This window comes from Giraffa tippelskirchi, chromosome 1, assembly GCF_054371585.1.
Source record: "Giraffa tippelskirchi isolate mGirTip1 chromosome 1, T2T-mGirTip1v1.2.pri, whole genome shotgun sequence".
Lineage (NCBI taxonomy): Eukaryota > Metazoa > Chordata > Mammalia > Artiodactyla > Giraffidae > Giraffa > Giraffa tippelskirchi.
Genome location: NC_137275.1, coordinates 226,728,673 through 226,800,761, shown reverse-complemented (window position 1 = coordinate 226,800,761; position 72,089 = coordinate 226,728,673). Strand labels below are relative to the sequence as shown.

Genomic DNA, 72,089 nt, shown 5'->3' with positions numbered 1-72,089 from the left:
ATTTTCATTCCAATCCCAAAGAAAGGCACTGCCAAAGAATGCTCAAACTATTGCACAACTGCGCTCATCTCACATGCTAGCAAAGCAATGCTCAAAATTCTCCAAGTGAGGTTTCAACATACGTGAGCCAAGGATTTCCAGCTGTTCAAGCTGGATTTAGAAAAGGCAGAGGAACAAGAGATCAAATTGCCAACATCCACTGGATCATAGAAAAAGTAAGAGAGTCCAGAAAAATATCTACTTCTGCTTTATTGACCATGCGAAAGCCTTTGACTGTGTGGATCACAACAAACTGTTGGAAAATTCCCAAAAGATGGGAATACCAGACCACCTTACCTGCCTCCTGAGAAATCTGTATGAAGGTCAGGAAGCAACAGTTATAACCAGACATGGAACAACGGACTGGTTCTAAATTGAGAAAGGAGTACTTCAAGGCTATATATTGTCACCATGTTTACATAACTTATGTGCAGAGTACATCATGCGAAATGCCAGGCTGAATGAAGCACAAGCTGGAATCAAGATTGCTGGGAGAAATATCAATAACCTCAGATACGCAGATGACACCACCCTTATGGAAGAAACTTAAGCAGAACTAAAGAGCCTCTTGATGAAAGTGAAAGAGGAGAGTGAAAAAGCTGACTTGAAGCTCAACATTCAGAAAACGAAGATCATGGCATTCAGTTCCATCACTTCATGGCAAATAGATGGGGAAATAATTGAAACAGTAACAGACTTTATTTTCTTGGGCTCCAAAATCACTGCACATGGTGACTGAAGCCATGAAATTCAAAGACTCTTGCTCCTTGAAAGAAAAGCTATGACCAACCTAGGCAGCATATTAAAAAGCAGAGACATTACTTTGCCAACGAAGGTCCATCTAGTCAAAGCTATGGTTTTTCCAGTAGTCATGTATGGGTGTGAGAGTTGGGCCATAAAGAAAGCTGAGTGCCAAAGAATTGATGCTTTTGAACTGTGGTGTTGGAGAAGACTCTTGAGAGTCCCTTGGACTGCAAAGAGATCCAACCAGTCAATCCTAGAGGAAATCAGTCCTGAATATTCATTGGAAGGACTGATGCTGAAGCTGAAGCTCCAATACTTTGACCACCTGATGTGAAGAACTGACTCATTTGAAAAGACCGTTGATGCCGGGAAAGATTGAAGGCGGGAGGAGAAGAGGATGACAGAGGATGAGATGGTTGGATGGCATCACCGATTCAATGGACACGAGTAAGCTCTGGGAGTTGGTGATGAACAGGGAAGCCTGGCGTATTGCAGTCCATGGGATCACAAAGAGTCAGACACAACTGAGCGACTGAAGTGAACTGATTAGGGGAAAGAATATGAAGAAGAATAGATATCTATATCTATATCAAGAATAGATATCTATATCTATACCAGACCAGCTGGAATGTAAGGGATGCTTATGGTGACTGGTTCTAACTGTCAAGACTTCAATCAACTGAAGCTTGGAGTCTGCCACAGCCCAAGACCCTTAATGAACACACCTGTCAAGTTAACATGTTAGTCACTTACTCGTGTCTGACTCTTTGCAACCCCATGGACCACCAGGCTCCTCTGTCCATGGGATTCTCCAGGCAAGAATACTGGAGTGGACCGCCACGCCCTCCTCTGGCGATCTTCCCCACTTAGGGATTGAACCCGGGTCTTCTGCCGCGGGCAGATTGTTTACCGTCTGAGCCACCATGAAAGCCTGATTATGCCTGTACCCGTAGATTAAAGCTTCCCCAAGTTTGCGGTTTAGAGAGACACTGCTCTGGAAAGCTCCATGGTGTTCTCCATAGTTCTGCAAGTAATACACTTTTCCTTCCCATGAGCTTTGGCTGGGTTGTTATCTTCTGGCTCAACACCCACCAAGAGGTAAACTCACTTTCCTGGTAACATTTCTCTGTCCAGACTCCAAACCACCACTTGATACTAATTCTACAGTCAGTTGTCTTGCTTCCAATACATGGAAATCACTTTGTTCTTCTGTGAGCAAAGCTAGCTAAGGGCCAGAAACAGCATCCCTATTTTATCTTGTGAAGCCAGTAGGTGTCAAGCAAACTCAGCTCTGTGGATCCTTTGTCCTCCAGTTCGATGCCTCGTTTTACAGAAAACGCTTGCAAGGCTTTGAGGTTTTATTTATACCTCATTTCTGAAGGCTTTTAATACCTACATTAAATATACAGATGACTCATCAGTGCCACTTCTACTTTGAGGTTTAAAATCCTCCAAGTTTTTTCTAACATACTTATTCCATGCCTTGCGTTTAAATCTTTGACCATATGTTGTTTATCCTGTGTCTCAACAGAATTTAGTTAATTGCACCCTTTTCCCCTGAATAATGCTGTACTCATCACATAGAGTTCTTGCCAAAACTGGATTTGGCAAGGTAGGGCACAGGTGGGCCTAGGAGAAAGTCCGGGAGCATGACTACAGTCTGGGGGAGCCGAGATTCCAGTTGAGGGCACTGGAAGGAAACACCGAGCCTGAGGACAGCCCGCCCACTTGAGGATCCAGGCCTAAGAGGCCTTGTCTGAAAACAAGCAAAGAAAACTGCCAAGATGCGCCTGCGCGCTGGACGCTTCTTGACAGACACGCCCCCAGAGCAGCCAATCCCCGAGCTGTTGGGTGGGGCCTCCATCGCGCTCCGCACCCTCCCGGCGCCTATTGGCCAGACTGCCTTGGTCGCAACGCCGATTGGTCGCTCGTGCCTGACAGGGTACAGGCCGGCTGCTCGCCCTTCACTTCGCCTCAGCGCGGGAGGACTGGATGTCGCCGAGCTACTAGCGCGCCCCAGGCCGTGTTGGGCAGCGCCTCAGGACAGCTGGTAGACTGTCGGGAACACACCCTGAACAAACCTCATAAACCTTTAGCCTGACGGCTTCAAATTCCAGGGTGGGAGGCCCCAAATCCCGTCAGCTTTGAGGAATTTGAGTCCTAACCTGAAGGAAGCTTGCGTCTCGTCAGCTTCAGGGACTACAAGTCCCTTCACCCGCAGAAACACCGAATCCCCTAGTGCTGCGACCCTCAAATACCTAGAGTAACCCCAGTTCCCCTCAGCCTGAGGCACCCTAAAAATAGCACCGCAGAGAGACCAAATTTCCTTAACCTCGGAGACCCTGAATACCTCAGCCTGGGAGCTCTTAAAACTCTTCCTCCTCAAGACCCCAACTGTCATGCCTGTTGGAGACCTAAAGCGCCTTAATAAGAAACCCCCGATTTCCTCAGCCTCAAAGATCCCAAGTTCTCTCACCCTGAGCGTTCTACATCAGCCAAAAGATCCCCAGTCCCCTCTGTCTGAAGAGCCCAGTTCCTTCAGGCCGTGTGACCCAGCTCTCCTCAAGCCAAGTGACCCATCCCTTAGACATAGAACCCACGTTATGCCCAGATTTTTCTGAGTCCCCAGGCGGAGGTCCTCAAAACCCTTCTTGGAGAAATATTCCCTCTCCTGCACTGAAACAGAGCCCTGATTTCAGCCTGACCCCAGTCCAGCAGTTAGGGGCTTCCAGGTCTCCTCAGGACTCCCTCCGTCACCCACAGACACGTCCCTCCCAGAGCCTTTCCTCGGAGGGGCTGAACTGTAGCGGAACCAAAGAAACCAAAGCTAGTTCACATCAGGCTGGTCTGTCATAGCTGGTCAGGATCCATCCATCCCACCAATACCCTCACCCCGACTCTCCCCTCACCTTCCTGCCCTGGACACTCCACCCAAGGAAGACAGACCAGGCTCTGGACAGTGGTCTGGGCTATCTCAGCACCTTCTTCTTCCACAGGCACCTTAGCCTTGAGCACTCCAATGGCCATGAGGCCAAACAGGTCTCCAGAGGAGAGCACTGAGGGAGATGCCGGGAGAACAGAGTGGAAGCCCACGGTGAGAGGCAGAGGCGGCAAAGCTGGACTCTAAGCCAGCTCTATAGGAAGGACATGGCCCTGGTCCCTGAAGGACCACAGACTGCTTGCCTGGGCAGCTGAGTGAACTTCTCTGTGACCATACACAGGATGGGAATGCCTGGTCTTGTCTGCGATGGTGGGGTGGAGTGGGACAAAACAGGACACTAGCATCATCAACTGCTCTGTGTCCAGGGAGAGTTAGGAAAATGCTCAGTGTTTTTTCAGTTAAGCAGGACACAGTCGGGAAGGAAAGTCTTCATCCCTGCCTCACAGAGACCATCCAGTAGCTTCAGGCTACTCCCTGCACAAAAGGTGGAGGAGAAGGCCCAGCTCTAAGTTCTGACTTATATTAGTAAATTACTGATGAAATCTATCATTTTCCTTAGGCCAAAGATGCTTTCAAAGACATCTCTGTATACTTCTCCAAGGAAGAATGGGAAGAGATGTGAGAATGGGAAAAAATCCGATATATGAATGTGAAAAGGAACTACGAAGCACTGATTGCTATAGGTAACAGGAAGTGCTGGGTGCCTGTAGGCCTGGGAAACATGAAACAGGTCTTCACCCTCAGTGTTCACTTGGCCCTCTCTTACGTGGCTTCATTTGCTCACAGTTGCCTTTTGTGTGGAGGCTAACCTGGAGGAAATTTTTATTGTTTTGTACCAAAGGGAGGTTGACCCTGCAGCGCAGAGCTCACCTCTTGCCTTGTTCTAGATTCTCCCAGCCCATCCTACTGATTTCCCTGATTTTGTGACACTTTCCATTGCTTCTGTGCTTTGTTCCTCCTTCTTAGAACAAATATTTTGCTTCTTTCCAGGTTTCAGAGCCACTCGACCAGCTTTCATGCATCACCGCAGGAAGGTCATGACACTGCCCCAAGTAGATGACACTGAGGATTCTGATGAAGAATGGACACCAAGGAAGCAAGGTGAGGGGCCAGGAGGATTTAGCGGTGTCTTCCTGAAAACTCCATCTCAGCCACTAGCAAAGAAAACATAATTTTCAGCATTCTGTAGTGGTTGTGGCTGAATATTGACATAAGCCTGAATGAAGATGAATGTATAGGTTTTCCAGTATAATTCTCAAAAGTTTTGTTTAAAATTTATCATCCTTTTTAAAAAGAATTATTTTTGCTAAACATTCTTAATGAATGGCAGTTAAAGAAACCTTAGAAATAAATTCACCAAAGAGATCTAATACTAATCTCATAATTGGTTATTGGATTACATCTTTTAGAAGAGGAAATGATTAACATATTATGTCAAGATACATTATTTATGTATGTATATAACACAACACATGATCTTCTTACCCTAAGGTGAAACTAATTCTTTGTTTTAATTCTGGGAAAGGGTTTGAGAGAACTATTTATTCTCCCTGATCTTTCCCACATTTCACTGACCAGAGACAGCATCAGGGAAATAAAATGAAGCACACTCACTATAAAATAGAAGTGAGCAGCTCGCTTCCTCTTCTGCTGCTCAGTTTAGAAAAGTTAATCTTGCTAGACTGGAGAGAACAATTTAGATAGTTCTATAATTCTCCATCTATGAATTTCTGTTCTCCCAGATTTTTAAAAATTATTTATTTAGTTTTGGCTGCACTGGATCTTTGCGGCTGTGCACAGGCTTTCTCTGGTTGCAGTGAGTGGCTTCTCATTGCAGAGCACATGCAGGCTCAGTAGTTTGTGACACTGTGCCCTCTACATCGGCAGGCAGATTCTCATCCACTGTGCCACCAGGGAAGTCCCTCTGTTCCCTTAGGTTATTAAAACTAGTGAAAGGGACATGAAAAACAAACATTTGGTTGTCTGCAAAGGTTTTGACATGAAGAGAGATTCTTCATAGGGAATACATACGCCACTGTTCACCATAACTCTGCACATCTTTATTTACCTTCTTAACAATTTCTGAGTGTATGGTACACTCTCGCTAACTATGTACACATTAGTGTTAGTGGCCATAGTGTTAATCGCTCCATCGTGTCCAACTCTTTGCATACCCAAGGACTGTAGCCCGCTAGGCTCCTCTGTCCATGGGATTCTCCAGGCAAGAATACTGGAGTGGGTTGCCATTTCCTACTCCGGGTGATCTTTCCAACACAGGGATCGAACCCGCGTCTGTTGCATCTCCTGCATTGCAGGCGGGTTCTTTACCACTGAGCCACCGGGGATATATATACACATTGCTGTACAACAAATCTGTAGAACTTTTCCATCTTGTGTGACTGAAGCCCTAACCCACTGAGGAACAATTCTCCAATCCTTCCTCCTCATAGCCCTTGGCAACCATGATTATATTTTCTGTTTCCATGGATTTGATTAATTTAGATACCTCATAGAAGTGGAATCAGGCAATATTTGTCTTTTTTGGATTGATTCATTTCACTTAGCATATCATCAAGGCCCATCCCTGATGTAGCATATGACAGAATTCTTTTTTAAGGCTTAAAAACATTCCATTGTGTGCATGTGTATATAACAGATATAAGATATATCTTATATATAATTTTGGTTTATCCACCAGTGAACATTTAGATTGCTTCCACATCTCACCAACTGGGAATAATGCTGCAATGACCATAGATGTGCACACTATTTATTGAAGATCTTGCTTTTAATTTTTTATGGAAATATACTCTTGAGTTCGAGTGCTAGATCATACAGCAGTTCTAATTTTCTGAAGAAACTCCATACTGTTTTCTATGAAGGTTGCAACATTTTACATTTCCAACAATAGTGTATAAGAGTTCCAATTTCTCCATATCCTTACCAAACTTGTTATTGTCTTCTTATTCATATTGCCCATCACAGAAGGTTTCAATTTGTATTTCCCTATTGATTAGTAATATTAAGCATCTTTTCATATGTTTGTTTGGCCATTTGTGTATCTTCTTTGGAGAAATGTCTATTGAATTCCTTCTTCCACTGTATTAGTCAGCTCAGACTGCCATAACAAAACAGACTGCATGCCTTTAAAAACAGAAATTTGTTTTCTTACAATGCTGGAGCATGGAAGTTTGATATCAGGGTTCCATCATGGTCAATCAGGTTCTCTTCCTGACTTACAGGAAGGCTTCATATTGGTGTATGCTTATTAACCCCTTATCAGATACATATTTTACAAATATTTTTTACCATCCTGTAGGTGGCCTTTTCACTCTGTTCACTGTGTCCTTTCCTGCACAGAGGTTTTAAGATTAATGTAATCTCATTTGTCTATTTTTACTTTGTTACTAATACTTGTGCACTTGGTACCATATCTAAGAAATCATTGCTGATTCAGTGTCATGAAGCTTCACCCTTGTTTTCCTCTAAGAGTTTTATCAAGTCTTGCATTTAGGTCTTTAATCCATTCTGAGGTGATTTTTCTTCATGCTGTAAGATCTTCGTTATTTTGCATATGGATATTTTGTTTCCCCAGCACCATTCGTTATAGGGATTAAACTTTCCCCATTGTCTTGACACCCTTGATGAAGATCATTAGACCATGTATCCAAGAGTGTCAGTCAGTTCAGTCGCTCAGTCATGTCCGACTCTTTGTGACCCCATGATCGCAGCACACCAGGCCTCCCTGTCCATCACCAACTCCCGGAGTTTACCGAAACTCATGTCCTTCAAGTCAGTGATGCCATCCAACCATCTCATCCTCTGTCGTCCCCTTCTCCTGCCCCCAATCCTTCCCAGCATTAGGGTCTTTTCCAATGAGTCAACTCTTTGCATGAGGTGGCCAAAGTATTGGAGTTTCAGCTTCAACATCAGTCCTTCCAATGAACACCCAGGACTGATCTCCTTTAGGATGGACTGGTTGGATCTCCTTGCAGTCCAAGGGACTCTCAAGAGTCTTCTCCAACACCACAGTTCAAAAGCATCAATTCTTCGGCGCTCGGCTTTATTTATGGTCCAACTCTCACATTCATACATGACCACTGGAAAAACCATAGCCTTGACTAGACGGACCTTTGTTGGCAAAGTAATGTCTCTGCTTTTAAATATGCTATCTAGGTTGGTCATAACCTTCCTTCCAAGGAGTAAGCGTCTTTTACTTTCGTGGTTGCAATCACCATCAGCAGTGATTTTGGAGACCAAAAAAATAAAGTCTGACACTGTTTCCACTGTTTCCCCATCTATTTCCCATGAAGTGATGGGACCAGATGCCATGATCTTAGTTTTCTGAACGTTGAGCTTTAAGCCAACTTTTTCACTCTCCTCTTTCACTTTCATCAAGAGGCTCTCTTTAGTTCTTCTTCACTTTCTGCCATAAGGGTGGTGTCATCTGCATATCTGAGGTTATTGATATTTCTCCCAGCAATCTTGATTCCAGCTTGTGTTTCTTCCAGCCCAGCGTTTCTCATGATGTACTCTGCATATAAGTTAAATAAGCCGGGTGACAATATACAGCCTTGACATACTCCTTTTCCTATTTGGAACCAGTCTGTTGTTCCATGTCCAGTTCTAACTGTTGCTTCCTGACCTGCATACAGGTTTCTCAAGAGACAGGTCAGATATCTGGTATTCCCATTTCTTTCAGAATTTTCCACAGTTTATTGTGATCCACACAGTCAAAGGCTTTGGCATAGTGAATAAAGCAGAAATAGATGTTTTTCTTGAACTCTCTTGCTTTTTCGATGATCCAGCAGATGTTGGCAATTTGATCTCTGGCTCCTCTGCCTTTTCTAAAACCAGCTTGAACATCTGGAAGTTCACGGTTCATGTATTGTTGAAGCCTGGCTTGATTTCTGTTTATTTCTGGCTGTCTATTCTGTTCCATTAATTGACATGTCTGTCTTTATGCCAACAGGCTTCCTCAGTGGCTCAGCAGGTGAAGAATCTGCCTTCAATACAGGAGAAACAGGAGATGCAGGTTCAATCCATGGGTTAAGAAGAGACCCTGGAGACGGAAATGGCAAACCCATCCAGTAGTCTTGTCTGAGAAATCCCCCGGACAGAGGAGCCTGGTGGACTACAGTCCAAAAGGTCACAAAAAGTCAACATGACTGAGTGACTGAGCACACACTTTATGCCAAAACTACACTCTTTTGGTTCCTGTACTTTTGTAATATGTTCTGAAATCAGAGGCCTCCAGCTTTGCTGTTCTTTCTAAGATTGTTTTGCCTATTTGGGGTCCTCTGAGATTCGGTATTAACTGTAGGATGGATTTTCTATATCAGAAAAAAAATTCCATTTGGATTTTAATAGGAATTGCATTGAATCTTTAAATTGCTTTGGGTAGTATGAACAGCTTAATAATATTAAGTCTCCAAATCCATAAACATGAGATGCCTTTCTATTTACTTGTGTCAGATTCCTTTCAGCAATACTTTTGTAGTTTTCAATGTATAAGTCTTTCATCCCCTTAAGTTTACTCCCAATTATTTCATTCTTTTTGATGCTATTATAAATAAGATTATTGGGACTTCTCTGGTGGTCCAGAGGCTAAGACTCCACACTCCAAATGCAGAGAACTTGGGTTCAGTCCCTGGTCAGGGAACTAGCTCCCACATGCTGCACGAAGACCTGGCACAAATAAATAAATAAAAATAAATATTTTTTTAATTTAAATTTAGATATTGAATATAGTTTTAAAAAAACCAAAAATAAATAGGATTGTTTTCTTATTTTCCTTTATGGAATGGTCATTGTTCATGCATGGAAAGATATTTGAATGTTGATTTTGTACCGTGCAACTTTCTGTGCAGGTTTTTTTGTGTGTGTGGAATTTTGAAGATTTTTCTATACATTAAATCATGTCCTCTATGAACAGACATAATTTTACTTCTTTCTTTCCAAATTGAAGCCTTTTGTTTCCTTTTCTAACCTAATGCCCTGGCTAGAACTTCTAACGTTATGGTGAATAGAAATGTTGAGAATGGGCATCCTTGCCTTTTTTTCTGGATCTTAGAAAAGTTTTCAGCTTTTCACTGATGACTATGATGTTAGAGGTAGACTTTTCATATATGACCTTTATTATATTCCAGTCACTTCCTTCTATTTCTACTTTGTTGAGTATTTTTGTCATGAAAGGCTAGTAAATTTATTAGATACTTTATGGACATCAGATGAGGCACAGATGAAGTTTCATATATTTTTTTAATTTTAAGAAAATTATGTAATGCTCCCAGTGGAAGCATAGGAGTTGATGATACAGAAATCATTTTCCATTCCTCCTTTGGTAATCCTTGTCCTTGTCACTCTCTGGCTCAGAATTATGTGTCCTTAATTAGAATGCCCAGAGTTTGGAAACATTTACCAACCAAAACACTGATTCTCATCATTTTTTAGGTAAACCTTCTAGGATGGCCTTCAGAGTGCGGCACAGTAAACACCAGAAGGTGAATATTTCCTGAATCCTGTTGCCAAAATATCCTCCTCATGGATCCAGTCACAGGTGAGGACAGGAGAGAACACAGAGATCCTGGAAGCTGCTGCCTTCCTGTCCTGAGTCTTTAGCACCGTGTTTGATATCATCACCATCTTTACAGTTAGTAAGAACAACAACAATAGTAGGCTGTTCTATTGTTACATTATTTTCCCAATGTTTCAGACTTTAAGCATTTCATGTGAATAAACTTACTTAAATCTTAAAACAATCCTACAGTACCTATAAGTAGGTATACAGCTATCACCATTATAGATCACAAAACGGAGGTAAAAAAATGATTGATTATATGCCTGAGATCACAGTATCACAGGTAGTGCAGTCTAATCCAAAGTACTTTTTCTAAACTCCTTACAAAATGATTAAAACTTCCATAGTTATATGAAGTTTATTCATACATCTTTATGTCATTCATCTGAGAGATGTTTTCAACCTCAGTTCTTTTGTGCTGTGCTAGGGAGGGATATGCTAAGACATCTGACTAAGGGAAGCTTAAGGACATGCTGGGGAGTCTGTAGAGTGGATGGTCCAGGATGAAGAAGCTTAAGGACATGCTGGGCAGTTGGTAGAGTGGACAGTCCAGGATGATGAAGGCGACAGGATCCCTACCTCAGAGCCTCCCACTCCAATAAGAGGAAGTAACTTGCAACCCTGACAAGCCTCAGGTTTATGACTGAAAAGCAACAAATAAGAAAATAACTGAAGGACTTCACATAGGTTACCCACTTTTGAGTAGAAACTCATCATCTGGGCATCACTTCAAAAGCTCATTCTTGCAGGAGGAAGTAACAAGTCCTGCCCCTGAGCTCTGATTAGGCAACTCTCATGTTTGGAATCACTTGTTTAACCTGCCCTGTGTTGTAAGCTTTGAGAGCCTAGCCCATACCCATTAATTCTCAGAAGTCCAGGCCCGGCTCAAAGCCCCCGAGGGCCCCCTGAATGTTTTGTGAATGAGTGACTCCACATTTAAACATTCACCTAGGAGTGAGAAGGTCAAAGAATGCTAAACATAGTATCTGTGAGCTAGACTTCAAATATAGAGGGAGTTGAAGGGATAAATTGATGGCACGGATGTACGCTCACATTCATACTGTATTAAATAGCTCACACAATGATTTGTTGAAATGTTATTAAATTTCATGTCCACTGTAACATTAAGAATTCGCATGTATACCAATTTATGGATCAGGAAACTGAGGAGAACCAGCTAGTCATACAGCCTTGTTCAAGCAGAATTGATGAGGCCAGCTACTTTAATTCCAAACATTGTCTCTAGGACATGGCAACCTGCAACTTTCAGCTCGTTTTCTTTATTGTCTAAATGTGTTTCTGCCGATCATCTTTTCTCTTCTCAATCTCACTCCTTTGTCACCTTATTTTCCAGATGTGTTTTGTCCCCTCTGTAATTTTCCATACTTCCTCATCCATCAAAGATCCACTAATTAATAGAAAACCCCCCGGATTTCTCTATGAGCACTTACCCTCTTCTTTCCCTGACCTCCAGCTATTCTCCCTGCCTTGCTCTCACTTTTATGCAGAAAGTTGAAGGGAAAGAACCTTAAGATATGAATTCTAGTTTTGTTTCACTACCCACTTAGGTCCTTATTTTACACTCCAGTGTTCCAAAGCCCCCATCCACCAGGTATTTCCAAGAACTGTCAAAGTATTAACTAAAGTCATGTATGTGAAAACACTTCATAAAGTCCTAAAGAACTAAAGAAATGCATGTTGTCTTTTACTCACATGGAAGGGACTGTCCAAGGCACCATTAAGTAAGAAATCTAGTTTGAAGGAATTGCCGGGAGCAGCAAAATTGCTGAAGACAAGTGGCTCCAAGCAGGCTCAGAAACCAGTGCCCACTCCCAGAAAATCAAGGACCCCTGGACAGCACCCCAGACAAAAAGTCGGTAAGAGAAAATTTGGGGAGTTCCTTTTCCTCCAATTAGTTCCTCTAATCCCTGTAGAAAAGTTAATAAGTATGGCCTAGGTGTGTGGCGTGGACTTTGGGTAAGCTTGTGTTTAAGCTGGACTGATCTGAGACATGAAGTTAGCAATGGGGCCTTGGGAAAATCTTATACATTTTCTGAGGTCCTGATTGCTCCTCTGTAAAGTGACGATAAGGATACATAACTCATACAGTGTTTGAAAGCATTACATTAAATGCATAAGTGCTGACACTTTTTTGAACTAAAAGTAGTTCAATAAATCCAGCTGTGATGATAGAGACCACGGTTTGTTAGTGTTTATGCCCAGACCTCTGCTCAATGCCTTACGTGTCATGTCAACGCCTTAACATATATTTTCTGAGTAGATGTGTCAGTGAACTATTTCCTAAGTAAGAAGGTTGTGAAGTTAAACCTACTAATGGGAAGTTCAGGAAGCTTACAATGAACTGGGCATCTGTGGTCAGTGTGGAGCCTCAGTCTCCTGAACCAGTAGTTAAAGGGAGAGGAAACAAAGGATAGAGAAGGGACTTCCTGGTGGTTAAGTGGTTCAGACTCCACGCTGCCACTGCAGGAGGCGGGGGTTCCATTCCGGGTCGGGGAACTAAGATCCCACAAACCATGCAGCGTGGCCAAGAAATAAATAATGTAACATTAAAACATAAAATGACAAAAGTAAAAGTTTGAAAAATACATGTAAATAAGTTTTAACAAAGTATATAGATGGACAGGTAGGAGATCTCACACTTTCTGATAAAACAGGGACTAACTCTCCAGACCCCACCAGCCTTGCTTAGCTTCTGTTCTCCATCTTAGAACTCAGAAGAAAGGAGACTGGAGATTTACTCACACCTGCTCTAACCACCCCCTGTGCTGCCTCCCATATGCAGAGAGCTCCAGGCCAGGCACCCCTAACTTAACAGACCCTTTCCCCTCACAGGGAGCTGCTCAGGAGATTCCACCTGAGTCATCAAGTCTTATCTCACAGTAGGGTAAAGTACCTGTGGCCACTGTGACATGACTTTTCAGATATTTACAGGCAGAGAAAGGTCCCTGCAGATCCACCTCTATCAGGAGAGACGCTGCCTCTGATGCTGTGGGAAGGTCCCTAGTCTGGGTGATATGTAGAAAAGGCCCTTGACACAGGCTTCCTGGATTTCTGTAGATGTAGGGAATAAGAATGGAATGGAAAAGTGGACTGTAAAGACACATTTGATGGGAGACAAATCGTGTGCTGTCAACACTTAGATGATTAGTGGGCAGGCCTTACCATGGCAAACAAGCTACCTGACCAAAAGCTTCCTCTTTCAGCAAAACCGAAGCCCAAGATCCACCCACGTGCCTCCTGCTCTCTGGCCTTCTCCAGTCAGAAATTCCTCAGCCAACACGTCCAACGCAGTCACCCCTCTCAGACACTCCTGAGACCATCTGAAAGAGACCACCTCCAAGCAGAGGATCACTGCCCAGGGAATCAAAATCAGCAGTAGAGATATTCCGATCCACACAGCCTGAGAGACAAACCTGAGGGTCACGAGGCCAAGGAAAGGCCCCAACCTTTGCTGAAAAGCGTAAGGCTGAAGAGGATTTCAAGGGCCTCTTCCTACTCACCCAGAGGGCAAGTGGGGGGTTCTGGGGTGCATGAGAGAATGACAGGAGAGCCCAGCACAAGCCAGAAACTGAATCCAGAGGACACAGGCACATTATTCATGGGGGCAGGGGTCTCAGGGATTATGAGAGTCAAGTACGGAGAGTGTGGGCAGGTCTCCACGGATAGGTCAAGTCTCACCACAAACCAGAGGACACACACAGGGGAGAAGCCCTATGTTTGCAGCGAGTGTGGGCGAGGCTTCAGTTATAAGTCATATCTTATCTCACACCAGAGGACACACACAGGGGAGAAGCCCTATGTTTGCAGGGGGTGTGGGCAAAGCTTCAGTCAGAACGCCCATCTCATCTCACACCAGAGGACATACACAGGGGAGAAGCCCTATGTTTGCAGGGAGTGTGGGCAAAGCTTCTGTTGGAAGTCAGTCCTCATCAGACACCAGAGGACACACACAGGGGAGAATCCCTATGTGTGCAGGGAGTGTGAGTGAGTCATGACCAACAAACCACATCTTAGCCACAGGAGGATTACTGCAGCCACCCCACGCCTCAGCTCTAAGGGGGCCTCAGAGGAGGTCTGTGACCCGTTACAGTCCCCAAGAGTATGAGGAGAGACTTCCCAGGTGGTCTAGTGGCCAGACTCCAATGCAGAGACCCATGTTCAATACCTGATTGGGGAACTAGCTCCCACATATTGCAACTAAGAGACAGTGCAGCCGAATAAATAAATACATAAATAAATATTTTAAAGAAAGAGTGTGATAAGCACAGAATTAGTTGATTAAATAGACCTTTATGACACTTTCACTTTATGACACTTTCATGACAGGAGAGGAGGTAGATAAACAGCAGAGGGTTTCTTAAGTGTTCTGGAGATGTTCATGCCAATTGCCTTCGTGGTTTTTTGTACTCCTAATAAATTTTGTCTCCAAACAAATCTGAAGCCCAGACTACATACTTATTCCCCCCTTATTACTGAGAGCAGTGGGGTCCAGTGGTAGCTGAACCCCTGGGAAGGCATAATTCTGGAGCCAACTCAGTTAGGTCATGGGACAGTCAGTTCCTGGGTCCAGGGAGAGGAATCTAGGGTTTCAGACAGACTCACCAGAGAAGAGAATTCCCCAGCCTCCTGGGAAGTGTGGCCTCTCCTCCTTATAGACCTTGACTCTCCTTTGGCCTCTCCTGGTTGTCCTCTGGCTTCCTCTGACTTCTGTAGCCTCAAAGGTGAAGGCCTCATGCATGTGTGTGTGTGTGCGTGTGTGTGTGCCTGGCTCAGCCTGGGCCATCTGGTCTTTGCCACTCCCTCAGGGTCATCACAGCATTTGGACTCCAGATTTGACCACAGGGGTCCAGTTCTCAGCCCTGCCCTCAGCAGCTGTGTGAGCTGGGGCAAGATGCTCAGCCTCTCTGTGTCTCTATCTCATCTGTGATACACGGTGGGAGCACCAGCATTTTGGTCTTTTGCATAAGCACAGGGAGAATCTGGCAGAGGCTGGCTGAGAACGCAAACCCCATCTTTGAGGTTCTTTGTGTTTTTTTCTTTTATTTCTTTTTATCTTTTAATTGAAGGATAATTGCTTTACAGAATTTTGTTTTCTGCATGTCCTTCAGCCCCCACACCTTCCAGGTCTTCAGAGCTAGATGAGGAAGGGGCCGTTTAGGCACTTGGCTGCCCTGATGAGTGGGTGTGAGGTCAGGGGTGCTAAGGGAGGGCGACCTCCCTTCCCACCACTGCCATTCCTGCTGAGCTGGGCAGCCCCAGAGCCCCTCCACAGACAGGCAGTGCCGACAGTCGTCCGCCTTCCGAGAACAGAGCCTGGAGCCGCGTGTACAGGAAGTCCCTGTCCGGCCCCCATCCCACCCCCACACGGAGGGTCCTCGAAACCCATACAGCAGCTTCTCTATGCACGGGCTTCGTACTTGTGTCCACATGCCCTGGTCAACGCTGTCACAACCTTGAAATTCTTAACTATGGAATAGTTCATCCTTACACATCCCTTTTATGAGTGAAGTCTGATGGACCCCAGGGTGTGCTGTGAGCAGAGCAGATACGCACAGCACAGGTCCCAGGGGTGACCAGGCTGCACGAGGGGACAAGGTGGACACAAAGGCCCCCCGGTGAGTGAAGGTGGGGACCCCATCAGGAAGCCACTCTTGCTTAGACCCAGAACTGAGCTCCAACACAGAGTGGAGGCAATGGCGTTCTAAAGAGTCGACCACACCCTCCCTCTGTGAATGACCTCTGCCCTGGCCTGATCCTTCCAGGATGTGTTTAGGAGGCAGAAGTCCGCCCGGTCACCAGAAGACACCAAGGGGAGAGTGGGCCACGGGGCAGGGGGTGGAGGGTGCAAACTCCAGAACTGGCAGCAACGGCCCTCAGTTCCCTCCCTGTGCCAGGCTTCTGAAGTGTCTCTACATGAACCGTGTCAGTAATAACCACCCACTATTATTTTCTCGTTTCTTTCATGCTTTCTTAAAGGAACACGTTTGTCTGTGGCTTGGTTTCCCTACAGGAAGGGAAGCCGTATAGAGTCCCCATCTTCTGTGGCTTTAGGCAGGGGCCACGAGAGGGAGAGTTAGGGGTGGTACAGGCTGAGGGGATTCAGCTGAAATATGGTGGGGACCCAGAAACCTGCAGGGGCTTCTCACCTGCACCTCCCACCGGAGCTGGGCCTGGAATCCCCTGCAGGCCTGAGCAATTCATAGCTTCTCCCTCCCCTCTGCTCCCCTCCCTTCCCCTCAAAAAGCTGACTCCTGGGCCAGCCCACAACACCCTCAAATCCCCCATCACCCACAGCCCCGCACAGGCCCTCCCTCACAGAAGTGGGACGACCTGCATGGTGGTGGGGACGGTGTGTGACCCCAGAGCTTGGGGTCTCAGCTGACCTTGAGCAATGGGACTGGTGCTTTACACAGCCTCCCAGCCCAGGGAGCTGCCAGCAGCCACAAGCCACGACCTGAAGCGGGGGTGAGGTGGGGTGGGGATGTGAGCTGTCTGAGGTCCCATCCTGTCCCCACGACAGCGGCCAGGCCTCACCTGACACCGTGACTGCCCTGCACGGGCACACAGGACAGCAGCAGTCACGGGGACGGACAGCCAGCTGCCTCCACCGCAGGCTCCACTCTGACTGCAGCGGCCCCACGGCTGTACCAGCCCCGCCTGCGCGCCGCTCTGCTTGGCTGCCAGGGCTCGGGGACCCTGCGTGAGTCGGTGAAGGCAGAGCTCCAGAGGCCAAGCCTGTCTTCAGCCGCCAGACCCACCCTGGTTGCCAGACTCATGAGCCCAACCGGTATCTGAAGCCTTTGGGAGAATGACACCACAGACGCTGACCTCAGAGCTTAGACTCCGGAAAACTTACTAAACAGGTTGTTTCTACTCTTTTTTTAAAGTAGGAGGTTGACAGGAAGTGGGGAGGGGAATGACTTCCTTGGTGGTGCAGTGGTTAAGAATCCACCTGCCAATGCAGGAGACTCGGGTTCCATCCCTGATCTGGGAAGACCCCACGCGCCATGGAGCAACAAAGCCCGGGCACAACTACTGCAGCCCAAGTGCTCAGAGCCCGCACTTCCCAAGCAGAGCAGCCAGCACAGTGAGAAGCTCAGCACAGAAACGAGAGCGCAGCCCCCACTCTCTACAACCAGAGAGAAGCCCACACAGCAGCGAAGACCCAACACAGCCAAAAGTAAATAATTTTTGTTTTGTTTTAAGTAGGAGGTTGCAGCATTCCCTGCTGGTCCAGAGGCTAAGCCTCTGAGCTCCCAACACAGGGGGCCCGCGTTCCATCACTGGTCAGGGCACTGGATCCCACATGCTGCAACTGAAGACCCTGCATGCCACAACTAAGACCCAGCACAGCCGATTAAATAAATGTTCAAAAGTAGGAGGCTGTTCATCTGTCGCCATAGAAAACTGCAACATTTTGGCGAAAGAAAAAAAACAAAGATCTTATTTTGCAAGTTCTCGTGGTTGATTGCAAAAATTTTCTCATAATATGCAGCTGTTTAAAAAAATTAGAAAATACAGAAACTAAAACCCACCCATAAATGTGTAGGGAACACCAGTGACCGCGGCATCCGTCCACGACACACGGGAACGCACATGCGTGTTTTTCTTCTACGAAAGCTTTCAACCTCCAGCCCCCTTCCCACCGGCCTCTGCTCTGCTCACCAAAGAGACTGCGCTTTGGCCTCATGACCGGGGGTTTTCTGTTGAACGCAGGGAGGCAGGGGAGCGGGGCTGTGAGGTTGGGGGCACCGTCTGGCCTGCAGTGAGGAGAGAAGCACGACTGCTCCGCCTCTGGGTCCAGCAACTCCAGGGGCCTCAGGGGAGCCGCCCAGGAAGAAGCCTCTCAAACACCTTCCCTGCAGTTTCTACAGTTACAGCACGTCCCACATCTCGGAGTTCGGCTGTGGGTTAAATCCTCTCTTGTTGGACATGAAATGTGTTTCCACAGAGAACTTGCCTGGACCTCAGCCTCAGTTTGGTTCTCTTGTTGGACGTAAAAAGTGTTTCCACAGAAACCTGCCTGTATCTTGGCCTAGTTGGTTCTCTTTTTGGACATGAAAAGTGTTTCCACAGAAACCTGCCTTGTATCTTGGCCTAGTTGGTTCTCTTTTTGGATGCGAAAAGTGTTTCCACAGAAACCTGCCTGTATCTTGGCCTAGTTGGTTCTCTTTTTGGATGCAAAAAGTGTTTCCACAGAAACCTGCCTGTATCTTGGCCTAGCTGGTTCTCTTGTTGGACGTGAAAAGTGTTTCCAGAGAATCTGCTTGGATCTCAGACTCGCTTGTTTCTCTTGTTGGAAACGAAATGTGTTTCCACAGAGAACCTGCCCAGATCTTGGCCTCAGGTGGTCCTCTTGTTGGACGTGAAAAGTGCTTCCACAGAGAATCTGTCTGGATCTCGGCCTCGGTTGGTACAGATGTAACAGGCAGTACGTTCAGGGCTCAGGGAAGTTAGTTCTCAAGCTTTCTTTAGGGCTACAGCGCCTCCTCACCCCCACCCCTTCCACGGTCATGGAGCCTTCTCTTCCAGAGGAAGGTGTTAGCAACACCAGCCACAAAGACACATACTGAAGAGGAGAAAGGCCACGGCAGGCGGGGCCGGGTGTTCCTGGGGGAGCAGAGGGGCCTTAGACACTCCATGCTGGGCCCCTGCCCCACCGGCTTCTCCTCCCTCTCTTTGAGCATGCAGCTCTCACCTCCTGGGTGCCTGCCAGCAAGGGGCTCCCAAGACACCAAGGTGGGGCTGGCGATGGGCAAGCTGGATGCCAGGGAACCCGAGACCCTGCTGCAGGTCAGTGCACTGTGGACAAGGGCCAGCCTCACTGAACGGTCAGGCCCTGTGCATCCAGGACACCCTCTCCAGACCCCAGGTGGAGGCACTGTTGCCCCCAGTGTGCACCTGGGTCTCAGGAGAAGGAAGAGAGACCGGGTTGTCCTTCCCACCTCCTGCCCAGAGAATGACAAAGGCCAGTTCCCAAAAGTCGGAACAGGGTGGGCAGAGTGAGTGCTTGGGTCTCACAGGGTCCCTGTGAAGAGGGCTTTACTGCTGACTGGCTCCCTCTTGGCTGGTTCTCCTTCTGAGTTGTCTTCACATTAAATCTCACAAGGACGAGGCAGTCCTGGTGCCCAAACATCACTCGCCCAGGTGCCGACAACCCTCCTTATTTATTACGGGCAGGGAGACAGGGTGGCTGGTGTGACACTGCCCTGGACCGGAGAAGAGAGTCCCTAGGTTGTGTCTCTTCTGCCTCCTGAGACCCAGGTGGGCTTTGGGGGCAGAGCACATCCACCTGGGTGCAGAGAGGCTGTCCTGAATGGACGGGCCTAACTGTCCAGTGTGGTTTCAGAGGGTACGGGCAAGAGGGGCACTAACTCCTTTTTAAATATTTCAGACAACCACTGAGTTCCTTTTGGTTTTTGGTTTCAGATCTTTTTGATATGGTCCATTTTCAGAGTCTTTATTGAATTTGTTACAATATTGCTTCCATTTTATGTTTTGACTTTTTGAATGCAAGACATGTGGGATTGTTACCAAGTCCAAGCTCACTCTGCTTGCCTCACAACAGGCCAATAAATCAGAGTCAAGGTGCTGAGGCAAGGAATACGACTCTACTTGGAAAGCCGGCAGACTGAGAAGATAGCAGACTAACATCTAAAAGAAACCATCTTGTCAGGGTCTGGATGCCAGTGTCTTTTATAGAACAGAGAGCTGGGAGGAGAGGAAATAAAGTGAAAAGGCCATTAATCTGGCAAATATCTCTGGGAATGGCCAGCCTTGGGAGGAGATGTGTTACTTTCTCCCTTCCTATAGCCATCCACAGGTGGACAGGTCCTGAACAAAGGCAGAGGGGCAGGGTTTCCTGAGGCAGGCCATTATGTATGGACAGTATCCCTGTAGCAAACAAACCAACAGGAAGCAAAGGTTAAAGTAAAAGATTTAATTTGAAAAAAAAGTTTTTTTAAACGGAGTCAGATTTTGTTCTTCCCTGTAACAATTCCCCATTCTCAGTGTCCATTCCACAATCTTATGGGAAAAGGGGTGATGATTGTTCTAATTGTTCCATCAGTTGCATCTTTTGGGGAGTGTCCACCACTGGTGCCAGTGTTCCAAATGTTGAGATTTGTCTTCTTTTGTTGCTCTTTGGAAAGTGTCTACTTCATATGTGTAGACATAAAAATATTTATAATATAGGTGTTGAGAGTTAAGTTTTATTCAGCAAGAATCTTTTAGGACTTCAAAAATGCAGGCAGCATCTAAAGGTAAGGAATTTAGCACTTTTTATGTATGGAAAGATGCCAAGAGTCATCTCATTGAAATCATCCCCTTTGATACACACCTCACCATCTGGGGCCAGTATCCTGTCTTCTCTTTCCTGAGTTTCCTCAGGGCTCACAGTGGGGAGTGGCTGCAGGCTGATGGCTTCGAGAGGGAAGGTATTCTCCTTCCCGAGTTTCCTCAAGGCTCACAGTGGGGAGTGGCTGCACTTTGATGGCTGCTGGAACGCAGGTATTCTTTTCTACCCTGAGTTTCCTCAGGGCTCACCGTGGGGAGTGGCTGCAGTCTGATGGCTTCTAGAGAGTAGCAGGGGGAGCCTGGGTCCCCATTGAGATCATCTCAACAGAGAGAGCAAACACGTCCTGTGACTCCAGAAAATCTTCCAATGTTCAGAGTTCAGCCTGCAGGATCCACAGCCATCAGCTCAGCCACCATGCTCTGCACTTAGTTGCTATGTAGCCCTGAAACCTACACTGCAGGAGGCCCTCTAAATGTGGCGTCCTGTCCAGAAAACTCTCGGTCACATCCTCCAAGCCCAACCCAGGCCCAGCTTCGCTGAGAGGGTCTCACTGGGGACCCAGGTTCCCCCTTCTGCTCTCCCACATTCCCTTCGGTTCTGTGTGATATTAACTGTTTTTACAGCTGTCATAATACTGTTGAACACACTGCCATGGTGCTGGCAGTCTGGGTCTTCTGTTATCCCACTGAGATTCTGTGAAAACACAGTAGATGCTGGGCTGGAAGAGGAGGGGCAGGTCTGGTCTCTGCTGAGTATGGCCATCTACTGGGAGGAGATCACAGCTGCAACCTCACCTGCTGCTCACTGGCTTTTTGCTGGTCCATGTGCCTGGTAATCAACTGCCCAGATAAACCTGCTCCCTTCTTCCCATGCTCATGCTGCTGAATTGGAATAATTACCAGGTAGCTCACCTGAGGAGTCTCCGGGAGCCCCAGGGATGGGGAACCACTCAGGGGTAAAGAGCAAACAGGCAGAGGCGTGTATAAAATGATACTGTAAAGCATTGACTCCTAAACACAAGTCAAGTGAAGCTCACATGTATTCTTCCTCTTTTCTTAGCTCTGAGTGTATGGTCTCCCTCTGCACATGATTATGGCCCACACAGATGGGGTGAGACTCAGTCCCCAGACCCCCCTACCTGGGGTCACACATTCCCTTGGTCAGGACACCACGGCTGTGGTCGGCAGGCCCCCAATGTGTAAACAAGCCAGGTTCATATGGTCAAAGCTGTGGTTTGTCCAGTAGGCATGTATGGATGTGAGAGCTGGACCATAAAGAAGGCTGAGCACCAAAGAACTGATGCTTTTGAACTGTGGTGTTGGAGAAGACTCTTGAGAGCCCCTTGGACTGCAAGGAGATCAAACCAGTCAATCCTAAAGGAAATCAACTGTGAATATTCATTGGACAGACTGATGCTGAAGCTTCAATACTTTGACCACCTGACGGGAAAAGCTGACTCATTGAAAAAGACCCTGATACTGGGAAAGATTGAAGGCAGGAGGAGAAGGGGACAACAGAGGATGAGATGGTTGGATGGCATCACTGACTCAATGGACATGAGTTTGAGCAAGCTCCAGGAGATGGTGAAGGACAGGGAAGCTTGGCATGTTACAGTCCATGCGGTCACAAATAGTTGGACACAACTTAGAGACTGAACAACAACAACCAGGTAGCCTATCTGAGGTGTCTCCGTGAGCCCCAGGGGAGGCAAACTTGTCAGAGGGAAAGACGAAGAGCCCTACCTCAGCACTGACCCCTGGGAGGGCCATGGAACCCCACGGTCACCCAGAGAAACCCACCTCAGCTCCAGACCCCAGACATCTGAGCACTGACATTCAGACACAGGCACGGAGTTTTCCAGGACAGAGGACAGGCCCAGTCTGCACCCAGGTCTCCATGTCCTACTGCACAGAGAACCCGGCCAGGTGTAAATGTCCTCACTGCAGGAGCACACGGTCTCATCTAAACATAATCAGTGTAGACAGGACTTGGAGAGGTCTGAATCCACCATGTAGACAGAACTTGGCCAGGTTCGAAGTCGCTTAGGGCTGCGCTCCTAGGAAGCACAGGTCACATCCCCGGGGTCTCATCGTTGGATAGAGGCTCACCTGCCTGTGAGAACTGGGAGGTACCTTTCTTGAAGAAATCATCACTGGCTCCACACTTCACCCACATCAGGAAACGGAACAAGAGCTTTGTCACTAAACATTTCGGCAGACAAAACAAAACTGTGACCAGGTTCTGCGACCACGTGGTGGTCAGGGCCCGAGGAGAGCCAGGGCCTGGTGGAGCGCAGCCCAGTGTCCTGCGAGGACAGGCCGCAAGTGGCCCGGCTGCAGCCACCCGGGCTCCCAGCAGGAGGCGCTGTCCAGGTCGCCCAGGCAGATGTCCTACACGGTCCGCGGGGAGAGCGGTTCTGTCCATCCTGATGGTCATTTAGGGACGGAGTGCACTCGGGTCCTGCTTCCCCGCAGGGTGGGAGTGGGCCTGACACCTCCTAGGCTCCCTGTCAAGTGACTTCCTGTCGGGGTTGATGCCCACTGGCACCGTGCTGCATCCAAGCGGGAATGCGGGCAGAGGTGGGGCACAGACGCCATCAGAGCAGAGCACCTGCGGGGAGCTCCCACCTGCCCCCGCCTGCCCACCTCGGACCCCAAGCCCCCACCCCATGACCCATTACCACACACACACACACTCCCACGCCGCACACATATGCGCTGTGCACCTTCACCATGCACACAAACAGCACATGTCCGCCAACAGGCGCACACACACGCATAGCACACACACGGGGAATAAAATGAATACCCTACAGTGCTCGTTCCTAAACACAAATGAAGCTTACATGCATTCTTCCCTTCTTCTGAGCTTTGATGGTTTCCAAAATAAAAAAGTTTATAAAGTAGTTAATGGTGAATGACTTTTATATCATGGGACTTCCTGAAGTTATTCCACAAATACAACAAGACTTGAGAGATGAATGAAGATATTCAGTGTGTCCCTCGACAGAAGAATGGACGAGCAGAACATGGTCCATCCACACAATGAATGTTGTCCAGCCTGAAAGGAAGGCAGTTCTGACACAGGCTACAGCGTGGATGGACCCTGAAGACATTATGCTCAGTAACATAAGGCAGACGTGGAAGAACAAATGATGTTTGAGTCCACTCATACAAGGTCCCTAGAGCAATCGGCTCCATAGACACAGAAAGCAGGATGGTAGGTGCCAGGGGCTGAGGGAGGGGAATGGGGACTGAGTGTCTCACGGGGACTGTCTGGGTTTTGCAAGATAGAAGTAGTGACAAGCATGCACTGCAGCAGCATTTACAACAGCTGAGACATGGAAGTAACCAAAATGTACACGCACAGATGAATGAATAAAGAAATCATATAGGCAGAGAATGGAATATGATTCAGCCATGGAAAAATGCCATTTGCAGGGATAATCTATAACTAGAACAATCATAGTAATTGAAGTACTTCAGAAGGAGAAACTAATACCAATGAGCTATTTTATAAAAGTGAAATACACACACAGTCAGGAAACAAACATGGTTACAGAAGGGGAGTGGTGGGTGGAAGTGATAAATTAGGAGGTTGGGATTCATTTGTCCTCACAAATACATATAGAATATAGAATCAACATGGACCTACTTTAGAAAGGGTGGTGTACTACACACTCTATAATAACGTGTATATGAAAAAAACAAAGATGAATCAGAATGTGTATGGGGATAACTCATGAAGAATCTCTCTACCAACAAGCACAACACTGTAAGTCAGCTATCCTCCAAAAAAAAGTAAACACTAACTTTAAAAGAGAAAAACAAGGGTTAATGAGCCACAGGCTTCTGGCATGTGCCAGAAGAATCCGCAGACTAGGAGTCGCCCTAAGGCTCTGGTTACTGTAGTAACAGAAGTAGGGCATGAAGAAATCCTGTCTCCTTGTGGCCATCTCCCACAACAGAAACTTTAAAGCTATTGCTTATGCTGCAGTGAAATAAGAAAAAGTTTTTTCTCTTTGGCCTTTTGATTCCTTCTCTACTTTAGCTGTTCCTGATCTACAGTCTGCATTGATAACTGTTTCCTTCTTTTCAGAAGATTAACCTATTGACTGTTTTGAAACAATGCAAAAAGGAACAAGAACATAGGAACTTTATACCTTTGTGGAAATAAATGTTTTTTGGAGGAAATAAACAGATGGATTTAATCCTTGAGCTGGAAGAGGAGAGAACAGAGTAGACTTGTGCCTCAAGAACTGTATCTCCCCTGATGGGGAATCAAGGGGATCACACAGTTGGGGCTCATAGTCAGAGGTTGGAGATAAAGAGCAAACATATAAGGATCCTATATTCTTTCTTTTTGCATTGTTTCAAAACAGTCAATAGGCTGGTGTCAGGGAGCCCAGTAACTTGGGTCTGACAGGTAGTAGCAGGAGTTGGGGCCATTGTCTTTTGTAGATTGCATTGAGGATTTCTTTCCGTAATGCAAAAAGAGAAAGACTATAAGGGGAGGTTTGCAGAGAGAGTACCATACAGTTAAGCATCAGGATGTAACTAGCATAAAATTAAAAGATAATAAATGTGAAATATGGCTCATGCAGAGTTAGAGGGCGATAGGTGTGCGATATCCCTGGAGAAGAGCATGGAAACCCACTCCAGTATTCTTGCCTGGAGAATTTCATGGACAAAAGAGCCTGGTGAGCTACAGTCCATGGGATCACAAAGAGTCAAACACAACTGAGTGACTAACACACACACACACACACACACACACACACACAGGTGCAGGATATAGCTTACATAACAGGTTAGTCTTCTGAAAAGAAGGAGACTTAATTATCAATGCTGGCTGTAGATCAGGAACAGTTAAAGTAGAGAAGGACTCAAAAGGCAAGAGAGAAAAAACTATTTCTTATTTCACTGCAACACCTAAAAACACTTCATACTCACAAGGACTGCTGGGCTCTAAATGATACAGGCACTTTAAAAATTTCCATGGGTAACTAACTGAAAACAAAAACTGGGTAGATCATGAAGATGAAAATTTCCACAGTCAATTCCACACACACTAGTTAAAATCGAAGCCAATGAAAACGTGCTGTACATCAGGAATTGTCAGATACATGCAAATCAAAACCACAGCGAGGGAACATTGCAGCTGTTTGAAAGGCCATCCTCAGTCTACAACGGAAAGAGGTGGAGAAGACGCAGAGGAAAGACAACACTCACGCTGCTGATGAGATGTACATGCCGAGGATCACTGTGGAGAGGAGTATGGAACTGCCTTTGTTAGTTGTTAGACAAACACATTGATTCCAGCCCAGGTCACAGGGGGACTTACAACATGTCCTGCTCAGCGTTCCCTCATGGTCAGCACCACCAAAAGAAGGTGCTGAACAGCAGCTCCGCCTGAAGCCGGCAGACAGCCTCTGTGAGGGGTGCATCAGTCAAGTCTCTGCCTCGTTGGGCGGTTAACAAGGCTTCCCCCTCACAACAAAGGGCTCCTTAACTCCAAATTCATTTTGCACAGAGAAGAGAAAAGAATCAGACATAAACTATAAGCTAAATCAAGTATCTTTATTTTTAAATATAAAAAGTGAAGGATAAAAGCAGTAAAAATTACACTTCAAGTGAATAAATTACAAACCAAATCAACTATATATTCTGGCTTTTATAAAACAGAGGAGGAGGATGGAAGCCACACAAACTACTGTGAGTGAGCGGCCCTTGGCTGTGTGGGTACCACCCGGGTTCTCCAGCCGTCTCCGCCGCCAGACTTGGCTGCAGACGCTGTCCGGGTACCAGAGCTGCTCTGCCCATCACACCGGGAGGAGCCTTCTTTGTCGCCGGGCGTGGAGAGAACCCAAGTGTGTGCCTTCAGGCGACTCTTCTGCCAGGCTCCACGCAGAAGGCTCAGCCTGAGCCGTGTTCTTCATGTTCTTCTCCTGAAAGTTCATGGTGGTAAAATGACGCGAAGGAAACATCTAGAACTTGGCCACCTCTCCTTTCTGCAGCTGTTTTACTTTCTTCTTCTTCTGTAAGTGACTTTTTTGTATCAAAACAGAAAGGGCGCATTTCCACAGTTCTCATCAGGATTTTGGGCTTCAAAGGTCCTCCGTCATGGGCGATTGTTGGGCTCTTATCACTACTGGTTGCTCCTCAACCTCATCTTCTTGAGTGGGTTTGGGTTCTCTTCTTCCAAACAAAGGCAGGAGTCCTGGGGACAGTGAGTGGAATTTCTTTCACAACACCTAACAAGATAGAATAAGAGCAAGGCTTTGCATAAATTTAAAGTGTTTATCCTCCAATACCCTCTTTGCTTCTCGCTGTTTGTTCTTTTCTCCATTTCAAAGTCAAAGCCAATAAGCACGGTGGGTGGCTTCTCTGGCAGTTTCTTAGGGAAAATGCGCCCACTGTAAAGAATTCCAGGATCCAGTTTCCGTGCTTCAAATTTGTAGACCCCCTGCTTCTACAGGATTACATTTCTTGGGTTTTCCACTTGTTTCAAGCACCTCCACCACCTCTTGCTGCATTTTTATTTTCTTCTCTGACTCTTGCTTCTGACTACTTTTTAGGATCTTCTGTATATGGGAAGAAAAACCTGGAAAGAATAGATATGTGTTTATGCATGGCTGAATTAAGTTCCTGTACACCTTATACAAACACAACATTGGCCATCAACCGTATTCCAATATAAGACCAAAATTAAATTGCACAGAAAGAAAAAAGGGGCATGAAAAATGCTGCTGCCTTGTGCCTGTTTTCCGTAACAACAACGTCAAAAGCTGTTCTGATGGACACTTCATATTCAGAGGGCCCGCGGGGTTGTGAGTGAACAACACCTGCCTTCAAGGAATGTTCTAGGAGTGTTTATCAAAACACAGGGCTGACGTTCAAGAGTCAATTGCAAGAAGTTTCACTCATACTCTTTAAAAAAAATCACAGGACATGATGTCAATCTTGCTAAATATTAGAGAAATCCAAATCAAAACTACAATGAGGTATCACCTCACACCGGTCAGAATGGCCATTGCCAAACACTACAAAGAACCAAGGCTGGAGCGGATGTGGAGAAATGCGAACCCTCCTCCATTGATGCTGGAACGTCAACTGGAAACAGTCACTAGGGAGACAGTATGCCTGCTAAGTCACTTCAGTCATGTCCAACTTTTTTCGACCCCATGGACTGTAAGCTGCCAGGCTCCTCTGTCCATGGGATTCTCCAGGCAGGAATGCTGTAGTGGGTTGCTGTGCCCCCCTCCAGGGGACCTTTCCAACCCAGGGATTCAACCCGCATCTCTTATGTTTCCTGTGTTGGCAGGTGGGTTCTTTACCACTAACACCAGCCGGGAAACCCATGAAGACAGTGTGAAGGTTCCTTAAACAATGAAAATGGGAACAAAATTACAATATTCCTGTCGACTTAAAAAAGACGCACAACCTTAAAGTTAAGAGTTATGTTTTATTCGGTGGGAAATTTTAGGGCTTCAAGCCCAGGAGACACCATCTCAAGTAACCCTGAGAGAACTGCTCCCAGGAGGTGAAGGGAAGAGCCAGTTTACACAGAACTCTGTTAGGAAGGGCAGGTAGTCTGAACATCAAAAAACTATTGTTAAAGAAAATCAGATATCCTGAGTCAAGGAATTCAGTGCTTTTCTGTGTATGGGAAGATGCAGGAGTCCGGGCTCCCTGAAATCATTCCTTTCATGCTCACCTGTCTGGGTTTTCACAGCCTGAGCTTTCTTTCCTCAGGGCTGACCTTAGAGTATCTGCAGTCTGACGGCTGCTAGAGAGCAGATATGTTTCTCCTTCCTGAGTTCTCTGAAGGCTCACTGGCTCACTGGAGGCCTGCAATTGCTGGTGACTATGACATCCTTGTTTACTGACACAGCAGGAAACAGTCCACTTCTCACTCCCTAACACCATATGCAAAAATAAACTCTAAATAATTTACAGATCTCAATGTGAGGACACTCTAAAACCCTTGAGGAAAATATAGGCAGAAAATGCTTTGTTGTAAATCACAGTAAGTTCTTTTTAGATCCACATCTTAAGAGTAACAATAAGTAAAAATAGGCCAAAGGGACGTAATTAACCTTAGCAGAATTTTCACAGCTAAGGAAATCCTAAATAAAAGAAAAAGACAACACTCAGAACAGAAACAATGTTTCAAACAAAGATCCCCACAAACAATTTTTCTCTAAAACATACAGACAGCTCAAGCAGCTCAATATCAAAAAACAAAAATACCCAATAAGAAATGGGCCAAAGATCTCAATGGATATTTCATGAAGAAGGCATACGGATGGCCATTAAGCACCTTAAAAGGTGCTCAGCATCACTAATGGTTAGAGGGAGGCCAATCAAAAGTCCAGTGAGCTATCACCTCACCCCAGTCAGAATGGCCGTCTCAGAGAACCTCCAACAATACATGTTGCAGAGGATGCAGAGAGAAGGGAACTCCCCTGCACTCTTGGTGGGAATGTAAATTGGTCCATCCGTTAGGCAAAGAGTATGAAGTTTCTTTTTAAAAACTAAACCTAGAAGTACCATAGCATCCAGCAATCCCATACTTGAGTGTGGATAGAGAGAAAACCACACTTTGAAAAGACGCCTGCAGCCCTATGGTCACAGCTGCACAGGACCATAAACAGGACACGCAGCGATCTAAGAGCGGGACACAGATGGACAGATGAAGAAGGCGGGACACCTAGACAGAATACAGCATTATTCAGCCATTAAAAGGGATCAAAGGATGACATCTCCAGCCACAGGGAGGAGAGGAGAGGTGATCACTCTGAGTGAAGGAGGGGAGACGGAGCAAAACAAGAATCATATGGCGTCACTTCTAGGTGGAATCTAAAAACAGAGACACATGAACTTCTTTACCAAACAGAAATGGCCTCACAGGCTTAAGGTTCCCAAGAAGAAGCTTACAGTTCCCAAGGAGGAAAAGCGGAGGGCAGGGAAAAATGAGCTGGTTCAGATTAACATACACACACTACTCTTTATAAAATTATCCACAAGGACCCACTGCATAGCACAAGGAATCTTCCTCAACACTCCATAGTAACTTATATGGGAAGAGAACCTGAAAAAAAACATGTATGTGTCTAGCTGTACATGAATCAAGCACCTGGAAAGACATCCCCCCTCATTCATTACTGTGCTCAGTGGCTCGGTTGTGTCCGACTTTTTGCGACCCCATGGAGCCTGCTAGTCTCCGCTGTCCATGCAATTTTCCAGGAAAGAACACTGGAGTGGGTTGCCATTTCCTTCTCCAGGGCATATTCCTGACTCAGGGATCAAATCTGAATCTCTCACATTGAAGGAGGAAACAGACAGAACAGGCTCCATCTTGAAAGCAGGACTCCATCTTGGGCCGGACTTTGAGCTATATGCCCAGTATCTATGGCAATGACATACCAACTGGAAAACCAGACACACTCCTCCCATGGAAGAGCCCCAGGGCTCATACCTAGACTCTCCATTGCCTAAAAGAATACCCTAATTATCTGTGTAACCTAATAGAATCACAAATTCTATTATGCTTACTGGGGTATGACCACAGGCCTGTTGATTATTGTCCACTGTTAACCACCTAGGCTTAAGGCATAAAAATCACGGGTTTAAGGCATATGAATCACGGGTTAACTTTGATTGTATTTTTCTTTTCCTTTGTTCAGACTAGTTGCAGAGAATTTGGGGAGGTGGGTTTGAGCACGTACACTTAGGGTATATAAGGTTTTCACAAAAACTGGCCGGGGTCCTTGGCTAAGAGGAGACTCTGCCTTGGGCCCACTGGTGTAATCAACTGCACTCCACTATCTGCATTGTCCTTCTGAGTGAGTTTGTTTCCCGGAACGCGTGGCTACAACATTTGGTGCATTGCCCGGGAAACTCACTTTGAGGAGACAAGTCCCATTTGGGACTACTCCGAGTCCTTGCAGCTTGAATCTTCTAGAGCGGGGAAGGCACCTCACCCTTCTGGAAGGATTCTGCTTCTCAACGCCCGGACCTTTCACGTTAGCAGGTAGTGGACGGCAGCAGAGGAACTGAGCGCTCAGGTGAGGAGGAACCCACTCGGCAGGGTGGAAGAGGGGGCCTGATCACCCTCCTGGGAGGGACTAGAAGGGGCACAGACCCACAGGAGCCTGGAATAGGCAGGTGGCAGCGATTGCTTGGTACACAGGTCGACGAGCATGTTAGGGCTTAGGAAGGAAATTTGTGAAGATCGTTAGGAGGTGTGTCCATGCCCTCTTGGGGAAAATTATTACCAAGCAATCACCAGGGGATTTTTAGGAGAAGAAACTTGGTCCTTGTGTGCTCGTATTCTGCCGTCCCCAAGGAGGTGTCCCATCTGCTGTGAAATTCTTGACCCCCTTGAAATTGTCAGGCTTAGAAGGAGGAGGCATTCGTACTTAAGTGAGTACAAATTGGCTTTTCCGGAGACAGCATGGGACATGGGATATTTAACCCATCTGTGTTTTCATCCACACCTGATCAAGCCCACCAAGGCAGAATGGACTTTAAAAGTTAGGGGAGAAATAGTCTTGGACCACGTTGTGTTCTGGTTCAGCCATGCTGACCAGCACGATCCCCTTTCTCCTGCTGGGATCTGGCAGGTATCACCCCAATTAGGAAGAAGGCAGAATGGCAATTTAAGTGTTTCACTGACTAGAAATATCAGAAGTACATAGGGTACTGAGAACTTCGTAGACAGAATGAAAAGGAAAAGTAGAAGAAGGTCTGAAAAGGTAAGCAAGATGAGGGAAGTGAATCTAAGACAACTGTATTGGAGTACATGATTAAAAATTTAAAGAAGGGATTTGGAGGAGACTATGGGGTGAAGATGACGCCTAACCGCCTCCACATACTCTGTGAGGTCAAATGGCCCCCTATGTGAGTAGGATGGCCACCAGAAAGCACCATGAACTTAAAAATAGTGGAAGCAGTCTATACAGTAGTCACAGGAGAGCCAGACACCCGGATCAATATCCATATATTGACTCACGGCTAGGGTTAGCTCAAGACCCTGCTACTTGGACAAGGTTCTGTATCCAGAAAGGAAAAGGAAAAATATTAATGGCACAAAAATTGACTGATGATAAAAAAGGAAATTCTACAGGATTTGGACGGGGATGACCTGCCCCCTCCCCCATACTGGATAATGACGTGACTGTGGCCCAGTGTTCCACCAGGACCAGAGGCCACCTTTATGCCCGATCCAGGGCCGGGTGAAGTTCCTGCAGCAGCCGCTGCTCCTCTGCCAGCTTTCCTGGAGATTGTAGAGCTGCCATTTGGGCAGGCTCCGATCCCAGCGATGGAGAACTCTGGTCAACCCCTCCAGAATTCCACCTCGGCTGGACCTCCTAGATTGTATCCACCTCTCCCGGTGAGTACTGATGGGGAGGGGGAAGAAAACACAGGAATTAGAGGCTGCCCGCTGCCACGGAGCAGGGGGAAAGAACCCCACTACAGATGCCCCTCAGAGAGCTACAACAGCCTCCAGCTCAGTAAGCACGTGGGCACTACCATCAGCCCTCATAGCCTATTATTACCGACCACTTTCCTCTACGGATATATTAAACTGGCAGAGACACAGTCCACCGTACTCGGGGGAGCCATGAGCCATGATTAGGCCAATGGAGACTGTTTTTTGAACCCATCGCCCTACATGGGGTGACATAATCCAACTGCTAGTCTCCCTTTTCAGCACTGAGGAAAGACACAGGTTTCTCACTGAGGCCAGAAAATGGTTAAGAGAAATGGCACCTGAGGGTACTGCAAACCTGCAGCGGTGGGCAGAACTAGCCACCCTGGATGAGAGGCCCAATTGGGACTGTAACACAGAGGAAGGGAGGGGCCACCTGGAGAGATATCGGGCGGCTATTACACAAGGTCTCAAGAGGGGGCCCGAAAACCTACGAGTATGGCAAAACCCTCTGAAATGATTCAAAGGGAAAGCAAATCACCCTCTGAGTTCTACGAAAGACTGTGCAAGGCCTGTAGACTTTATGCGCCAATAGATCCAGAGGCTGCCGGGTCTCAGAAGGTGATAAATTTAGGCTTTGTGTCTCAAGCCTACCCCGAAAATGTCAGATGGGGGGACACCAAGTGACTCATGAATTTCTATACATCCCTGAATGCCCACTATCTTTGCTGGAAAGAGACTTGCTGTCTAAATTGGGGGCACAAGTGACCCCCCCCCATAAAAGGCCCACTCTTTGAGTGGGCTCAACCACCCATTTACTCTTCCTCTTGGTAACCTCTCAAGATGAATGGAGGCTGCACGATCTCCTGGAAGGGCTAAACATTCAAGAGAGAGGGTTAACGCAACAATTCCCTGAGGTCTGGGCGGAAGACAACACCCCAGGCTTGCAAAACAAGTCCCAGTGGTCACAGAACTCAAACCCGGTACAATTACGTCAGGCCCACCTTCGGCCTGCCAGACCTTGCTAAGCCGTTTACTCTTTACATGACTGAAAATGACAAGGTGGCTATGGGAGTGTTGTCTCAGTCTATGGGGACATGGGACAGACCCATGGCTTATCTCCCAAAACGGCTGGACAATATTGCCACTGGGTTGCCAGGATGCTTACAGGTAGTTGCTGTGGTTGCCTTACTAGTCTGGGAGGCAACCAAGCTGACTTTGGGCCAAGATTTGATCATAAAAGCCCCGCATGAGGTAAACACTCTCCTGCGAGGGGACCCCCATAAATGGCTATCTACGTCCTGGATTACTCAGTACCAGGGTCTTTTATGTGAGAACCCCCATGTTACTACTGAGCTCTGTCAGGCCCTGACTCCGGCCACTCTCCTTCCTGTGGGAGAAGGTGGGCCCTCACGTGATTGCAAGGAAATCCTAGGTTATGACAGCAGACCTGACTTGAGAGACCAGCCAATCCCGGACCCAGATTGGGACCTGTACACCAATGGCACCAGCCTGGTGAAACAAGGACAACGACTGTTGGGATGTGCAGTAGTCATGGAAGAAACCATCGTTGAGGCTAGCTCTCAGCCATCACACTGGTCCGCTCAATGGCCAAACTACATGCTCTAATCTGGGCCCTCCAGCTGTCAAAAGGGAAGAAGACGAACGTTTACACAGACTCCAGGTATGCTTTTGCCACACTACACGTACACAGGGCTCTGTATAAAGAGAGAGGCATTTTGACAGCTACTGAAAAAGATATTAAAAATAAGGAAGAAATTAAGACCCTATTAGATGCTGCCTGGGAACCAGAAAGGGTTGCAGTCATACACTGCTGAGGACATCAAAAAGAGGATACCCCCAAGGCTCGGGGAAACAGATTGGCAGATAAGATCGCTAAACAAGCAGCCGAGGGCTTGGGGGTGACAAGTGAGGCCTCTATTAAAGCTCTCATATTGGCAGAGCTGCCTGAGCTAACGCTGGATTCTCCAAAATACACTGAAGCCCAAAACCAACTAGCCAAAGTGGAAGGGGCCATCAAGACTGAAAAGGTATGGTGGGAATTGCCAAGTGGCAAATTATTGGTACCAGAGGAGTTGGCACCCACTCTGGTAAGCCAAACACACCAAGCGACCCATCTAGGCCATGATAAACTGGAAGAGCTAATTCAAAAATATTTCTTGGTTCCCCGCCTCTCTTCCTTATGCAGGAGAGAATCTCAGAACTGCACTGCCTGCACACAAGTCAAGGCTGCCTCTCGGCACAGACAGAAACCTCCAGGGATTCGGCTAAAAGGCACGCTGCCCTTTGAACACCTGGAAGTGGACTTCACTGCAATGAAACCTCACCGATACTACCATTATCTGCTGGTCATGGTATGTACGTTCTCGGGATGGGTAGGAGCTTTTCCTACTCAGACTGAAAGAGCATCAGAAGTAGCCCGGTGCCTGCTTAGGGAGATAGTTCCCAGATTTGGATTTCCTACCATCATTGGATGGGACAATGGCCCGGCTATTGTAGCTGATTTAGTACAACAAGTAAGCAAAACTTTAAACATCAAATGGAAATCACGTACAGCATATAGGCCCCAGCGTTCTGGGATGGTGGAAGGAACCAACCGGACACTTAAAGAGACATTCTCCAAGTGGAACATAGAGACTGACTGCTCCTGGGTGGACTTGTTTCCGACGGCTCTGCTCAGACTCAGGATGACCCCAGGGTCCCATGGCTATTTTCCATATGAAATTGTGTATGGGAGTCCCCTTCCCGTAATAAAACAGGTGTCAACAAATTTTCCTCAGGTAGCGGGGATGAGATTTCACAGCAGGTGGAACAACTGGGTAAGGTAATAAATCAGGTAACTAAGTTTGTACAAGAAAGGGTGCTGTTCCCCCTTGGGGAACAGATTCATGAATTTGGGCCCAAGGATCAGGTGCGGGTCAAGGACTGGAAACACAACTCCTTGGCCCCACATTGGAAGGGTCCATATACTGTTGTTCTTACCTCCCTACGGCAGTTAAAGTTGTAGGTGTCACTCCCTGGATCCACCACATGAGGATGAAGAGAACATACCACACAGACCCAGAAAACGCTGAGTGGATGAACAGAGGGACCCCACTGACCCTCGAGAGACTAAGATCATCCTTAAGAAGAAGAAGGAAAAGAAGATCCCGGACGAGCCCCTTCAGGATGAAGCCACATAATCCACTCCTGCTGCTTGGCCTCATCAACGTGATTTTGAATTTAACTTCCATTTCAACTCAGGACAATGTTTTCATCTCATGGACACATTCCCACGCGGACTTCCACAACACCTCCAGCTGCTGGGTATGTGGGGCTATGCCTCTGTCTGTGATGGATGGACTTCCTTGGTGGGTGTCACCGCTCCACCAAGGAGATTTTAAACCACTCTGCTCTTTTCTGGGGCGACAAGAAGAGACTTCCTTTCTCTTGTCGATCATAACCTCTCCCTGCTCTCTTGGTGTAAGCTAGACCTACAGTCACTAGACTCGGGTCATGGGTTACATTTGATGTAAACACCAGTTTCATAGAAGAAACAAAAGCCTATACCTCATATTTAAAGAACAAAAAGGAAAAAAGCTCCCTGACAAGCAAGGGAGGACAGGCCTCTAGGTATGTTGAACGATTCTACCACGTCTGGGATGAATATTTCTGGATGACCCCAGAAAAGGGTCAATTAATTACTCTGCTATATGCTGGGAACAAAAAGAACAAAGGGTAGGGTTTGATGACTGTCCATTAGACCCAAAAGAACTAAAATATGTGGGGTGCCTATCCCCTCGAGTGAACATTCGAGGTCACATACCACCCCAACCAGTCCATCCATTGGCCAGGCTCTGATTGGAAATATAACCCTGGAATCCGCTAGGTGGCACCCAATGGAACCCAATGGCTTTGTGGGCCTAACCTTTGGCCTTGGTTACCAATCGGCTGGGTAGGCTGCTGCGCACTGGGATTCGCTTTTGCCCATGGCAGCATAAAGCCTAACCTACAACAAGGCCCGGTAAATCTACCTGATTTACATGCTAGGTGGACAAGGTCTGTGTTTCAATGGTATGAATATATTGCTGCCTTATTCGTACCTTCTATAGGGACAACAGATATTATAAAGTAGAAGCCTTGACTAATTTCACAAAACAGGCCCTCCTAGATAGTGCTAAAGCCATCCAAGCCTTAAATGAAGAACAAATCCAAATGAGAAAAGCGGTAATTCAAAATAGAATGACTTTGGACATGCTCACAGCTGCTCAAGGAGGGACCTGTGCTATAATTAAGGTTGAATATTGTATACATATTCCTGATTTATCTGGCAATGTATCAGCTGCTTTAGATGACATGAAAACCAGGTAAAAGCAATGTCAAATGAAAACATTCCTTTCTGGACTTTGGTCCTATCTTGGGTGAAGGATGATTGGCAGAAAATTATATTTACCATTGTTACAGTTGCCTTGATAGTTCTACTTTATGGACCCTGCATTTTACAATGTATTATGAACTTTGTAACCCAAAGGTTGGTGTCATTCTCCCAAATTGGCAGTTGGAGAGCCAGGGTGCAATAGATCCCTATGAGTGATGCTCATACTATGAGTTAAGAGCATCAAGAGGGGGGAATGAAGGAGGAAACAGACAGAACAGGCTCCATCTTGAGAGCAGGATGCCGTCTTGGGCTGGACTGTGGACTTTGAGCTCTATGCCCAGTATCTGTGGAAATGACTTATCAACTGGAAAACCAGACCCCCCAGATGGAAGAGCCCTGGGGCTTGTACCTAGACTCTCCGTTGCCTAAAAGAATACCCTAACTGTCTGTGTAACTGACAGAATGTACATAATAGGATGTAATCATACATTCTATTATGCTTATTGGGGTGTGACCACAGGCCTATTGATAATTGTCCACTGTTAACTACCTAGGCTTCAGGCATATGAATCGCGGGTTAGCTTTGATTGTATCTTTCTTTTCCTTTGTCCAGACTAGTTTCAGAGAATTTGGGGAGGTGGGTTTGAGCACGTACACTTAGGGTATATAGTTCAGTTCAGTTCAGTCGCTCAGTCGTGTCCGACTCTTTGCGACCCCGTGAACCACAGCACGCCAGGCCTCTCTGTCCATCACCAACTCCCGGAGTCTACCCAAACCCATGACCATCAAGTCGGTGATGACATCCAGCCATCTCATCCTCTGTTGCCCCCTTCTCCTCCTGCCCCCAATCCTTCCCAGCATTAGGGTCTTTTCCAATGAGTCAACCCTTCGCATGAGGTGGCCAAAGTATTGGAGCTTCAGCTTTAGCATCAGTCCTTCCAATGGACACCCAGGACTGATCTCCTTTAGGATGGACTGGTTGGATCTCCTTGCAGTCCAAGGGACTCTCAAGAGTCTTCTCCAACACCACAGTTCAAAAGCATCAATTCTTTGGTGCTCAGCTTTCTTCACTGTCCAACTCTCACATCCATACATGACTACTAGAAAAACCATAGCCTTGACTAGACAGACCTTTGAGGCAAAGTAATGTCTCTGCTTTTAATATGCTGTCTAGGTTGGTCATAACCTTCCTTCCAAGGAGCAAGCGTCTTTTAATTTCATGGCTACAATCACCATCTGCAGTGATTTTGGAGCCCCAGAATATAAAGTCTGACACTGTTTCCACTGTTTCCCCATCTATTTCCCATGAAGTGATGGGACCAGATGCCATGATCTTAGTTTTCAGAACGTTGAGCTTTAAGCCAACTTTTTCACTCTCCTCTTTCACTTTCAAGAGGCTCTTTAGTTCTTCTTCACTTTCTGCCGTAAGGGTGGTGTCATCCGCATAGCTGAGGTTATTGATATTTCTCCTGGCAATCTTGATTCCAGCTTGTGTTTCTTCCAGCCCAGTGTTTCTCATGATGTACTCTGCATGTAAGTTAAATTAGCAGGGTGACAATATACAGCCTTGACATACTCCTTTTCCTATTTGGAACCAGTCTGTCGTTCCATGTAAGGTTTTCATAAAAACTGGTCGGGGTCCTTGGCAAAGAGGAGACTCTGCCTTGGGCCCGTCGGTGTAATCAACTGCACTCCACTATCCGCATTGTCCTTCTGAGTGAGTTTATTTCCTGGAAAGCGGGGCTACAACACTAGTCTTGCAAGTCCCCACTTTCTGAGCCTAGACGACCTACGTGATCTAGACTTTGCAAGGGGAAAGCTGAGTTACAGAGGCAAAAGGAGAAGGAGGTTATGTAAAATTTTAACTTTTCCTCTTCAACACTACTAGGGAATTACAAATTAAAAGCATGAGATGTCACACCACACCTATTAGGACTACAGACCTCCAGATGTTGGACAGTACCAACTGCTGGAAGGTGAGAAACAGGAGCTCCCCCTCGCTGCTGGTGATGTGCACGCACAGCCACCTTGTAAGACAGCTGGGCAGTTTTTTCTACAGCTAAACAATGGGATCCAACAATCACGCTTTCGTTATTTAGTCAACTGCTTTGAAAATCTATTTCCAAATTCAAGCAAGGATACAATTATGCACAGCAGCACTCTTCATAACAGCTGAAAACCTGAACAAGTCAGGATACCCTTCAATAGACGAATACACAGGCAAAGTGGGGTACATCTGTGTAAAGGCAAGCAGAACATGCCGCTCCAAAATACGACTCTCTGGCACAAAGGTTATTTCAGTCTAATGTGTTTCAAAAAAAGGAACCTTGGAAAGCTAAGTAGTAGTTGTCCTTTTGTGAAGGACATCTACAATAGGGAAATCTCCGTATTTAAGGGCTGTCCCTTTTCCCACCAGAAATAGGCAGATGATTAAATCTCAAGTAGCTCTTATCAATGGACAAGTCCTGACTTCAATCTGCAAACCACCATACCCTTCTTTACGTGTTTTGCTGAGAGCCTGCCACAACTGGCTTCCCCCTTCTCCCCCAGGTCTTTTGTTTGTGTCTGAAGATGGCATTTAAGGTGATGGCTTTGGACATTTAAGGGAGTGACTCAGTTTTCTTGGTTAACTTCCATATATACAGGAGGTATCCATGCTATTAAACTTCTGTTTTTCTCCTGGTAATCTGTCTTTTGTTTGTTTTTTACAGGAAAATTCTCAACTAACCACCTAGGTTAGAGGAAAATTGTTTTTCCTCCCATACACATGCAATGAATACTGCTCAGCAAGAGAAAGCAATGAGCCATCAACCCATGGGAAGAAAAGAATGAATCTTACCTGACATATTGTTGCAGAAACCAGTACTCAAAAAACCAAGCACCACACTTAGAGAGTCGGAGAACTCAGGTTTATCATGCCGGCAGCTCCGAGGAGTTAACACTCCAAGCTCTGAGCCCCGAACAAAAGGGCTACAGAGTTTTTACAGACAGACTATGGTGGGCAACACTAGCTGTTAATAGGCTGGTTTAAACTGAGGGGTTTCTCGTGCATGGGAACAGCAGTCAAGATGGGCAGGGGGGTGCCTGACCTGGACAGGCACGGTTAAGCAGGTGTGCGGGCGAGGGCAGCTGCAGAGGGCAGGACAAGGCGGAGTGAGATAAGCTCCAGTTCCTATTGTTGTGCGTCCCCGCTTTCTGAGACTACGTGACCTACGTGACCCAGACTTTGCAAGGGGCAAGCTCAGTTACAGAGGCAGAAGGAGCAGGAGGTTATGTACAATTTAACGTTTCCTCTTTAACTGTAGGACGGAAAGCCTGTCCCTACGTTTGTGTCTGAGCCCACGGATTTGTATGGCCCAAAGCGTAAACATAATCTACTCAGCTTTAGCTATTGTGGATGCAGCAGTGGGATACACACTATGACATTGCATCTAACCGTAGCAGTGTTGCGGGGAGAAAGCCGACTCTGACTCCATGTTGGAAGCTCTTTCTGTGACTTGTAACTTGCTTTTTGTTGTTTTTATTATTATAATCATGCTCAGTGGCTTGTCTGGAGGACCCTACCCCTCTGCTTGACTGTAAACTAAAATGCCTTTGTTCAGCTCATGGAGGGATAGTTTGTCCCTGCCCGCACCCCTTCCAAGGCTGGACATTCCGTGGGAGATACTTTGCAAGACTGAAGGCCCTTTCACTTTACTTCCCCACTGCCTCTCCCTCTCTATTCTGTGTTTTGACTTTAGTTCCTCATTGCTTCTTTCTCTCTTATCTATAAAAGAACCTGGCATCCAGACCCCAATAAGGCAGTTATTTTGAGGTGCTAGCCTGCCATCTTCTTGGTCTGCTGGATCCCCAATTAACGTGTCTTCTTTGCCTCAACACTTTGTCTCTCGGCTTCATTGGCCTATCGTGCAGCCAGCGGAGTGAGCCTGGACTCGGAAGAATAGAAACACACGTAGAGAAACCTCAGTGTAAGGATGGGGCAAAGGCGCTGGCTCAACTTTGGAAATAAACAGAATCTGTAGACTAAAGGCAAAATGTACCTTTCATAAACAAGGGCTTATTTAATGGGGTTCTTTCCAGGGTGCAGTAGCTAAGAAACCTGAAACTTCTGCACGTGTCACCTGGAAAGGAGCAACGCACAGATAAACGGCAGATGGTGGGAGCCAGGCTCCTCACCGTGAGGGTGAGAAGTTACAGACAAGCAGGAGGACGGCCTCTGCCCTGGTGACCCTGGATCTGGGCTTCCTGGGAGGATGATGTGGGGAGCTGACTGGCCGGGGAAACGCACAGACCTCTGCACTGGGAAGGCCCTGCACAGGCAGGAACCTCACACCCCATCTTTCCCCCCATATCCGCTGGAAACACTCAGCCCTCCATGGTCTGTGAGGTGCAGCTTTTTAGACATTCTTACCCCCATGCAGGCACAGGAGTGTGAGGGTCTTGCTTACCCCTAAGCTGTCCCAGAACCCAGGCCCTGGAGGCTGGAGCCAGGATGCGGGTGCCTGGGCCTCTGACCAGCAGCTGGTGGGAAGGAGGAGACCAGTCCTGAGGGCAGGAGCTCCCTGACGACTGTGAGCCCCGGGGCCCTGATGGGGCTCCTCCCCAGTGCAGACACGGGTGGGGCCGGCAGTGGTTCTGTTTCCACCTGGGACCCTTCGATGAAGCCACAGCACCACAGAGCTCTGAAGTCTCCTGATGGTGTTCCTAATTCTGACACAGTGGTTATACAAAGGAATAAGAAAGTGAAGTTGAGCTCCTGACAACCATCGCTATGGGCTCTGCGTTGGTTCCAACAGGATTGCAGTCATTGCACAAGGTCTGCAGGAACCCCTGCCCCCTCCCAGCCTTTCCTCTTCCTGTGATGATTCCGGTGGCATTTCCAGCCTGGACCCCTCTCCCAGGCCAGATGCACTGGCCCAACCACTGCATCCGCATCTCATCTTGGGGGCTAACAGGCCCCTCAGAGGGCTGAGATCCTGCTGCTCCCACCCCCAGAAGGGGGTCCCCCTCTCCCCAGTTGCTGAGCCCAGACACCCAGGCCCTCCCAGGCTCCCACTTCCTTGTGCTCCAGCAACTGCCAGCTCCTCCTGCAGAGCCTATGGCCAGTCCCCACACTAATTCCCTTCTACCTCCATAGCCCTGGCCCAAGCCCAATCCCTCCAACAGGCCCCAACCAAGCTCCCTGACCCCAGGGGGCCCTCTCACACCCCAACTTAACGTTGTCTTCCTGCAGCATAAATGAGATCATGACTCTCTCCCCGCCATGATACCCCCAAGGTTTCCCCCTTTGGCTGGGGTGTCTGGCGGGAGAGGCATTCGCCAAGGCCCTGAGGGTTCCAGGCATCCCCACTAGGCTGCTGGCTCCTGGTTTCCTGGACACTGAGCACCCCAGCAGGACAAGGGACACAGCACCGCACCCCAGAACCGCTCACCCCAGCAGGACAAGGGGCACAGCACCGCACCCCAGAACCGCTCACCTCAGGAGGGCTGGCGCTGCTGCTGCCTGGTCGAGGAGAGCTGAGAAGGGCTGCCCAGCTGGGACACAAGCGTGGCAGGAGCGGCCCCTCCCTCTGCCGTCACATCACCCACGAGGGACTTGAGGGAAGGAGGGACTGAGGCACGTGTCAGCTTGTTCCGAAGCAGGACATTACGGGCTCAGTCATGTGCCCCTAAATTCACATTCTGAACCCAGGACACCAGGATATGGCTGAATTTGGAGAGGAGGTTTTGAAAGAGGTGACCAAGGTAACATGCTGTCACTAAACACTGGAAAAGCAGGAACTAAATACACAGCCATTCCCTTCTCTGGGGGATCTTCCCAACCCAGGGATTGAACCCTGGTCTCCCGCATTGCAGGCGGATTCTTTACCAGCTGAGCCAGCAGGGAAGCCCAAATACACAGATCAGCTTCTCACCCACCTGGACAGTTTGTTGTTGTTCAGTCGTTCAGTGCGTCCGAGTCTTTGCGCCCCCATAGACTGCAGCACGCCAGGCTCCCCTGTCCTTCACCATCTCCTGGGGCTTACTCAAACTCGTGTCCATTGAGTCGGTGATGCCATCCACCCAGACAGTTACTTAATTTTAAACAGTAAAGATGCAATCGGCTCGGTAGTTGACCAAGAGGGCTCCAAGGCAGGGCTCACCTGAGCCCAAGAAACCTGGATGAACACGATTTTCCCTAAGGCTCTGGTCGCCCTGGAAACCAGAGAGGGGCGTGAAGAAGTGCTGCCCCTTGTGGCCATTCCCCATAACAACAACTTCAAAACCAGGGCGGCCGGGCTCAAAATTCACGAGGTCTGCGGGGCTGTATATGACACCTGCCATCAAGTAATGTCGCTGTGTAAATCATTGGAAAATAATTTAAAACAGGGCACACTTTCAATAAACCAATTTCAACTGGTAAGTTGTACTCATACTGTATAAGATCAAAAAAGCGCCTGCGCAGACACTCCGCCTAACTAACTAGTAAAGGAAAGGAAAGCATAACGACCAGGACGAGTCACCTCACGCTGTCGGGAAGACCAGCGTCAGAAAGAGCTGCTGGGAATAAGCCCTGCAGAGCGCGTAGGGAAAACAGAGTCGTCCTTCAGTCTTTATTGGGATGTTAATGGGTACAGGAACTACGGAAAACAGCATAGAGGTTCCTTTAAGAAATCCAAGCATAGTGAAACTGTAAGATCTGGCAGTCCCACTCCTGGACTTAGATCCAGAGAAAATCAGAATTAGAAACGACACATGCGCTGCTATTTTCAGGGCAGCACGATTCACACAAGACACTGGGATCCATCACACTGTCCACTGACCAAGACATGAACACTCAGTGATACACCTCTTCACTGGAACCCTACCAAGTTATACAAGAGAACAGAATAATGCCAATGACCGCAGCGTGGACGGACCAATGACAGGGGTATTCTATCAGTTCCTACAAATGAACTAACTGACACAACAGAAACACACTCACACACTTACAAATCCAACTTATGACACGACCCAGTGACTGAACAACAACAGCTTGAAAAGCTGTGCTATGGACACTTAATATTCACAAGGCCTGTGGGGCTACAATGAAAAACACCCATTTCAAGACATATCCAAGGACTGGTCATTGAAAAAGAATTCAAAACTTGGAAGACCTTCAGGAAGCCAATTTCGAGAGGAAAGTTTATATTACACCTTTGTAAAAAAGTCACAGGAAAAGATGTCAACATCCCTAAATATTAGAGAAACGCAAATCGAAAGTACAAGGTATCACCTCACACCGGTCAGAAGGGCCACCGTCAAAAACTCCTCAAACATTAAACGCTGTAGCAGGTGTGATGAAAAGGGAACCCTCTTCTACAGACGCTGGAAGTGTAAACTGGGGACAGCCACTATTGAGGGCAGGGTGCAGGCTCCTCAAGCAATGAAAACAAGAATGAAATGAGAATACTCCCTGAGACCATGCACAAAACTAAGTTTCAAACGGCTCACAGATCTAAATGTGATGTCAGATACTACAAACCTTTTGAGGCATATACAGGCAGATCATGCTTTGACATAAATCACAGAAGGTTCTTTTTGGATCCACCTCTTAGAATAATGAAAAACCTAAAATAAACAAATGGGACCTAATTAACTTTCAACGCCTTGGCAGAGCAAATGAAACCTAAAACAGAAGAAAAAGACCACCCTCAGTATGGGAAAAATATTTGCAAAGGAGAATACCACAACAAACTCATGCAAGCAGCTTGCGTGTATATATATATATAAACACACAGCAAAAAATGGGCCAATGACCTAACTGGACATTTCTCCAAAGAAGGCATAAAGAAGGTCATTCATCAGATGAGAAGATGCTCAGTGTAACTCATTATTCTAAAAATAGATAACTCAAAAGTCCAATGAGGTATCAACTCACATCGGTCAAAATGGCCATTTAAAAAAAATCTGCAACAATAAATGCTGGAGAGTGTGTGGAGAGCAGGTAACCCTCCTGCGGTGTTTCTGGGAATGCAAACTAGTACATCAACTAGAAAGGACAGTATGGAGTTTCTCTTAAAAACTCAACAGAATCACCATAGGGCCCTGAAATCCCACATCTGGGCATAGATTCTGAGAAAAACAAAATCTTGAAAGACACCTGGACCCCTAGGACCCCAGCTGCACTGGGTACCATGGCTAAGACAGGGAAGCGACCCAAGTGTGAAAGGACAGATGCATGTAGGAAGAAGATGGGGCACTTATACAGTAATACAGTATTACTCAGCCACAAAGAAGGATGAAATAATGCCATTTCCAGTCACAGGGAAGAAAGTAGAGGTGATCAAATGAAGTAAACTAAGGAAGACAGTGAAAGACTAGTATCATATGATATCACTTTCACGTAGAATCTAATAATGGATACAAAATGAATGTCTTTACCCAACAGAGACAGACTCACAGACCTAGGAAAGAACCCATGATTACCAAAAGAGAAAGGTGAGGGGCCAGAGGAAATAACTGGCTCATATTAACATGTGCACCCTGCTATTTATATAATAATCCACAGAGAGACTGTATGGCACAAGGAAGCTACTCGACCCTCTGTAATAAGCTATATGGGAAAAGGACCAGTAAAGGAACGTATGTCTGTCTTTGTATAACTGAATCAAGTTGCTGTATATAGGAAAGGAAAAAAAAAAAAAAAAACCACAACATTGTAATTCACCTACATACTCCAATTCAAACTATACTTGAAAAGAGAGAAAATGCCTACTCCAGTCCCCTTCGGCACTGACAACCTGAGCTGCTGTCAGATCTCCGGAGCCCGAGCAGGCTGGGGCCGAGGCTGGGAAGCCCTGTGTCCGAGGGAGCGGAGGAGAGTATCCCGGCCCGTGTGGCCAGCCATCCGCTCATGGACCGGAGCCCCTGCGACCTCTTCACGGGCCCGCGGCCTCCAGGTCCTGCAGAGGAAGCGGGCCCACTGCGCCCCGCGGACGGTGCAGCCTCTGCGCTGCGAGAGCTCCAGGAGTCCCCGGGGCTCCCACCTCCGCCTCCTTTCTTAGGGTCCGCCCACCTACGGTGACAGCACAGGGCGCAGAGGATGGCTTCAAGAACTGAGATGTGTCCCAGGAATAAACTGTAAGGGGAAGAAGTCATGAGGCAGAAACAAGCCTTTGGTGATTCCTCCCGCACTTTCCGCTCTGACAACCCGGGAACAGCCTTTTCCTTAAGGCTCGGGTCGCCTGAGTGAACCAGAGCCGGACATGAAGAAATGCTGCTGCCTTGTGGCGGCTTCCGGAACAACAATTTTAAAACCAGAGCCGATGGGCTCTTGGTTGTTCAGTGGCTCAGTCGTGTCTGACTCTTTGTGACCCCACGGAGTGCAGCACGCCAGGCTTCCTAGTCCTTCACTGTCTCCCAGAGTTTGCTCAAACTCATGTCCATCGAGTCGGTGATGCCATGAAACCATCTTTTCCTCCGTCACCCTCTTCTCCTCCCACCTTCAATCTTTCCCAGCATCAGGGTCTTTTCCAAAGAGTCAGTTCTTCACATCAAGTGGCCAAAGTATTGGAGCTTCAGCAACAGTTCTTCCAATGAATATTCAGGACTGATTTCCTTTACGATGGACTGGTTGGATGTCTTTGCAGTCCAAGGACTCTCAAGAGTCTTCTTCAACACCACAGTTCAAAAGCATCAGTTCTTCAGCGCTCAGCCTTCTTTATGGTCTAACTCTCACATCCATACATGGCTACTGGAAAAACCACAGCTTTGACTATATTCACCTTTGTCGACAAAGTGTTGTCTCTGCTTTTCAACACGCTGTCTAGCTTTGTCACAGCCTTCCTTCCTGGGAGCAAGTGTCTTTTCATTTCACGGCTGCAGTCACCGTGCACCCTCCCCCAATTGCTATGCTTGGCGTTAGCCTGGTGCGTTAGCCTGGCTACGGCGCTTGGGGTCACAAAGAGCTGGACACGACTGAGCAACTAAGCACACAGCACAAGTTAGACATATGCGACCGAGTTTCCTTTTGACTCTATTGTATGGTTCTGAAAGCACTCTGATAAACCAGGATACAGGTATAGTACTTAGGAGTACAAGAGTACCTGGTATAAAGACTTGGAAAACTAATCTAGCTGGAAAATACTTTGATTTGGCTAAATTCCTATTGATAGTGGCCAGTTATGTCACAGAAGGTGACAAACCGGTCTGGTTTGCCCAAGACTGTCCCAAATATTTGGGGTATTGGCCATCCAGAAAGTCATTCTCAGAGCACTGTGTAATTAGTTGAAATGTCTTTTACATCTATATAATTAATAAATTATCCTCCTATCTCTTTTTTTTTGGCAGTTGACTTATTGAAGAAGCTGTGTTTATTTTGCTGATTCATCTTCACGGTTTATAACAGAATTCCACAAAGAGAAAAAGGAAAACAGAAGGGAGAAAATATAAATGAAATCTAAAATAGTGTTGCTTCTTTAAAATACAGTCTGGCAGTTTCTCAAAAAGTCATACATAGAATTAACATTTGAGCCACCCATTCTATTTCCATGTGTATACCCAAGGAAACTGAAAACACATGCGCACACAAAATCTTGTACACAAATGTGCATAGCAGTATTAGTCATAATACTCCAGTACTCTTGCCTGGAAAATCCCATGGACAGAGGAGCCTGGTAGGCTGCAGTCCATGGGGTCGCGAAGAGTCGGACATGACAGAGTGACTTCACTTTCACTTTTCACTTTCATGCATTGGAGAAGGAAATGGCAACCCACTCCAGTGTTCTTGCCTGGAGAATCCCAGGGACAGGAGAGCTGGTGGGCTGCTGTCTATGGGGTCGCACGGAGTCGGACACGACTGAAGTGACTTAGCAGCAGCAGCAGCATAATACTCCAAAAGAAAAACCTAAATGTCTATCAATTGATGAATGCATAAGTAATATATGCTATATCCACATATATATCCATATATGTAATGGACCATCATTCAGCTGTAAAGAGGTATGAAGTATGGGTCCATGCTATCAGACAGCTGAACTCTGAAAACAGTGTGCTGAGTGAAAGAAGCCAGACACAAAAAGCCACATAGTGCCCAGGGCGCTGTTGGTCATCACTGCGACAAGTGACAAAAACGACAACGCTAGAGCTTGCACTGTTCACCACTGAATCACCAGCCCTTTCCCAGCCGTCCCCACAGGAGTGGAATGTCTGGACAGAGGGTGGGAGACGGTGTTATTACTCTGTCCCTGCAGAAGGTTTTACTGCTCTTCCGCGTTTGCAGATGGAAGAAGGCTGAGGTCCAGATGACTGTGACCAGACCAGTTAACCACTTTGGGCTTCATCAGGTTTCACTGGTAAAATGGGAAATTGGATTGAGCTGTTTAAATCACTTTTTGAAGAGAATCCTTATTTATAAAATAGATAAAACTGCTGGTGCTGATTGAAGGGGGCTGGGAGTGCAGCCCCCCACTCCGTCCCTAGCTCCTCAACCATGGCTCTGCCCCTTCAGATGAAAACAGCAGCTCTTCCCCATCTGAAATCCGGGGTTTAAGTCATGTTAGGCACTTTTCTACACTCATGCAATTATGGTTTAATATTTAATTAAAAGATACACTTTGCGTTTACTCATTACACAAGCTCGCCTCTGTCCCATCAGCCTTGTCGAAGACTCAACCCTCCCTTTCTGAGAATCGCCTCCCGTTTCCTGGAGCCTGTTTACTTTGGCTCCACTGTCAATTGGTCACCTGCAACCGGGGGAGAGATGTGCTCAGAAGTTAAAGACGTTGGGTGAAGCTTCGGTGGGTACAGGTTGGCAGTGGCCCCGGCAGTGAGGAGACTCAGCCGCTGTGGACCTGAAACCCAGACGTGTGCTGCTGCTGCAGAAGTGCCTGCTCGGTGAGCAGACACGTTACATTCCCAAGTCCACAAAGAGCAGAGACAAAAGCCCTGTACACTGCTGACTGTGTAACTGGTTATTTCACAGACATGATGCTAAAACACAGAGTCATAGTCTCAACAGAAGAACAGTAGGAGGTTTCTAACCTTTGCATCATGTTTGTTGGCAGGTGAATTATTTTTTTTTAAAAGCCCTCTCATCTTAGGGGCCACTGACATTAGCTAGGACCCTGATAATTTGTGAAAATCTTGAAAATGAACTATATGAACCAATAGCCTCAAAAGTGATACTTAGATAAATAATATCATGCTATATAAAAGCAAAAGTATTGCTTAAGCAGGCAACATTCTTAAGTCTCAGTGAGTTACTGGAATGCCTGTCTGGGTACTCTCTGGAGACAGGAACTAGCCAGACTCCTGAGGGCAGGAAGGAGCACTCCTGATGAGCCCCTGTGCACTTGAAATCCGTAGACTGCAGCAGTGCTCCTGGCTTTTGGACTCTAGATCAAAATACATGAGTTGTCACTCTTGATCCCACTCAGAGGTTTCTTTCTCCAGAATTTGCAGGTGTAAAGACCCATAAAAGTCATGATGTAGATAATTCTAAAGGCGATTAGAGCACATTTCTCTTTAGTCACCGACAGTGTCTACAGGCAGTGCTTCTATTTTTGCTGAAGAGCTGATGAAATGTGCTGCAGCAGATGTTTCTTTCTTCTACATACTTTACTGTAACGATATTCTCATTATTTCTGAAAGTTCCCTTTAATTTAATCTTATCAACAAAGCTGATACTTAACAAGCACCTACTCTGCGCCAGGTTCCAGAAAGCAAAATGTTTTGTACTTATTATTATTCACCTACAGAAGGAAATGGCAACCAACTCCAGTATTCCTGCCTGGAAAATCCCATGGACAGGGGAGCCTGGTGGGCTGCAGCCCATGGGGTCGCCAAGAGTTGAACACGACTGAAGCGACTTAGTACACATTATTCACCAAATACGCTGACAAGGCCACAAGAAAGTGTTCCTCATGATGAGACTTCAGCTGAGAAATGCTGAGTGACCTTCCAGGACCACTCAGCTGTTAGAGGCAGAATCACTGCTTAGATCTGGATCTAACAGCTACCAAACACAGAAACGAACTAGCAGAATCAGCTTATGCTCAAGACTCTGTTCAAGCCAATGATTCTCTTTCTAAGGAAAATCTTCACATGAATTTAAAACTTTGAACACTTTTAGAGTGCCAGGCAGAAATCTAGAGCTGAACCGTGCGTGAGCTTACCAGCTGGTTACTGCTGCCACCACTAACCCGGCCTGTTCCTGCACAGCCTACACTTGTGACCAAGGCTCATCCTGGCAGAACAGGTCTAGAGACATAAGAAACAGACTAAAGAAGTGCAGTAAGGGCCCTGACTGTCTAGGAAATACTGGGGTGGCAGACAGCCATCTCTGCCTCTTCAAGAGTAAAGAAGAAATCTATTTGGAGTCAGAGTACAATGCCTAGAATGAGTGAGAGATTACATCACACTTGGGGGCTTCTATTCCAGAGGTGTGCCAACAAGGAAAGTGGCAAGAGGGACGGGAAATAACTGAGACTGGATGTGAAGCTCAGGCTAAAATGATACAATAGCTGCACAGAGCAGGTCTTAGACCAAAAACAAGTCCTAAAATAAAGCCCATTCCCAACCACTATGTCCATTTCTCTGCTGGAAGATGTGGGACCCATAGCTTCTACCATGGCTCAGCTAGTTTGTGACCAGCCGTGTTCAAAAGAAAGAAAAATAATGTCTTGGAAATGGTGCAGTGGGGTGATTCTGGAAGCACTGAAGACCACCTTTGTTAAGCAAGGCCAAATGAACATCGAAACTTAGAAAACCGATCGATCAACTATTGACTATCTTACAGTCAGAGATCGAAAAGTTTCAGTGGCTCATAATTCTGCCATGATTTCCCCCCAAGCACAAATCATACATACTGGTGTTTGTAACCACAGCTTTTTCTTCTGTTTTTGGTGGTGATGGGAGTAGGGGGGTGGGGGTGCTTTAGGTCCACCAAATGTTTCAACTTTATTTTTTTCCATGATTTTTTAACATAGCGGCCTTTGTTACTTCAAACACTGTGACTTTTCTTTTCTCTTTTATAAGTAATAATGTATAATAAATTTTGAATTAAAAATGCAACAAATCTAAAACTCAATTCTGCAGAAACAAGATACACAAAGGCACTCTTATCTTCACTGTTCCTTGCAGCAGCCCTCACCGGGCACACAGCACCACCAGTGTATGCAGCCACTTCTCATGGGCTAAACCCTGAAATCTCTGTAGGTCTGGCCATCCTTTTCCTTCTTCACAGTAGAAGATTGTCTTGTTTTAATCTCAGTGAGAGGGTAATAAATGTAGGCCTAATATAGCTATGGCCTAGATGCCTCTATTTCCAGCAAACTTTATTTTATTGTAAATATTACATCTAATGTACTGGAGAAGGGATTGGCAAACCTCTTCAGTATTCTTATCTTGAGAACCCCATGAACAGTATGAAAAGGCAAAAAGATAGGACACTGAAAGTTGAAATCCCCAGGTCGGTAGGTGCCCAATATGCTACTAGAGAAGAGTAGAGAAATAACTCCAGAAAGAATGAAAATATGGAATCAAAGCAAAAACAACAGCCAGTTGTGGATGTAACTGGTGATGGAAGTAAAGTCCAATGTGGTAAAGAGCAATATTGCATAGGAACCTGGAATGGTAGGTCCATAAATCAAGGTAAATTAGAAGTGGTCAAACAGGAGATGGCAAGAGTGAACATCAATGTTTTAGGAATCAGCTAACTAAAATGGACTGAAATAGGCTAATTTAATTCAGATGACCATTATATCTACTACTGTGGGCAAGAGTCCCTTAAAAGTAATGGAGTAGCCCTCCTAGTCAAAAAAAGAGGCTGAAATGCAGTACTTGGGTGCCATCTCAAAAATAACAGAATGATCTCTGTTCATTTCCAAGGCAAATCATTCAACATCACAGTAATCCAAGTCTATGCCCCAACAAGTAATGCTGAAGAAGCTAAAGTTGAATGGTTCTATGAAGACCTACAAGACCTTCTAGAACTAACAGACAAAAAAGATGTCCTTTTCATAACAGGGAACTGGAATGCAAAAGTAGGAAGTCAAGAAACACCTGGAGTAACAGCAAATTTGGCCTTAGAGTACAGAACGAAGCAGGGCAAAGGCTAATGGAGTTTTGCCAAGAGAACGCACTGGTCATAGCAAACACCCTCTTCCAACAACACAAGAGAAGACTCTACACATGGACATCACCAGATGGTCAACACCGAAATCAGATTGATTATATTCTTCACAGCCAAAGATGGAGAAGCTCTACACAGTCAGCAAAAACAAGACTGGGAGCTGACTGTGGCTCAGATCATGAACTTCTTATTGCAAAATTCAGACTGAAATTGAAGAAAGTGAAGAAAACCGCTAGACCATTCAGGTATGACCTAAATCAAAACCCTTATGACTATACAGTGGAAATGAGAAATAGATTCAAGGGATTAAATCTGACAGAGTGCCTAAAGAACTATGGATGGAGGTTTGGAACATTGTACAGGAGGCAGTGATCAAGACCATCCCCAAGAAAAAGAAATGCAAAAAGGCAAAATGGTTGTCTGAGGCGGCCTTACAAATATCTGTGAAAAGAAGAGACACAAAAGGCAAAGAAAAGGAAAGATATACCCATTTGACTGCAGAGTTCCAAAGAATAGCAAGGAGATACAAGAAAGCCTTTCTTACTGATCAATGCAAAGAAATAGAGGAAAACATTAGAATGGAAAAGACTAGAGATCTCTTCAAGAAAATAAGAAAACCAAGGAAACATTTAATGCAAATATGGACACAAAAAAAGGACAGAAATGGTAGGGACCTAACAGAAGCAGACGATATTAAGAAGTGGCAAGAATACACAGAAGAACTATGCAAAAAATGTTTTCGTGACCCAGATAACCACGATGGTGTGATCACTCACCTAGAGCCAGAGATCCTGGAATGTGAAGTCAAGTGGGTCTTAAGAAGCATCACTATGAACAAAGCTGGTAGAGGTGATGCCAGACCAGTTGAGCTATTTCAAATCCTGAAAGATGATGCTGTGAAAGTGCTACACTCGATATGCCAGCAAATTTGGAAAACTCAGCAGTGGCCACAGGACTGGAAAAGGTCAGTTTTCATTCCAATCCCACTGACGGGTAATGACAAAGAATGCTCAAACTACTGCACAATTGCACTCATCTCATGATAGCAAAGTAATGCTCAAAATTCTCCAAGCCAGGCATCAACAGTACGTGAACCACAAATTTCCAGATGTTCAAGCTGGATTTCAAAAAGGCAGAGGAACCAGAGATCAAATTTCCAGTATCCTTTGGATCATAGAAAAAGCAAGAGAGTTCCAGAAAAACATCTATTTCTGCTTTATTGATTATGCCAAAGCCTCTGACTGTATGGATTACATCAAACTGTGGAAAATTCTGAAAGAGATGGGAATACCAGACCACCTGACCTGCCTCCTGAGAAACCTGTCTGCAGGTCAGGAAGCAACAGTTAGAACTGGACATGGAACAACAGACTGCTTCCAAATAGGAAAAGGAGTACGTCAAGGCTGTATATTGTCACCCTGCTTATTTAACTTATATGCATGGTACATCATGCAAAATGCTGGGCTGGATGAAGCACAAGCTGGAATCAAGATTGCTGGGAGAAATATCAATAACCTCAGATATGCAGATGACACCACACTTATGGCAGAAAGTGAAGAGAAAATAAAGAGCCTCTTGATGAAAGTGAAAGAGGAGAGTGAAAAAGCTGGCTTAGAACTCAACATTCAGAAAACTAACATCATGGCATCTGGTCCCATCACTTCATGGCAAATGGATGGGGAAACAATGGAAACAGTGAGAGGCTTTATTTTGGGGGGCTCCAAAATCACTGCTGATGGTGACTGCAGCCATGAAATTAAAAGACACTTGCTGCTTGGAATAAAAGCTATGACCAACCTATACAACATATTCAAAAGCAGAGACATTACTTTGCCGACAAAGATCCGCCTAGTTAAAGCTATGGTTTTTCCAGTAGTCATGTATGGATGTGAGAGTTGGACTATAAAGAAAGCTGAGCACCAAAGAATTGATGCTTTTGAACTGTGGTGTTGGAGAAGACTCTTGAGAGTCCCTTGGACTGCAAGGAGATCAAACCAATCAATCCGAAAGGAAATCAGTCCTGAATATTCATTGGAAGGACTGATGCTGAAGCTTAAGATTCAATGCTTTGGCCACTTGATGCGAAGAACTGTCTCATTTGAAAAGATCCTGATGCTGGGAAACATTGAAGGCAGGAGGAGAAGGGGATGACAGAGGATGAGTTGGTTGGATGGCACCACCGACCCAATGAACATGAGTTTGAGCAAGCTTTGAGAGTTGGCGATGGACAGGGAGGCTTGGGCTGCAGTACATGGCGTCACAAAGGCCCAGACACGACTGAGCGACTGAACTGAATATCTAACATTCTTTGTTTTCTTTGAAAAATAGGCATCTATAACTTTATTCACAATGTGGATTTACAGCATGATAGTTTCTCTTTCGTATTAATGTTCTCACCCTGTCTGGTATTATTTGAAATTTAGTTTTGTTTCCAAAATCACACTGTAATCATTCTTAGATTCCTTAAGTAACTGAAATAAATTCAGTTTTACTGAATACAAAACAATATAACACCTTAAAAAATAAGTTTTGAAAATGAATAAGAAATCATCTAACGTTGAGTACTTGTAAATGTCAATTGTGTTCTGAGGGAGAGAAACTGGTCTGTTCTCTTTCCATTGCATTCTGGGGACACCAGGAGCCCCATTCAAGAATAATCCAGCTCTAACCTTTTCTTACATCTGCGTACTATAAGATAGCTGATAAGCAGATATTGAAGAAAGTTCTGCTTCATTCCAATAACAGCCTCAGTTTTTCTCAACAAACTTTTTTTTTCCCAGAAGTGGAATCCCAGACTTCAAGAATCCACTGAATTCTCACAACTTACTCTGTGAAATCCTGCATTTTTTCTCTCCTTTTGCCATAACATATACAATTGGAATATGTGAACATCAGATGAAGCCAGAGACATTCCTTCAAAGCTGAAACCTATTTGTGTGATCTGCTTCAGTTCCTACTGTAGACACTTCTGCTTTTTATTATTAATCACTTAACATTTTTTTAAACTTGGAATAAATTTATTCTTAATTTTAGTGTATTTTTAGTGGAGAAATGTGCAAATCTATCTGTGCCCTTCTGTTCCCTGACATATCATCAGATTAATTGTAGCTCAGCTTTAGTTTCTGTCTTCAGCACAATGGATCCCAAAGCAACAGCTTCCCTTTCTGGCACGGGGGCCATCTCCATTTCTCTCTGTTTCTAGGTCTGTGCAAGGAAGCTCTCATATGACCTGTTTTCCCACGTCTCATTTTTGCCCACTGTAAAGGCACACACATCCCCCCTAAACACACACAGTGTAGACCCTCCCAGCCAGACTGTCCTCTCAAGGCAATGGGTTTTGCATGAATCTCCATGTTACTCTGATTCAACTTGCAACCCTGTGACTCACTTCATCACCTCCAAGAGTCCCAAGAAGGGAAGGAAGGGAGCAGGCAAGGAGGACAAATCCTATGTGTTAACCAGTACTGCAGAATATCCATACTTAACAAGCTCTGGCAAGTATGAATCATTTTGCACTGAACATACATGCCTACGCATTGCTGCTGGCTTCAGATCTCTTGATCATTAGAATCCTCCACCTACAGAAGGGAATTGCAAGGACCACTTAGTAATTTTAGGTCTAAAGAAAGTGAAAGGTGTTCTCCTAAAACACTGAGGAGAGAAGAAAAGCAGACAACTTCGCCCCAGGTCACAACTGTAGGAGACTCTCACTGTACGTAGTTGGAGGAAGTGGCTGGATTTTTCCTCCCGAAGTCTCCTAGAGCAGAGTCTCTGGTTCATTCTTAGATGAACCAAGGCTCTCAATGGCTTTGTTTTGCCATCACAGCCCCGAATCCTCAAGCAGGCATTCAAATCTCCATGAGTCAAAACTGAAGATTTTTATTAAAGTCAGTTCAGTTCAGTTGCTCAGTCATGTCCAATTCTTTGTGACCCCATGGACTGCAGCACACCAGGCCTCCCTGTCCATCACCAACTCCCAAAGCTTGCTCAAACTCATGTCCATCCAGTCAGTGATGCCATCCAACCATCTCATCCTCTGCCATCCCCTTCTCTTCCTGTCTTCAATCTTTGCCAGCATCAGGCTCTTTTCAAATGAGTCAGTTCTTCCCATCAGGTGGCCAAAGTATAGGAGTTTCAGCTTCAACATCAATCCTTCCAATGAATATTCAGAGCTGATTTCCTTTTATTCAGGACTGATCTCCTTTAGGATGGACTGGTTGGATCTCCTTGCAGTCCAGGGGACTCTCAAGAGTCTTCTCCAACACTACAGTACAAAGCATCAATTCTTCGGTGCTCAGGTTTATTTCTAGTCCAACTCTCACATCCATACATGACCACTGGAAAAATCATAGCCTTGACTAGACAGAACTTGGTTGGTAAAGTAATGTCTCTGCTTTTTAATATACTGTCTAGATTGGTAATAACTTTTATTCCAAGGAGTAAGCATCTTAATTTCATGGCTTCAGTCACCATCTGCAGTGATTTTGGAGCCCCCCAAAATAAAGTCTGTCACTGTTTTCACTGTTCCCCCATCTATTTGCCATGAAGTGATGGGACCAGATGCCATGATCTTTTTTCTGAATGTTCAGCTTTAAGCCAACTTTTTCACTCTCTTCTTTCATTTTCATCAAGAGGCTCTTTAGTTCTTCACTTTCTGCCATAAGTGTGGTGTCATCTGCATATCTGAGGTTATTGATATTTCTCCCAGCAATCTTGACTCCAGCTTGTGCTTCCTCCAGCCCAGCGTTTCTCATGATGTACTCTGCATCTAAGTTAAAGAAGCATGGTGACAATATACAGTATTGACATACTCCTTTCCCTATTTGGAACCCTGTTGTTCCATGTCCAGTTCTAACTGTTGCTTATTGATCTGCATACAGATTTCTCAAGAGGCAGGTCAGGTGGTCTGGTATTCCCATCTCTTTCAGAATTTTCCACAGTTTGATGTAATCCGTACAGTCAGAGGCTTTGGCATAATCAATAAAGCAGAAATAGATGTTTTTCTGGAACTCTCTTGCTTTTTCTATGATCCAAAGGATACTGGAAATTTGATCTCTGGTTCCTCTGCCTTTTTGAAATCCAGCTTGAACATCTGGAAATTTGTGGTTCACGTACTGTTGATGCCTGGCTTGGAGAATTTTGAGCATTACTTTGCTATCATGAGATGAGTGCAATTGTGCAGTAGTTTGAGCATTCTTTGTCATTACCCGTCAGTGGGATTGGAATGAAAACTGACCTTTTCCAGTCCTGTGGCCACTGCTGAGTTTTCCAAATTTGCTGGCATATCGAGTGTAGCACTTTCACAGCATCACCTTTTGGGATTTGAAATAGCTCACCTGGAGTTCCATCTCCTCCACTAGCTTTGTTCACAGTGATGCTTTCTAAGGCCCACTTGATTTCTCATTCCAGGATGTCTGGCTCTAGGTGAGTGATCATACCATTGTGATTATCTGGGTCATGAAGATCATTCTTGTGTAGTTCTTCAGTGTATTCTTGCTACCTCTTTTTAATATTGCCTGCTTCTGTTAGGTCTATACCATTTCTGTCCTTTATTGAGCCCATCTTTGCATAAAATATTCCCTTGGTATATCTAATTTTCTTGAAGAGATCTCTAGTCTTTCCCATTCTATTGTTTTCCTCTATTTCTTTGCATTGATCACCGAGGAAGTCTTTCTTATCTCTCCTTGCTGTTCTTTGGAACTCTGCAGTCAAATGGGTATATCTTTCACTTCTCTTCCTTTCACAGCTATTTGTAAGGCCTCCTCAGACAGCCATTTTGATTTTTTGCATTTCTTTTTCTTAGGGATGATCTTGATCCCTGTCTCCTGTGCAATATCATGAACCTTTGTTTACAGTTATTTAGGCACTCTGTCTATCAGATCTAACCCCTTGAATCTATTTCTCAGTATAATCATAAGGGATATGATGTAGGTCATATCTGAATGGTCTAGTGCTTTTCCTTACTTTCTTCAATTTCAGTCTGAATTTTGCAATAAGGAGTTCATGATCTGAGCCACAGTCAGCTCCCAGTCTTGTTTTTGCTGACTGTATAACGTTTCTCCATATTTGGCTGCAAAGAATATAATCAATCTGATTTCAGTATTTACCATCTGGTGAAGTCTATATGTAGAGCCTTTTCTTGTGTTGTTGGAAGAGGGTGTTTGCTATGATCAGTGTGTTGTCTTGGTAAAACTCCATTAGCCTTTGCCCTGCTTCATTCTGGAGTTGGTGATGGACAGAGAGGCCTGGCGTGCTGCAATTCATGGGGTCACAAAAAGTCGGACATGACTGAGCGACTGAACTGAACTGCTTCATTCTGTATTCCAAGGCCAAATTTGCCTGTTACTCCGGGTGTTTCTTGACTTCCTACTTTTTCATTCCAGTCCCCTATAATGAAAAGGACATCTTTTGGGGGTGTTAGTTCTGGAGAAGGTCTTTTAGGTCTTTATAGAAACGCTCAACTTCAGCTTCTTCAGCATTATTGGTCAGGGCATAGACTTGGATTACTGTGATGTTGAATGGTCTGCCTTGGAAACAAACAGAGATCATTCTGTCATTTTTGAGACTGCATCTAAGTACTGCATTTCAGACTCTTTTGTTGACTATGATGGCTGCTACTCCATTTCTTCTAAGGGATTCTTGCCCACGGTAGTAGATATAATGGTCATCTGAGTTAAATCCGCCCGTTCCAGTCCATCTTAGTTTCTGATTCCTCAAATGTTGCCATTCACTCTTGCCATCTCTTCTTTGGCCACTTCCAGCTTGCCTTGATTCATGGACCTAACATTCCAGGTTCCTGTGCAAGATTGCTCTTTACAGCATTTGGCTTTGCCTCTCTCACCAGTCTCATCCACAACTGGGTGTTGTTTTTGCTTTGGCTCCATCCCTTCTTTCTTTCTGGAGTTATTTTTCCACTGATCTCCAGTTGCATATTGGGCACCTACTGACCTGGGGAGTTCATCTTTCAGTGTCCTATCTTTTTGCCTTTTCATACTGTTCATGGGGTTCTCAAGGCAAGAATACTGAAGTGGTTTTCCATTCCTTTCTCCAGTGGACCACATTTTGTCAGAACTCTCCACCATGACCCATCTGTCTTGGGTGGCCCTACACAGCATGGCTCATAGTTTCATTGAGTTAGACAAAGCTAAAGTCAAGTTTAAAGTCAAGTTCCTCATTAGTCCACAAGCTATGTCTTATGTATTTTTCATCCACCCCAACATCACACAATGCTCAGTGTCACGAGACACTCCATATCAGTGATGTACAACAAAAAAGCAAATCATATTTGCCATAGAATCATTGTTGGTCTCCATATCCATCACAAAGGCATAATGATCAAAAGTGCTTGCTTTCTTGACCCAGCCTCAGCCACCTTTACCTGGCTGGCATCCCAGAAAGCTACCTGTATGAACTGTCCAAAGAATCCCCTGCCCTCTGAACTCCCATCAGCTCGGTCAACAGACTGCTCTGCACATCAACAGGCTTCCAACATGGCACTAGTGGGAAAGACACCGCCTGCCTGTGCAGGTAGACTTAAGAGACATAGGTTCAATCCCTGGGTCAGGAAGGTTCCCTGCAGAAGGGCATGGCAACCCACTTCAGTATTCCTACCTGGGGAATCCCATGGACAGAGAGAGAAGCCTGGCGGGCTGCAGTCCAAGGGTCACAAAAAGTTGGACATGACTGAAGCGACTTAGCATGCATGCATGCTAGATGCCAACTGGGTTTCTGTGATCCTTGATCCAAGGTTGCAGCTCCTGTCAATCAGAAAACTTCACAAAGTTGTCTCTCTGAGTTTGAGTCCTAGTAATAGAGCCAGCTCAGGCCTGGGGAGGTGCTTCTTCCCCCCTTATCACTCACCTGCATGTTGCAATGTTTCTTGAATTCCTTACATTCTGCTCTTACACCTTTGCCACCAGTGCCTTCATCAGTAATTTTCTGTCAGAACTCTGAGTCATACAGTCAGCCCCGTTTTTCTGATTTTACAAATGGGATCGGAAGCATCTAGAAGCTTCTCTGAGATTGGTTAGTGCATGTGCCCGGGCACAAATGCGTGTTTGTCTCACTGCAAAACCAGCGCTTTTAACGACTTTCATGCCTCCTCAGTGAGGCGTTCCATCTTGGAGAATGTCCCAAGTCATGTGCTCCATGGGGATTCTCCAGGCAAGAACACTGGAGTAGGTTGCCATGCCCTCTTCCAGGGTAACTTCCCAACCCAGGGATCGAACCCAAGTCTCCCCACACTGCAGGCAGATTCTTTATCATCTGAGCCACCATGTCTAACTTAGTAAAGTAGCAAAAAGAAGGTGCTAAGAGTTGTTGGAGTTTCACCTCAGTGCAGACCCTGTTTGTACATACTGCCTTATCTCCGTGAAAGTGGGAGGTACTAACCCCACAGTTTTATCTGGAGATTAGCAGATTAAGGAGTATTGGAGCAACTTGAATGCCTTGAGGTCCAAAAACCCTTTTATTTCCCAATTGGTAACCTTCACAACTGGACTCATCTCACATGCTAGCAAAGTAATGCTCAAAATTCTGTTCAAGCTGGATTTAGAAAAGGCAGAGGAACCAGAGATCAAATTGTCAACATTGGCTGGATCATAGAAAAGCAAGAGAATTCCAGAAAAACATCTACTTCTGCTTCATTGACTATGCTAAAGCCTTTGACTGTGTGGATCACAACAAACTGTGAAAAATTCTTAAAGAGACAGCAATACCAGACCACTTTACCTGCCTCCTGAGAAATGCAGGTCAAGAAGCAACAGTTAGAACTGGGCATGGAATAACAGACTGGTTCCATAATGGGAAAGGAGTACCTCACGGTTGTATATTGTCACTCTGCTTATTTAACTTATATGCAGAGTACATCACTGAAATGCCAGGCTGGATAAAGCACAAGCTGGAATCAAGATTGCCAGGAGAAATATCAATAACCTCAGATAAGCAGATGACACCACCCTTAGGGCAGAAAGCAAAGAGGAACTAAAGAACCTCTTGATGAAAGTGAAAGAGGAGAGTGAAAAAGCTGGCTTAAAACTCAACATTCAAAAAACTAAGATCATGGCATCTGGTCCCATCACTCCATGGCAAATAGATGGAGAAACAATGGAAACAGAGACAGACTTATTTTCTTGGGCTCCCAAATCACCACAGATGGTGACTGCAGCCATGAAATTAAAAGACACCATTCCAGGTTCGATGCATGAGACAAATGCTCAGGGCTGGGGCAATAGGATGACCCAGAGGGATGGGATGGGGAGGGAGGTGGGAGGGGGCTTCGAGATGGGGAACACATGTAAACTCATGGCTGATTCATGTCAATGTATGGCAAAAACCACTACAATGTTGTAAAGTAATTAGCCCCCAACTAAAATAAATAAATTAAAAAAATAAATAAATAAACTGAAAAAAAAAATTAAACATGAGCTGGTGTAAGCCAACCCTAGCACATCCCTTGCAGTGTTATATGCCTCAGTACTATTAGCCTTCATGACCCCTGTACAGTTATCACTCTTAGAGACCTGCCAAAGAACAAAAAAATAAAATGCATGTATCAGATATTCTTAAAAAAAAAAAAAAAGAGACACTTTATCCTTGGAAGAAAAGCTATGACTAACCTAGACAGTATATTAAAACGCAGAGACATTACTTTGCAGACAAAGGTCCGTCTAGTCAAAGCTATGGTGTTTCCAGTAGCCATGTATGGATGTGAGAGTTGGACTGGACAAATAATAAAGAAATCTGAGTGCTGAAGAATTGATGCTTTTGAACTGTGGTGTTGGAGAAAACTCTTGAGAGTCCCTTGGACTGCAAGGATATTAAACCAATCAATCCTAAAGGAAACCAATCATTGGAAGGACTGATGCTGAAGCTGAAGCTTCAATACTTTGGCCACCTGATGCAAACGGCTGACTCATTAGAAAAAACCCTGATGCTGGGAAAGATTGAAGGCGGGAGAAGGGGACGACAGAGGATGAGATGGTTGGATGGCATCACTGACTCGATGGACATGAGTTTGAGCAAGCTCCGGGAGTTGGTGATGGACAGGGAGGCCTGGTGTGCTGCAGTCCGTGGGGTTGCAAAGAGTCAGACAAGAACTGAACTGAACTGAACCTTCACACACACCTCTGAGGCACCACTGCTAATTGTGCTTCATTTCTTAATTACTTTACCTGCCTCCTGTTAATGACTTGTATCTAGTCTGGGCTTGCACAGCCCTGTTCAGAGTGGCTCATTTGCAGAAATCTGATCACGGCTATTCCTAGTTACAGAGAATATCTTTGCTTATGGAAACAGAGCATGCAATAAGCTGGAGCACAAGAAGACCTTGACATTCAAGAGCAAGAGTGCTGTTGTGGGGGGGGGGGTGGTTGAGAACACCGAGGAGAGGGGGAGGCAGCTCATTCTCAGCGACTTGACAGCTTCCTTGCTCAAGGGTGTGGTGACACTTGGGGCTTTTCAGGGCCTCTCTCATCAAGTCAATAAAGAGGCATCTCCTAATTCTGCATATTTATTTTAATTCTCCTTCTTCACCTTTTGCCAGCTGAACATGGGGAAAGGCAAGGACAGGGATTTAGATGGAGGAAAGTTAAGATAAAGCCTGCATCTCTTATACATGGAGCATCGACCATCACTTCATGACAAACAGAAGGGGAAGAGGTGGAAGCAGTGACAGATTTCCTCTTCTTTGGCTCTAAAATCACTGCAGATGGTGACTGTGGCCATGAAACTAGAATACAATTGCTTTTTGGCAGGAAAGCTATGACAGACCTAGGAAGGAAGGAAGTGTTAGTTGCTCAGTTGTGCCCGACTCTTTGCGACCCCATGGACTGCAGCCCACCAGGGTCCTCTGTCCATGAAATTTTCCAGGCAAGGATACTGGAGTGGGTTGCCATTTCCTTCTCCAGGGGATCTTCCCAACCCAGGGATCGAACCCAGGTCTCCTGTACTGCAGGCAGATTCTTTACCGACTGAACTACAAGGGAAGTCCTATGACAGACCTAGACAGTGTATTAAAAACAAAGACATCACTTTGCCAACAAAGGTCTATATAGTCAAGGCTATGGTCTTTCCAGTAGTCATGTACAGATGTGAAAGCTGGGCCATAAAGAAGGCAGAGTGCAAAAGAATTGATGCTTTCAAACCTTGGTGTTGGAGAAAACTATTGAGAGCCCCTTGGACGGCAAGGAGATCCAACCAGTCCATCCTAAAGGAGATCAGTCCTGAGTGTTCATTGGAAGGACTGATGCTGAAGCTGAAACTCCAATACTTTGGCCACCTGATGGGAAGAGCTGACTCATTAGAAAAGACCTTGATGCTGGGAAAAATTGAAAGGTGGAGAAGGGGATGACAGAGGATGAGATGGTTGGATGGCAGCACTGATTCAATGGACAAGCTCAGAGAGATGGTGAAGGACAGGGAAGCCTGGCATGCTGAAGTTCATGGGACCTCAAAGAGTTGGACAAGACTTGGCGTCTGAATCATAACTAGAAATGATTCACCGAAAAATGGTTATTTCCTGAGGTAGTGATTGATGCTGCAACTGGCCCAGTGGGACAAATAACACAATCTCAGCAGCTGCGATCCTGTTTTTTGGAAGATTCCTTTTCAATCAGTCTTATTCTGCAACAGTGCCTCTTTCCATCTCTTTATTTAGTGCACTCTCTCCTCATGTGCACACACACACATGCACACATACACACTGCCCACAGCAGCTTTCAGTCTTATCCTGAGAGTCAGAGCAGGTCAGTATCAGCTTGGATAATTGTTCGGTCTCAGGTCACTTCACCCACTGGCTTCTAATTATATTAAGTTACTTGTCACTCTCTGCACATGCTAGAAGATCTAATGCCTATCAGCCTTTGGAAATATTATTCTCTCTCCTCAAATGCTACACCACTCTTCCATGAGAATTAATTCCCATGAATCCTTTTGGGCTTAGAAGCAGTTCATAACTGGTTGAGCGTCCTCAGTCTGAAACTAGAGGGTCTGGATCTAAACATGGTTCTTTGGTTCAGAGCCGTATAACCATAGGCAAGCTGCTTCCCTTTATTCTCACCTACTGATGAAATGATGTGTTGGTACTGACTGTACCCAACCAGAGTTGTGTGAAGGATGGTGATGGGTCAAAGAACACCAGGGGCCTCTAGCTGGGGCACCTGACTGGGCCAGTCCCTGGGGCCTTGACAGCCTGCACATCTCCTTTTGCTGTTGCATGTACTGACTGCTCAACATAATTGTCTCTGCGATCTCAGAGCTTTCTTCCATCAAATATCTTCACAGTAGTGCTTGGAACATCCAGCTCAGAAAAGGAGACACCCAAGTGTGATGTGCATGTGATGTGAGCAGGATCAAGAAGATGCCAGGAATGGAAGCCAAAAATTGGCCAAAGAGACTAGATGCCATTAGAGAGAGGGCCTATTTCTTGGCAATTTTTGTGAGGATACAATATATCCAGGCAATTTCCAAAGTAGATCTTGGATGTAAATCCAGGCGCTGTTCTCATTGTGCCTGATTTTCCATGAACATCTCTCATCAGCAAATTTGAGCTTATTCCTTGAAGCTGAGAGCACTTTTGTATAAACACATATATCTGCCTCTGATTTCAGTAACCATTAAAACTTTTTAGACTTTCCTACTCTGAAAACTGAGATATTTAACTTTAAATGTCAACTGAGGAGTACCAAGCTGGGTAAAAGACATGTCAGTGAAGGTTTACATTTACTGGCTGATAATCAATTCAGAGAAATGAACTGGAACAACCCACAAGTCTAAGAAAAATAAAAGACATTATTCTCATCTACATGGAAATACACTCTAGGACAAAAAGGAGAACAAATCATATAAAATGAGCAATGTAATACTATGGATATGGCAGAAAGTGAAGAGGAACTAAAGAGACTCTTGATGAAAGTAAAAGAAGAGAGTGAAAAAGCTGGCCTAAAACTCAACATTCAAAAAACTAAGATCATGGCATCTGGTCCCATCACTCCATGGCAAATAGATGGGGAAACAATGGAAACAGTGACAGACTTATTTTCTTGGGCTCCAAAATCACTGTTGATGATTGCAGCCATGAAATTAAAAGATGCTTGCTCCTTGGAAGAAATGCTATAACCAACCTAGATAGCATACTAAAAAGCAGAGACATTACTTTGCTGACAAAGGTCCATCTAGTCAAAACTATAGTTTTTAGACTAGTCATGCATGGATGTGAGAGTTGGACTATTAAGAAAACTGAACACTAAAGAATTGATGCTTTTGAACTGTGGTGTTGGAGAAGACTCTTGAGAGTCCCTTGGACTGCAAGGAGATCAAACCAATGAATCCTAAAGGAAATCAGTCCTGAATATTCATCGGAAGGACTGAGGCTGAAGCTGAAGCTCCAATACTTTGGCCACGTGATGCGAAGAACTGACTCACTGGAAAAGACCCTGATGCTGGGAAGGATTGGAGGCAGGAGGAGAAGGGGATAACAGAGGATGAGATGATTGGATGGCATCACCGACGCGATGGACATGAGTTTGAGCAAGCTCCGGGAGTTGTTGATGGACAGGGAGGCCTGGCATGCTGCAGTCCATGGGGTCGCAAAGAGTTGGATATGACTGAGTGACTGAACTGAACTAAACTGAATACTACTGATGCATATTGGCCCAGTTACAAAAGGAATAAGTGGCTCACAAAAGTAGTTAATCCCTTTTACTTTTAATAGAAGGAATAGACAGAAATCTAGGTGTGTGTAATGCTGATTAATCATTTCCCAAATGCTTTCTTCAATTTAAGTCTGAATTTTGCAATAAGGAGTTCATGATCTGAGCCACATGACTCACTAGACTGGATAAGGTAATTAGTGAAGAATCTCATGAGAAAGATATAGGGATTTTTGACAGAAAGCTTTAGAAAAATCCCAGAGTCAAGACACAAAACAGAGATGCCTCTGATAAGCTCTCAAATGATTCACTTAACCATCTGGTGATGCTAATAGATTCTTTAACACTCCTCCACAACCCCAAGTCAATGATAACGTTAATGCATGCATCATTTTGGGCACGTAGTGAAAGTTAGTTGCTCAATTGTGTCTGACTCTTTGCGGCTCATGACTGTAGCCTGCCAGGCTCCTCTGTCCATGGGATTCTCCAGGGAAAAATACTAGAGTGGGTTGCCATTCCCTTCTCCAGGGATCTTCCAGACCCAGGGATCAAACCCAGGTCTCCTGCATTGCAGACAGATTCTTTACCATCTGAGCCACTCAGGCAGGGAGCTTGACTCTTTATTTCGTCCTCTGCAAAACAGAAGCAGTAGTAATATTGTCCCAGCTACCTCAAAGATGGTTGTAAAGATCAAATGAGAAACTAGATATCAGATAGCCTTGTAAACTATAAACTTCTTGATCAGTGCTAGGTAATGTTGCTTTGCCATTAATATTCCTTCATAGCTTTCAGATATTTCACTAAATGATCAGAAAGTCCCACAATACTTTTTCAGAATTTCCTATGGTACTTTCTCCAGACCAGAAAAAAATGTTTTTTTTTTTTTTGCTCTGTTTTGAAATTCTAACCCACTCTCATTTTACTAAATCATGATGGGGAAAGAATTTTATAGATCCACTGAACCAATTATCACTGATTCTCCTTCTCCTGAATGTAGGTTCTACACAGGGAAATGATCAGCTAAATGCAGAACCGATTAGCAAATCTCACATTCTAGAGCCATGAAACCCAGAGAACTCCAGAAAAGACATTTTGATGCCAAGTGATGGAAGCTTGAATATATAAACTGATTCATAAATATTTTAAACAAGTCAGTGAGTGAAAAATAAATACATTGAATCATTAGGGAACTAATATGATTAGAATAAGAATAACTATTCGGTGTCTCCTCTGCAGTAAATGCCTTTCAAAACATTATTTACCCTCTAAACTTTGAAGGGCAAGGAACCCGAGAGAGGTTTGTTTGCTGCTCCACAAGCTGCGCCAGAGGCACCAGCTTCCACAAGCCCTTGTTTCAATGAGCTCTCCCTAAGCTGTGTGTACAGCATTCACAATCACTCTTTCAGAGGTCAGAGTTTAATCTCTCTGGCAGATGCATTTTAATTAGAAAATATTCTTCCTTGGAAAAGGCTCTATAGTGCTCTGACAGGGTTCCTGACATCATGGACCACTGTGGGTTTACTAACCTGAATACATAAGCAATTCTGTGACCAGGGTTAGTATCGGCTGAGCAGTAATGAGGATGCTGGCACAGTGGGTGCAATGACTTCCTGTGGCCTTCAAATCCGAGTTGCTCACTCAGCCCAGAGTCAACAGGAAAAGGTGACTCATGGTTCCTCCTGCCTCTACCTGCATGGAGAAAGTGTTGACAGTTGACTCAGTTTTTCTTTTCACCTATAAAAGAGTAATATTTGTATAGCTTTAAAATGCATGCAAGAGACTGAGTGCATATCTTGTCCTTCTCTTTTATATTGCTGAAAAGATTTCACAGACAAACAGATGTGCCAAACTTTCTACTACTGCAAAGCAAATTTAAAGGAGCTTCTTCTCTTTTTACAACTGGCCATTTCCCATTTACCTAAAAGTCAATCAATGGTTAGCCCCTGAAATAATCGCAGTTCTACCAGATTTGCTGAGACAATCGATCTAGAAGGCCTTGAACCTCTCATTGGGCCTTGGAGTTCCATGATGGGCATGAGGTGGACGCACTCTGGATTTGCAACACTCATTAATGGAGATGGTGCTGCAGCAAACAAGCTGTCCCCCAGCTCGGCATTTTGACTCCATGAGGCCCTGATCAGCACTGTTCCAAGCTCTCCCGGCACAGCTTGCTTGCTCTCCCTCTGACTTTCTCTTTATTTAAGACTATTTTTAAGCTACATCTCACCTTATGTAAAATGACCAGCATAAGCTAAACTGTGACAGCCTGTCCTGCAGCATGAACATTTGCTGCTTTGAGGTTCTCAGGATGTCAGATGCGGGGCCATGTCCTCATCCTGCCTGAGTCACCCAGCAGGTGGTGATTGGGGCAGTCAGGTGACTCAGGGCGGGAGTGGCTTCTTGGATGAGAATCCTGCTTAGGTTTTGACCTGTTGAATCAGACTATGCCCTGGGGAAGTTATGAATTCTTCAAGCATTCTGGCTTCTCATTTACTTCTTAACAGCGAGAATATGGCTGCCTTTGGAACCAGGCAGATGTATGTCCACACTCTTACCTCTCCAGCATGTTATTAATAATTCTTTGACCTGAGCAGGTACTAAATGTCTCTATACCTCGGCTGCCTGGTGGGTTAGAATGGCGACCCTCACAGACTGTGCGAGGCTTCCATGGAACAACCACGGTGGGGCCCTCATCCTGGTCCTGGCGCAGATGCCTGGGAAATGCGGCTCCCTCCAGGGAGCCGGGTCCTCCCAGAAGCAGAACCAACACAGGAGAAGCATCTATCCCTTCTTAACCCGCACCATGTGGCCTTCCTCCACCAGACAGGAAACACCCTACCTAAGCTGCCCTGATTTAAGGCAATAGTGAAAACACCAAACCCTTATTGCCAAAAACTTAAAGTTCTTCTGTGCTCACAGTAGTTTTGGCATTAATTTCCTCAGAGTAGAAAGTCGGCTGAAATTGAGGCCTTGCCATCGAGATACGCGTTACTCAAGGTGCCCTCCAAGGTGCCCTCTTAGGGTGGCTGACCCTCCCAATTTGCCAGGGACTGAAGATTTTCCTAGGACACCAGAAAGTTTCCGGCAAACAGGCAGCTGGCTGCCCTTTCATGTTCGGCAACTAGGGCAGCGTCGGGAAGGCGCCCGGGACAGGTGAGAGGTGTCTGTCTCCTGGGGGCTGGGAGGGTGACGCATGTTCTCCAGCGTTCCTTCCATTTGAAAGTCGGTGGTCCCGGGTCCGTGCCCACTTTGGCAGATGCTTACATGGGCAGTCTGTCTGACCCTGACTCACACCTGCAAGAAGTTGGGAGGGAGCTCTCTCCAGGCACCTCGAGCAAACCCCACTCTGGACTGTTTGTGCTGCGGTACTGAGGGCCAAGCAGCAGGCCCCGCCTGCACCCAGCCATCCACCTGCAAGGGTGTGTCCTAGACACTCAGGGGAGACTCGCGGGAGGGTCTGCTCTGGCCTTTGGCAGTCCCCTCTGTTTTGCTACCTTGACTTTCTATTCCGTTTGAAAAGCGGACTTCTTCTAAAAGCCAGGAAACCACACAGTCCTTTACAACAAACAAGGTTCTGGCTGGCTGAAGACCAAGCTCCGAGGCCCCATTTGTAGTGTGTTGGCTTTTCCTTCAATTAAGACTGCAAGTGAATTTGAAGGGTGAAGGGCCTCCAGGGATTGAAATAAGCCATTTGTATTTTCCATGTTTTATTTCCCACAGTTTGATTTTTTTTCTTTTTTTTTTGGACTTCAAATTTCATTTATGGTTCAGACACATTGGCCAACAAATAGAAACCACCAACCAAAAAGATCATTCATTGAAATCAAGCTTCTGATTCTATTTACTACCTTCACTTCTGATTCTACCTACTACCTTACTCAGCTTCATTTCCGACCCCTCCTTTCTTTCTTCCATCTGCATGTTTCCCATCCCTAATATCAAACTGCCTATTTATCCTCACTAAATATCTAACCTTCTTAGATTGTGAGCTTATAATGGCTGGGGAGGCTGGGGAGTCCCACTGTACAGTATTTGGCGACTCAATAAGAATGGCAGAAAGCGAAGAACTTAAGAGCCTCTTGATGAAAATGAAAGAGGAGAGTGAAAAAGTTGGCTTAAATCTCAACATTCAGAAAACTAAGATCATGGCATCCGGTCCCATCACTTCATGGCAAATAGATGGGGAAACAGTGGAAACAGTGGCTAACTTTATTTTGGGAGGCTCCAAAATCACTGCAGGTGGTGACTGCAGCCATGAAATTAAAAGACGCTTACTCCTTGGAAGGAAAGTTATGACCAACCTAAACAGTGCATTAAAAAGCAGAGACATTACTTTTCCAACAAAGGTCCGTTTAGTCAAGGCTATGGTTTTTCCAGTAGTCACGTATGGATGTGAGAGTTGGACTATAAAGAAAGCTGAGCGCCGCAGAATTGATGCTTTTGAACTGTGGTGTTGGAGAAGACTCTTGAGAGTCCCTTGGACTGCAAGGAGATCCAACCAGTCCATCCTAAAGGAGATCAGTCCTGGCTGTTCATTGGAAGGACTGATGTTGAAGCTGAAACTCCAATACTTTGGCCACCTGATGCGAAGAGCTGACTCATTGGAAAAGACCCTGATGCTGGGAAAGATTGAGGGCAGGATGAGAGGATGAGATGGTTGGATGGCATCACCAAATCAATGGACATGAGTTTGGGTAAACTCCGGAAGTTGGTGATGGACATGGAGTCCTGGCGTGCTGCGGTTCATGGGGTCACAAACAGTCGGACACTGAGGGACTGAACTGAAGTGAGCGTCTGTGACTCTGCCGTCATCAGTGGGCTGTCCTTGGTCACAGCCGCTACTGCCCAGAAGCACAGGAGCTTCCGCAGCAGGGTGTGGGTTTACTGGTAATTTCCAATCTGGCAGTTGAAATAAGAGTCTTAGTTAAGCTCAAAATTGAGCATTCCTCAGGCTTGCCTTTCCAGATCTGCTTCTGCAGCTTGGGTTCTCACTTTCTAAAACAATTACTATTCTGTTTTGACTTAAAGATGAATAGTTATCAATGGTTTAATACATTCTCACCTTCAGAAAGCACTTCAATTTTAATGACAGTTTTCAAGGAGATAACACAAAGATGACCATTGTAACCTGGGGGCATTGTAGCAGATAGTCAGGAAAAAATTACTGAGTAGGAGCACATTTTCTGATGTTTCCATGAGCTGTTCCCTCCTACTTCCACGACCAGAGGTGTAAGCTCCTGGTTGAGAACTGAATTCCCTTCTCATTTGATATTTCCGATCTGGAACATATAATGGCTATATAAATTTATTTCTCCACTGGAAATGCAAGCGAAGTTGAAACACTCAACCACCGTGCGTCCGTTTGTTTTTCACAAATGGAAACAAAGAGCAAGGCCTGACGTCCACCCGAGGGAAGAGAACGGCAGCCGCTACGGGGTCCCGCGGTGGAGGCCACACAGCGCAGGGGCCGTCTCTCCACAGTTACAGTCGCTCCAGCCCGAGGGCCTGTCCATTATCTCCGTGGAAATGCAGGGCGCACCATTTATTCTCCCTAAGCACCGCTACGGCTCTCCCTAAGGGTCTCTGGATGCTTACGTGGAGCTCTGTGGAAGCACAGGAGGACTGAGAGGGCAGCCAGCCCGGCTGGGTGAGAACAGCGACTTAGAGACCGTGGCTCGGGCCCAGGTCTCCTGCTGGGGCAGATACAGACAGCAAAGCCGATGAGCATGGAGTCTGCCTTCACCAATGCCTTAACTAACGGGAAAGGTTACAAACTGTACTCTCATATTACCTTTGAACTCATTTTACAACAATAATATTAATAAGCCATGAAGAAAAAAAATAAGCAAAAGATGGATGAAACAAAGAAAACCAATGTGCTAAATATTCAAACTGATTTTATTGTATTCCATCTCCAGGGAGAACTGAAGACTTTAGATGCCACATGATTCTCCTAGTTGAGCTTTTAGAATGCACTCTTCATTTTGACTGATAATCTGCTGTAATATTTAGGAGGAAGGGAGAAAGCAAAAGATATGAGTAATTATAATAACCATACCCGTGCTTCAATTTTTTCATATTGTACAAATTCACAAAGCTATATTAAAAATGACAAAAAATAGTTTATTTCTTTGATACAGAATATACAATATTGCACTCATGTTGCAAGTAGTGTGTAAAAAAAGAACTCTATTTAGACTGCTATAACAATTGTCTGGGCCTGATATTTTATGGCGTCACCAACAATACCTATAGCACTGCCCTTTAACCCACTGAAAAGGGCAACGTTTGATAAAGCCTTTTTATTCCAGTGTCAGTAACCAGCAGTTTAAAAACTATATGCATAATGAGGAAACTTCAGTTATATAACTACCTTTCAGTCACATAACTACCTTTAAGTCTGAGGCACTGGTGATCTGTATCCATATATTAAAGAACTAGATACTGTCAAGCTATTTTCCAGGTTTTATCAATAATTTTTCAATAACTTTTCCTTTCCATTGTACTTAATCATGTTACCTAATATGCTATTCTTTCCTGAACAAATGAAACTATTTTGCAGCAATAAATATTGTTCATCCTTGTGAAAAGCAATTATAAACTTTTTTATTCAGACTGAGCTACAAAGTCTGATTTTCTCAGTCATTCAGCAGTTTGGGTTAATTCAGAGTTAGGAAAGGATTTCCCGTCTCCAGCCACACACTCAGGCCCTGAGCTGAGGTCTGAATCCAGACACACAAGAGGGAGTGTTAACTTGATCCCGCTGGGGTCTGGGGACACCCTGTTCCCGCCTCACACACACCCCTGACATTTACTTCCTAGAGTCACTGTCATTGATACGCAAATGCTTCTGGAAGATCTCAGTGCTTTTAAACAGTAACCAATTTGTTTTTCTGCTTTCCATCTATTA

The 72,089-nt window shown here is 45.6% G+C and overlaps 1 long non-coding RNA gene and 1 pseudogene across 2 annotated transcripts; one reads left to right on the top strand and one right to left on the bottom strand.

Moving 5' to 3' along the window:
- The first annotated feature begins 3,802 nt into the window (after nt 1-3,802).
- LOC145541173 (histone-lysine N-methyltransferase PRDM7-like) lies at nt 3,803-14,759 on the top strand (annotated as a pseudogene). The gene is made up of 6 exons (XR_014078841.1): nt 3,803-3,877; nt 4,284-4,407; nt 4,715-4,825; nt 10,178-10,227; nt 12,025-12,181; nt 13,529-14,759. The product of XR_014078841.1 is annotated as a histone-lysine N-methyltransferase PRDM7-like (transcript).
- An 11,428-nt stretch (nt 14,760-26,187) lies between these two features.
- On the bottom strand, nt 26,188-44,790 carry LOC145538037 (uncharacterized). Its single transcript, XR_014076609.1, has 2 exons — nt 42,356-44,790; nt 26,188-27,225 (listed from the first exon to the last, which is right to left on the bottom strand). It is a non-coding gene; the product is annotated as an uncharacterized LOC145538037 (long non-coding RNA).
- Between the last annotated feature and the right edge of the window lie 27,299 nt (nt 44,791-72,089).